Below are 72,089 nucleotides of genomic sequence, written 5' to 3'. Positions count from 1 at the left end.
AATTGGTAATCAAAAAGTACCAGTCCAAGTAGCCTAGGAGCTTTGCTTTGGCTCCCATTGTGTTCTGGTTTTCAGAACATAGTCTCAAATTGCCAGTTTTTATATGTAATTAGTTTTAACTCGTTATATACTGTTGCCCAAATACTCATGTGGCCTTGCTGTGCTCTGTGATCCTTTCATAGTTCATTTGTTTCTGAAGGAGATATGTATGAGTCATCTGATATGGACTGTCTCCTGCTGCCTTCATTCTCATTCTCAAATGCAAACTCTTTAATAGGAAGCCTCATGACAATTCTTAAACTGGTAGTTGTCTCTCATGTCCTGCATAACTGATATCTGGAAGGAAACTGTCCAGGATAAGCATCCTTGGATGACGTGTTGAGTTTTTTTCCTTAAGGATTTCCTTTAAAAATGTCTTGAAAGTGGAGTTGGAATTTGAAGATACAACACTGAAAAAAATTATTTATTTAACTGCATTATAATATTTCATACAGCTCTCTGAAGGATACCTGCAGAGAAGGTGGAGAGGGACTCTTCATCAGTAACTGTAGTAATAGGACAAGGAGTAATGGGTACAAACTAAAAGTGGAGAAATTTAGGTCAGATATTACAAAGAAATTCTTTACTGTGTGGTTTGCCCAGGGACGTTGTGGATGCCCCAACCCTGGCAATGTTCAAAACCAGGTTGGATAAGGTCTTGAGCAACCTGTTCTAGTGGGAGATGTCCCTGCATATGTCAGATGGGTTTGGGATGAGATGGTCTTTAAGGTCCCTTTCAACCCTTAACATTCTATGATTCTGTAAAGCCCCCTAGAAGGTCCAACAAAGAAACACAGACTGGCTTCTCTTTCACACCCACTGAGGTACTATTTGCATCCTCTGTGTGGAATGTTACTGATTTTTTCCAACTCTTCTGTATGGGATATCCTAGTGTTTGTGTTAGCAAAGCAATTGATACACTTTTTGGTTGATTTCTTGGTTAGTGGTTTTGTTTGTTTGTTTGTTTGTTTGGGTTTTTTTGGGTTTTGTTGCAGTCTGAAATTCAGATATCAACAGATAAGGAATTATTAAGCTTAAAAAGGAAACCTTGGGCCACAGGGGCTGGGAAAAACCCACCATCTAAAAGACCAACCAAGATCCATTGACATTCATTTCATGTGGATTGTCCTGATCTCCCTCAGCAGGATGTAGAAAGAATTTGAATGATGCTATCAGTTATCCCATTGTTTTCTCTCTCCCTGTGCAAATCCTTATTCTGGGGAAAAGCTGACCACCCTTCCCTAGTGTAATCTTGCTTACTGGAAATATAAAATCCTTTTCCCCCAAAATGTAAATACTGAATCCAAGAAATGTAAATCCATTTTTCCCCTTATGTCACCCCTGTTCCTGGAAATGTTAATAGATTGTGGAATCTCCTGTTTGGAATAACTGCCTCCTCACTAGCATCGAAGCCCCCGAGACCCTTAAATAGCACTCGCGTATTCAATAACACATTCCAGTTTTTGCCCCTATATCTGGGATCAAGATAGCATTATTAGACCCTTACAAGGTTTTTGTTTTTGTTTTGTTTTTTTTTGATTTTGTTCTTGGTTTTGGTTTTGGTTTTTTTTTTAGTTTTTTCCAGTATCTTTTGAGAAACTTGGGGTTTAGAAAACAGACAGGACAAGATTCAAATAAAATTTGGGAAAAAATTGTTATATCATCAAAAAAGACTTGCTTCAGTGGTTTTTGTTTGTGTGGAGTGCTTCATTTTGCACTGCATATGGTTTGACTGGAAAAAGCACAGGTAAAGAGAATAGGAAAAGTATGAAGCATATCTTCACAGTGAGGCAGTGAGCCCATCGGTGTTGTTGCAGATGAGCTTATGTATGAACTGTTGTTGAGATCTTTCAGAGCTGGGGACCTGTTTGCAAAAATGTGGCTTCTTCATTGAAACTAATCTCATTCATAATACCTAATTAAACTAAACTAAGGTACTACAGTAAAAATTCAGCAAGTGCACTGCACTTTTTTAAATATATTTTTTGATTTTTTTTTATTGGAAAATAAATGATTTTAAAAATAAACTCCCTTCTCCAGCAGAAGATTAGCACAGTTGGTCTTGGAAATAAGACACGGTTCTTCTGAAGATTTCTGAAGAAATACAGTTTTTGAAAATATTGTTAGCTTTTTACATCTAAAATCAAGTAAGCCGCTCTAATCTTTACCCAGAAACCAGTTTTGTAGTGTTGTTTGTTTGTTTAGAGAAAACTTTTAAAATCACATACAAACTTCTGAAATCCTCAAGGAACTTTGTGGTTTCTGACCAAAGCCAGGGCCCAAAGCAGAAGTAATAAGTTCCTTACAAGAAGGTGGGTTTTTTTCTTCGTAATTAAGATTCAGATAAAAACAGAGCACACTGAATTTCAAAATTAATTCAAAACAAACTTTAGCTTATTAGTTCAGACTAAAAATGTGATTTTCAAGCTAATGCCCCAGTTGCTGCTAAACAATCTAGTTTTCTTTCAGGGGAAAGTTAAACCAATAGCTCAGCTCTGTGTGCTCACCAAATCTTCTCCAGCTGCTAATATGGATGCAAAGCCCAAGTTATCACATCTTCCTCAGGTAGCCTCTAGCTTCATGCTTTGTGGGGTCATTCAGTCCAAAGTAACTGACTAAATTTTTTTTCCTATAAGCGTATGTGCAACAGGTTAAATGATATTTGTAGAAGCACTTACTTTTCCCTTTTGACTAAATGCTGGAATAAATGGGCTCAATATCTATTAAACTCTTGAGCTTCTACAACTAGTTTAAATGAGTGACAGAATTTCAGGGCTAGGTATCTCTAATAATCTTCTCATATCTTAGCATACCAAATACCCTATGGTCGTGAAGCTTAGAGAGACTTGCAAACACTCATTCTAGGGCACTTCTTACACTCAAAATTCAATTTCTTCAATTAAAAAACCCACACTAAACCTTATTTGCCACTTAAAAATTAAAGTAGAATATTGATAAACAACTTGACAGAAGAATACATTAGAGCAAGTAGTTTTTCAGAAGTATAGAATCTCCACTTTCTTATGTCTTTTATTTCACTGGGAAGGCTAATTGATGTTCAATTATACTAGTTAAATCATCTAAACAGGGTAAATACTTAGAGATGGGATGCCTTTTTTCTTTAAAACAAGCAACCTCCCTTCCATCCCCAAATCCAACTCCATTAGTAGAGCTCACTTCCATTAAATGTGCTGTTTGAATTGTGCACAAATGTGGCTCACTGTACACTTGCATTTACTCTTAGCATTAAAGGAGGCTTAGTTAAATGCTTCTGAGAGAAAATTTTCTGTACATGTCACCATGTTCTTGAGAGATGTATTCAAAATGTTAATTTGAAAAATAATGGACTAGAAAAATATGAAATTTAATCTAGTCTGATTGATAAAATACGGGAGCTATTCTCTGATTTCTTGGGCATCGTTATTTAAATATGTATTTTTAGTGAAGTTAAAGAGAAGAGGATTTGGTCCATTTTTTATACTTAAATATAAATGCCTGCTTCAATAATTTTGCTAAAATGAATTCTTACCTGTTTATATCAGAATACAACTGTCACTACTCAGTATTCAGGCACAATTGGAAATATCACTGCAATACATCACAGAATACATAAAGCAATCTTCCAAAATATTAATTATCGATTTGAAAACTATCTATCTGAGCTATAACATAATGCTATGGTTCATTCATATACACTCTCCTCAGAGTACTAATGGCTACATGCAGATATTTCAAACAACTTCATAAACATAGGAGCACAGACTGTTAAGCAGTGATTAATTTCTTCAAGAGCATGTGATGTCCCATAATTCTTTAATGGTGTCAAAGTGATGTATAGCATGAGCACATTCATGGGTTGGTTCAGCAAAATGCCCATGGGAAGTATCAGGGTTGTATCTCTTTGGTGAGCTCTGCAGGGATTTAAATCACTTTGAGAAACAAGCTATGGACAAGAGACTTGCATATGAGAATGCTTTGGTAGAAAGAGAATAGTTATTTTCTCCTAAAGGTATAAGAGTTGTTTTTGTAATACTCACAGGAAACAACACAGCTGCACTCCATAGAAGTTGTGATGTTCACCTCACAAAATAATTTCACACAGACCCATGCAGACAGAGATAGCAAGCAGATTGAAAGAATAGGTTATTGATAGAGAAGGAAGGGAGACTTTCAGGCATTTGTGGCCTTCCTCTGTAACATCTTCCTTAGAATGTTACTCCTTTTCGGGGTAATTTTGATGACCATTCAATTTATAGTTTGATTCATTAATATCTAATTTAAACCAGATCCTTGGTTTTAGCTTCAAGGGTGCTATGTGCACATGGAAGCAGAGTAAGTATCTACAGGTGTCACCAAGTTGTCTTGGGAGCCAACCCTCATCCACTAGGAGAGAGATTTCGGATCAATTTTGTCTATGCCTCTTCATGCTTTTCTGCAGTGTGCTCTGTTGTTTCTTTTTCTAAGTACAATCACACAGGTATATATGTTGTGGTTATCTGACTTGTGTTTCTATATTGTATATCACACATCTTCCTCATAAAAATCTTTCTGAAGGTCCATTGAAATAAATGGTGAGATTCCTCTGTACTTGAGTTAGTCAATGAATTCTCTTCAGAAGGAAAATAATGTTTGTATTTCAGGAGTCCTTGAGGTAATGGAAACCGTTGTATTCCTAGATGGCAGCAGTCTCCAAACCTATTTCTTATTGAGTTGATCCTTGGTATATGAATTTAGTGTGGGAACAAGTTCACTGGTTCAAATGAATCTTCCTTCCTTTCTTTTAGGAAGACACAAAAGGCATTTTCTATAAATACTTTTGTATTTTCTTATTCATGGTAACTGACCAGATGCCAGGTAACATGTGGAATGTGTGCCTTGCCTGTGATCATGGCAAAAGCATACTACTTTTTAGAGAAATTATTTGTTTTCTGGGCTAAATTTGATATATTAACACTTATTTTCTAAAAATGTGCTTCATTTTCTAAATAGGTTTTTGAATTCCTTTGTTGTTGCTATTGTGTGTTTTTTGCTTTTAACCCTTTCTAGACTGAATAAATGAAAAGAAAATAAAAAGAATACTAGGCAAAGTTCACATAAACTTAAAAAAAAATATATATTTCAAAGTAATCATGTCACCCAAGGACTTTTAAGAAACAGAATTATTTTATTTCAGTTGTTCTGCAAGAAGTACACCACATCAGCTTACATAGTTTTTACTTTTATCTTCTTTGAATGATGAGCTGACATTATGAAAGAGTGAAAAATAGAGCATAATTTTTTGAGTCGTAATCACAGTGCCATGTTATTTATTGATTTATTCATTTAATTAAAAGCAATTTCAGAACCTGAGCACAGAAAATTCAGAGTGCTTTTAACTCTAATTCATATCTCATGGAAAGGAGAAAAAGGTGAGGGAAAAGCAGGCTTTCGAAATACAGAATGTAAACTGAGTATGTAAAACTAAGGAGGAGATAAAAGATTAAGGGAATTTTTTGTACTACTGTGCTATTTCAAATCATTCAGCGTGTAGCTACTGCAAACTTCAGATACAGTCCTGGAGACATTGGAGATTATAAGAAAGTTGCTCTTAAATTTAGTGAAATATCAATATTACATCACTAACCTTCTGATAAATATTACTGAGTAGCTTAACAGTCCTGGTTTTATCTGTGTGGTCATCAACCAACGTACATCTTCCAGTCCTTCCTACTAGACTTACTTTCCTGAACAAATGCCTTGGACTGTTACATTTTGGAAGCTTTGCCCTGTGGCTCATAGTTGTGGGGTTTTGCCATGGTATTACAGAGTGTCAGTGCCTTGGTTTTGGTTTTGGCAGGGTGTCAGACGGGTGCAGGATATGTTCCCAAATCTGTCCTCTGTTTGGTTTAAATGTAAATTCCACTGTGGCACTCCAACTTTATCTTGCAGATAAATAGCACAGAGAGAATAAACTTATAGTGGTTTTGATTATGTTGAAGGTTTCTATTCTTTTCAGAGATGAAGGTTTGGTCCACTTTTACCAGTTAAATTAGTGTTTATTATTCCTTTTTCTCTAATTACTTTTTCAAAGGATCCAGCAAATGGTCTTGTAAATGCACGACTAGAATGCATGCTATCAGATATAGATTTCTTAACTGACATTAAAACTAAATTATTGTTACCTTTGTTGTTACTATAAATAATAAATAAGGGGTTTTTTTTCAACAGTATATCTGGAATTTTGTTTTACAAAAATCTTAAACATTACAGATTTACTTCTCAAAAGCTAAATCCCATCCCTTCTGTTGTCTTCAATTCATATTCTGTTCTTTTAAGAAAGTCACAATATACCATTATAATAGCAGTATAGGGAAAAATGATTAGCTATGCATAATGTTGAGTAGCAAAATTGTACAGTACTATTCACTTGAAAATTTTGCATTATTGTTAGTCTTCTAGTATGAAAGACAAAATCATTGTAGTAGAACATTTTCACAGTACAATCTTGGTTTCTCTGAGAAAAAATGTCTCAGTTCAGTACCACTGTTTACATAGCAGGAGGGTACTATTTGCTATAGTACCTTTTCAAATCTATGTATTGCACCACAAGCACTTGTTCATATTATTTTACTGAATACTATGGGTTTTTTACTCTGTTTCAGAAACAGATTTTGACTCTATGACACTAAGGCATCCTGTGACGCTTCATGTTCATCACCTGTAAATAACAAAGTCCCCATTTGCTTGCTTAGGATTAAGTTTTGATGCTTGAAATTGAAAATTAAATCTGTTCTGTACAACACTTGCACATCCTGATTTTTGTCACAATAGGAGAAATATAGAATAATAGAAAAAGATTAATGACAATAATAAGAATGAATATGTAGAGTACGGAGAATATTGTTTCATCAAGGGTTCTGCATATATGCTGGTGTAAAGTGCAACAATACAGGTATCATGATTATTACTATCAATTCAGTAGTGCTTTCTCAATTTACTTAGATTTTCTGACTTCACTTGCAATTCCTTATCTGAAATTGTGGTCAGTGCTTAGTACTTTAGCTTGTTGCCCAGAGAAGTCACAAAAACATGGAGTAAATGTTTTCATCAGTTAGTGGGCCTACTGAAAATATGTGGAACAGGACTTCTTGTCCCTCATCCAAGCCTTAACAACTGCTTTCAATATTATAAACCACTTATGATTTGCCCAATGGCCTTTTGTGAAATGGCTTCATCTTTCCCAATTACATCATATAGTTTGCATGCCTGACCTGTAAAATTATTATCACACAGGACAGAAGTGACACTGATAGGGGACAGGAAATGTGGTTGTTTCATCTCACATTGTCTCTGCTGCTCCTTTCTGATTAAGTGGAGGACTTTTGACACTCCTCTCATGCTGCAGTGTGAGGTCCCTCTTGTGGGAGACAGTACTACACAAACTTCTCCAACGTGTCTCCTTCTCCCCACAGGCTGCAGTTCTTCACAAACTGCTCCACCATGGGTTCCGTCCGCAGGATGCAGTCCTACTCCAACATGCTTCCCCCGCAAGTTCATAAGGCCTGCCAGCAAAGGTGCTCTGGCGTGCGCTCCTCTTTTCATGGGTCCACAGCTTCTGACAGGAGCCTGCTCTGGTGTGGAATTCCCACAGGAGTCATTGCCTACTTTGGCTACATTCCTCTCCTCGGGCATAGGTTCTCCACATGGTATTGGTGGGTATCTGCATGGACTGCAGAGGACAGCCTGTTTCACCATGCTTTTTACCATGGGCTGCAGGGAAATCTTGGCTCTGTGCCTTGAGCACTTTCTCATTGCTGTCTGCAGAACTGTTTCTCTAACATATTGTCGCTTCTCTCTTCTCTGGCTGCAATTCCTCCTGTGTAATAATTTTTTTCTTTTTTAAATATATTATTCCAGGGGCATTGTCACCATCACTGATGAGCTTGGCCCTGGCCAATGGAGGCTGTTTTGGAGCTGGCTGGCTTTGTTGGACATAGGGGAAACTTCTAGCAGCTTCTCACAGAAACCATTGCTGTAGTCCCTCACTACCAAAACCTTGTCTTGTAAACCAAACACACTACCTCAAAGCCTAGTTTATTAATTTTCCAGAAAAATCTTCTCTGTATTACAGCTAATAAAACAAATAGAAAGAGGTTTTTCAGTTACCTTAGGAAATAATTAGATTAGTGTTAATGAATACTGATTGACACTTCACAATATTGTCCCTGATAATTTTTTACTCTTTATTCTAAGGTCAAGAGGCTGCCCATAGTTGGTTTTCACTGTTTACTCTCAGCTTCCTAGTTCTGATTTGTGGTACCCAAAACTGCACACAAAGTGAGGCCACCTGAGTGCAGAGCAGAATGGGACAATCCCCTCCCTCAACCAGCTGGTGATGCTGTGCCTGATGCCCCCCAGGACATGGTTTGCCCTCCTGGTTACCAGAGCACTGCTGACTCATATCCAACTTGCCATGGATCAGGACCCCCAGGCCCCTTTCCATGGCACTGCTTTCCAGCATCTCATTCCCCAGTCCGTACATACATCCAGGGTTGCCCCATCCCAGCTGCAGAATCCAGAACTTCTCTTCGTGAAACTTATACCACAGGTACTCTGGTTGGAAGTTTGCAGATAAATTAAATCAGACATGTTAGTTGCACCTTCTAAATTTTATCTACTACCAATTTCAATTGCCAGTAGGAACAAAAAAAAAAAGTGTGAGAGGTTTTCTTGCCTCCACAGTAGCTGTCCAAATTAGTGTACACAATATAAAAATTAGTAAGTATTTAAAATGGTGCTAAAAATCACGCTGACTTCCTTTTTCTGGTTTATCAGAGTGTCATTTAGTATAACCAAAGAGCAGAATTGTGGTATAAATAATTGATAGGAATAAGCAAATGTAAAAATTTATGATGGAAACTAATAGCTGGCGAACAACAGAATCTAAAAGATGTCTCTATATAATCTTAAACAATTCTTGATAATTGAAAAATTGTATTTGGAAAAACTGAAGTCTCTGCAGAAAAAATCGTAAACTAAAGTGTACTCCTTAGACTCATCAAGTAAATGATATGCTGTGAATATCTCATCTGGCTGCATTCAAAATTAAGAAACAAAGATACCCATCCTTGCACTGATGTGAGACTTGAACTAAAGTTCAAGTTCACTTTAGTGAATAGCAATGGGTATAATCTTATCCTGCTGTGGAATTGATCTGAAAATAATATATGCTAATTTGATTTATGAGTCGAAGTACCCAAACAACCAGATAAGACCATACATTCATAAATACATGCTCCTCTACTTACAAACTTCACATTGGTTTGACATGTTTGAGGGTTGGACTTGATGATCTTGGAGGTTTTTTCCAACCCAGTTGATTCTATGATTCTATAATTCTATGTTCAGGGGTATTTTTTGTGGTTTTTTTTTTTTTTCCATTTTCTACAGGAAACTCTGGTAAATTAAATTTATTTCTTCTTTGAGCCCAAATAGTGGTTTATATGTTAAATCTACTAAAAATCAGCACTGGTTAAGCAATTACATTGGTTAAGCATTAATTTTTTTATTTTCTGTTGATTGTATCTCATTTTTTCCTTCTCTTTTGCTTAATAGTTAGATTTTATGTTTCACAAATGAGACAGCTCAAATAATAGCCTGAACAGAAAAGGTGTAATAATTAATTACAGCATGAGTCACCAGCAAATTCTAGTTTAACGCCCTCTCTATGTACAATAAAGGGGAATCGAAATATTTTTTCCTGTATGTCAACATTCTCCCTCCTTTTACTTCATTAAATCAAAATGATATAAGCCCCAGGAGACAGGAGTTCAAATTTTAAACCCGTATTGATTTAACCTTCACTTTGTAAATATTTCATAGTTCTATAATGTGTAAATGCAATCATGCACAAAACAAAGGATTGCCCATTCCTGTTAGTACACAGAATGACAGTATTTATTATGCCATTTAAACAACATTACATAGGAAAACACATGAGAATATTATGTTATTGTTATAAATGTCAAGGATGATTGATGCAACACTATTTTTCAAGAGAAATGTTCATTAAGAAAAGCTATTTCAGTCTGTGATTTCCTTGAAGGAATATGAAGCCATTTGTTAATTACACTTTCAACACCTTTTCCTGGCTTCTGACTCCAACTACAATTTGATGCAGGTTTCTTTGATGAAAGAGTACTTCTCTCAGGGCTTCACAGGTTCCTGTTTTCTTCCAGACAATTTTCAGTTCTGAAATTTCAACATTCTAATGATTTTCATAACATACGGTTGGCAAAAGCTTTTGGGATGGATTATTTGCTTCATAATGGTTGTTATGTAATCTTCTGGCAAAAATCCTTGTATGTACTGAGGCCCTGAAGAAGCCTGTAGTGGTTTGTATATAGAGTTATGATTGTTTTCAAAGCCTCTTTGTAAAAACATCATCCAAAAGTAAAATAGTGTGCTGAGAATTTCATTCTATTATTAACTTTTTTTTCAAGTAGTAAATGTTGTATTTCTAAGCACTAATATCAAAATTGATTTTAAAATTAAAGATTTTTTTTTCTGAACCAGAAATGCTGCTGCTTGTTGCAATAGAAATCTGATGTTGACAATTTCAGTGTGACCAGTGGTGGACTTTAAATCAAAAAGAAAACCTGTTGCTAACATACAAAACCTTCTAGTGGGAAAATTATATTTTATTATCTCTTTCTGGGTTGGTTAAAAGAGTATATTATATGTAGAAATTTACAAAATCATTCATGTTTCCAGTTCTACAGATTTTAAAAGCTCATGTATAAAATCAGCATAATATACACTCAGCCATAACCATTCTGACATTAAACTGTCAGGCCCTTTTTCTTGTCAAAGCACTTTTCTCTGAAGAATACTTTTATTGGAGTGATACCAGTCAGTGAGAGCTGCACCTTGGTCTTTTTTCCCTTTAGTATTTTATCATATCTGATATTTTGGAAAAATCAGTGCAGTATTTATCTCCATGAAGTTTCATTATGTCATAGAAGCGTGAACATTACTGAGGATATTCCTTTTAGGAACATTATGTTACTTAGTCTACTCCACTACCATCTGTAATATGCATAGTCTTAATAAGTATACTATTTACTTTATGGCAGATTAAGTCTTTTATTTTAGCAAAACACCTCTTATTTTAAAAAATATATTTCATTTATAACCTCAAACTTGGCTGAGGTTTTCCTAGAAGTAAAGTTTCCAGGAATATGAGAGAGAAACAATACTTCATTCATTTACAGGTGGGTAATTTTTTTTGCTTATTTTGTTTGTGTATTACCACAAGGCATCAGTCTACAGAAAATATACAGAATTTATGCTCTGAATAGGGTCTTACAGGTATGATTTAAGTTCCCTTTGGTTTTACACATCTGTATATATATGTGTATATGTAAAGGCAAGCTCTAGAAGAAATGTGACAAGACTTTGACCTGTTTAGGTGACTGATTAACAGAGTCGCTTGCTGCCAATCTTGAGGGGCAAAGGAGTCCAGGAAGGTTGGGTGTGCTTTAAGAAGAAATAAAGATCCAGGAGCAGGCCGTGAAACAAGCTACTGGGGAAAAAGATCAGCCTGTTTAAACAGAGAACTTAGGCTGGAACTCAGGGAAGGAGGTACAGGAAACTTAGGGGGACTACAAGAAGTTTTTATGTAGGGATAAAAACAGAAGAACCAAAGCCAAACTGGAACTTAATTTGACCACTGGGATTAAAGACAATAAAAATATTTCTATAAATACACTGTAAACAAAACAAGGGCTAAAGAGAGTCTCCACCCTTTGCTGGATGCAGCAGTCAACATAGTGTTAGGGGATGAGGAAAAGGCTGGGGTATATAATGCCTTCTTTCCCTCATTCTTTAATATCAAGACCAGTTCTCCTCAGGGTACTCCGCTCCCAGAGGTGGAATTTAGTGACAGGGAGCTGACTGAAGCGCCTATAATCCATGAGAAAATGGTTAGTGACCTGCTATGCCAATTAGACTTCCACTAGTCTATGTATGGGCCCAGATGGGATTCACATGAGAGAAATGAGGGAACTGGCGAAAGAGTTTATCAAGCCACTTTCAATCATTTGAAAGCCATCCTGGTTAGCCAAAGAGTCCCAGTTGACTCAAAATTAGCAAATGTAACATCCAGTTCAAGAATGGTCAGAAGGATGATCTAGAAAACTACAGGCCTGTCAGCCTAACCTCAGTACCAGAGAAGGCTGTGGAGCGGATCATCCTGAATGCCATCACACAACATAACAGGGGCTCAGGCCCAGGCAGCATGATCATTTACATGACCTCTGTAAAGCATTTGACACCATTTCCCACACCATTATCCTGAGGAACTGGATGCTCATGGTTTGGGCAGGCACTCTTCACTGGGTTAAAAACTGGCTGGATGGTTGCACTCAGAGAACGGTGCTGAATGGTGCTACGTCCAGTTATGGTTGGTCACTCGTGGGATTCCCCTGGTCTCCGTGTTTGGTCCAGTCCTGTTTAACATCTTTATTAATGATTTGGATTAGGGAATTGAGTGCGTCTCCTCAGTAACTTCATAGACAACACCAAGATCGGTGGGAGTGTTGGATCAGCTGGAGGGCAGAAAGGGTCTACAGAGGGATCTGAACAAACTGGATCAGTGGGCTAAGGACAAATGCATGCATTGCAACAAGGCAAAGTGTAGGTTCTGCCCTTGGGTCACAACAACCCCATGCTGTGCTACAAGCTGGGGGAAGAGTAGCTTGAGATCTGCTCAGCAGAAAGGGGCTTGGGAGTGCTGGTCAACATTCAGCTGAGCATGAGCCAGGTGGCCAAGGCAGCTGATGACATCCTGTCTTGCATTAGATATAGCATGGCCAGCAGGACTAGGGAGTGATTATCCCTCTGTACCCTGCACTGGTGAACCAGCACTTCCAACCCTGTGTTCATTTCTGGGCCCCTCACTACAAGAAAGACATTGAGGTGCTGGAACATGTCCAGAGAATTACTGGTGAAGGGTCTGGAGCACAACTCTTACAAGGAATAGCTGAGGGAAGAGCAGATCGCCGCACTCTCTACAACTACCTGAAACGCAGTGGTAGTGAGGTTGGGGTCGGTCTATTCTGCCATATCTCAAGCAAAAGAATGAGAGGAAATGGCCTAAAGTTGCACCAGTGGAGGTTCAAATTAGATATCAGAAAAAAATTTTGGACTGAAATGGTGATTAGACACTGAAATAAGTTGCCTAGAGTAGTGGTGAAATCACATCCAGACATCTCTTCAGAGGCCTTCCTGAAAGAAAGGGAGCCTACCAGAAAGATGGAGAGAGACTGTTTACAAAAGCATGTGGTGACAGAACAAGGGAGAATGGCTTCAAATTGAAGAAAAGTATGTTTAGATTAGATATGAGGAAAAAATGCTTTACTGTGAAGGTGTGAGGCACTAGAATATTTTTCCCAGAGAAGTTGTGGATGTCCCATTCCTGGAAGTGTTCAATACCAGGTTGGATGGAGCTCTGAGAGACCTGGTCTAGAGGAAGGTGTCTCTGTTCAGGGAGCTGGAACTAGATGATTTTTAAGGACCTTCCAGTCCAGACCAATTTATGATTCTATGACTCTAAGTTGCGCTAGGGGAGGTTTGGATTGGATATTAGGAAAAATTCCTTCACTGAAAGGATGGTCAAACCCAGGGAAGTGGTGGAATCATCTCTCTGGAATTGCTCAAAAAACATATGGATGTGGCATTTGAGGACACAGGTTAGTGGTGAACATGACAGTGCTGAGTTAATAGTTGAACCTGATGATCATAGAGGTCTTTTCCAACTTTAACAGTTTCGTAATACTATGATTCTGTCATCCTTTCCAGTTTCTTACTGGAATTAAGGGAGCCCTGCAGGCTGACTCTAGTTAGATTCAAAAGTCCCGCTCCTAAATTTACATTGCAAATGTGCCCTTTTGAAGGGTTAACATACTGCGCATATGTCAGCAACGTGTATTCAGTATCTGCACCCAGCAACCAGGATATATGGGGACATTCAATCTTCTGCCACTTCAGGTATTTCTTACCTTAGTTCTCACTTGCAACTACCTACCAGTGAGCCTCAGGAAAAGTGAAAGGTAAGCCTTGATTATTTTCCACAAGGTCATCCTAAATAAAGGCAGCTGGTTTTTGTAATAGATCTAGGTAAATAAATCTGCAGAGACTTCCTCTCTCGTCCCCTCCAATAAGTAAGGTTAAACTAACTATCTAATTGAATTTGCAAGCTTTCAATAAAGGAATCAGATTGCTTTTCTTGTATTACTTCAGTATTCAAAAATGGAAAATATTTAACACGGTAAATCAAAGGAAGATATCTTGTTGGAAAGGAAAATTTTTGGAATATTTTTATAATAGTAAGCTTATGGCAAATGTAACTCTTGGTGGAATATTCATGTAAAAATACGCAAATATCTTGGCATGTGTCAGAAATAGTTTGGCCAGCAGGACTAGGGAACTTATTGTCCCCTGTACTCAGCACTGGTGAGTTTGCATCTCAAACACTACATTCAGTATTGGGCCCCTCACTGTAAGACAGACATTGAGGTGCAGGAGTATGTCCAGAGAAGGATAATGAAGCTACTGAAGGGTCTGGAGCACAAGTCTTATGAACTATGAATGAGGGAGCTGGGATTGTATAGCCTGGAGAAAAGAAGGCTGAGGGGAGACCTCATGTCTCTCTACAACTACCAGAAAGGAGGTTTTAGCGAGATGGAGGTTGGTCTCTACCCTGAAGTAATAAGCAATAGTACAAGAAGAAACAGCTCAAGTTGCCCCAGAGGAGGATTAGATTGGATGGCAGAGGGAAGTTCTTCACTGAAAGGGTTGTCGAGCAATGGAACAGGCTCCCAGAGCAGGTAGTTGAGTTACGAACTTTGGGAGTATTCAAAAGATGTGTAATCATGGTTCTTATAGACATGGTTTAGTGGTGGACTTGGCAGTGCTCCTTTACTGGTTGGACCCAATAATCTTAGAGGTCTTTTCCAAACTTAATGATTCTATGATTCATGCAGGAATTCTAAATAACATGCTGCAGTATTCTTATGGGAATGTTCCCAACAGTCATTACCTTAAAAAAAAAGAAACAAACAGACCTGCCTCTCCCTGATTGCAAAGTCTCACTTGTGTTACTAGAGGCATGAGTGAAAACCATTAAGTCCTCTCACACCCCTTTAGAGGGACTCTGAAGTGTTGTGCAACCTATTGAAATTACTGATAAGTCAAAACAAACTAAAACATTTAATTATTTATTGTATAAAATGTAAGACTAACACAACTGAAGAATGCACTAAGTATAAGCAAGGGAGGACTGGATAGTGACTCTAAAAATGAAGAATATTTGATATTTAGCTTTCTCCCCTCTACTAAAATCCTCTGCTATCTTGGCCAAGTCAATTATTTTCACTGAATTTTCTAGAACTTCAGAAGAAAGAATACGTGGTATAGAGACACAATTTTGATGTCGTGACAGTGTCACTGGAAGTAACTGTAAATTTGTACGAAAATACACAATTAGAAGGTATTAATTTCTGAATAAACAGTAGGCTAGTAGAAAAAGAAGTTCAAGGTGAGGATACCTACAGTACAACTAAAGACAGCATTTTACCATATAGCTGACGATGAGAACTCTCCTATAGTAAACAGCATTCTTCTTATTACCATGATTCCATTCAGTGTTTTGTTTCAAACTAATGCTGAAAATCCATGTACCAGTGAAGAAGTGTTGACTTGTAACTGATATGGTGCTCACATTACTCATATTGCAACCCAAATCTGTTAGAATTGTTCTTGAACTATTTTTTCTAGATATAACATGTCTTTATAGTAATTTTGTAGATAAACACAGCTAAATGTGCAAGGAAGAGAAAGATTTTTTTCCTTTCCGCGGTTACAGTATTTGGTTTTAATAAAAACCAATTTGTGTACCTTCATATCTGATCTTGCTCTGCTGAGCTTTTTAAACATAAAAGTCCTGAAGCAAAATACCACTAATCTTGAAATGTTGGAGGCAGATAACATGTCAAACTGCTCACTTTGATGCCCACTATTAGAGACAATGCAAAGTGTCTAGTTTTCATCATGAAACTGAACCCTGCACCCAAATGCCATGACCATAATAAACCCCTAAAGGAGATGAAGAGCATTTTCGTCTGTCTTTATCTATTAGTAGAACAAAGGAAAGGTAGACTGAGGAAGGTGGATTTTTTGGATGGAGATGCTGTTGTAGCTAAACCATCAGGAGACTCAGGTATTGCCACTTATGTAAAGTAAAATTCCAATTTCTTTTCAAGAACTTGGAGAGGGATCATTCAAGGGCCTGGCAGTGGGGTAGAGTATTCGATGCAGGTGATTGTCTCAAGAGGGACTCTGGTGATAGGAGAGTCTCAAAACACATTCCAGCAAAAGTTTCAAAATTAGGACAGTAGCTTTGTAGCAGTCTCTGTCTTAAATGAGGAACTGCTATAGGAACAGTGCATCAGGGTAATGTGTCCCATGAGGTGCTGAATGAGCAGACGGAACTAGCTGGAGTTAGATAATTCGGTTCTTTGTTTATTTGATCTATTTAGACTAGTCTTTTCTTGTATGATTGACAGTCGTAGAATTTTTGGGGAAAAATAGTTTGGTTTCAAGTACAAGTAAAACACTCAGATAAACGTGTTGTAGAAAATATACAAACTTTAAGAGAAGCTTACAGCATAAAAAGACATATTAGATTTTGATTCCTTATTCATCACCATGCAAGAGCTCAGACAGTCTTAATCAGAAAAGGCAGTTTCCATATCACCATCTTGTTGTTAGCATGTGCTATTCTTCCTGTATGTCTGTTGAGCACTCAATATCTTGACCTCACCTTGCTCAGTGAAACAGGTTAGCACAAACAGTGGAATAAATTAACATGAGCAGACAAATAAGACAGAGAAATTTGCTAAAAGGTGGCAAATTTATAGGGACTGAAAGGCAGAAAAAAAAATTTAACTCGGAATTCTAGCCTTCTGATTTACCAACAAACAAATGATAGCAATCATCTCCTTCACTTTATGGTTTATGTTTTCAAAAGAAGGAATAAACTGTCACATTTCCAAACAAACCTTATTTTGAGAAATGTGTCAATTTGCATTCTAACTTGAGGTCAGGATTAGTAGTGCAAAAAATCAACAGTGCATCTACAAAAAAAATCACACCGCAATAAATGTCTCATTTTAAATTAATGTAAAAGATTTCTAGAACTTCACAACAACAACAACAATAAAACCCTATAAATTGAACTTTGAAATATTTCTGAAAAGGAATGAAAAATGGTTTACCAAGTCATGCTTAAAACTGTGGTGCCGTTCTTGTAGCTACACATTAACAAGAGAGACTGAGGCAGAGCCCGCTTTCCAAAATATGAAGATGACTGGAAGATGTTGGATTTTGATTAGCAATTTATTTGGTGTAGATGACCCAGTTTTGGGCATGGTGGGAAAAGCAGGTTGTCAAAGGAGTGAGAAAGTGCAGAGGGAAGATTTAGTTTAGATGAGGAAGAGAAGATGCCATGGCAGAGAAAAACCCCTGCAGCCCATTAAGGGACTGTACTGGACAAGATGAAAGGTATGAGGAAGGAGAGGCAGCAGAGAGAAACTGCTGTGTACAACCATGGCAGATCCCTGCTCCCACTCCTTCCTTCCATGTTGAGTGTAACCTGCATCATAGCAAGCAGCACTGGGAGACATGAGAGGCACATGGAGTGAAGGAGTGAAATGGAACCTGATGGAGAGGAGAGATGTTTTTCCAAGGTGTTTTAATATTTGTTTATTTTTGTTGTTGTTGTTGTGGTTGTTTTTCTTGTTTGTGGTTTTGTTTGTTTTGGTTTTGATTTGTTTATGATTAACAATATCCAACAATCAGTAGTTAAATATATTTGTATTTATTGGCAATAAATAAAATTCCCCAAGCCAAGCCATTTGTGACTGATGTGGTAATTGATAAGAAAACCCTCAGTCTTTATCTTGATCATTAAGCTTTCTCGCTTCTGCCTGTTGAGGTCAAACTGTGAGCTGGGTGAGGGTTTGGCTGCTAGCAGGACCAACCTGCTGCAGGTATGAATGGGAGCTGTACTGAAGAGCAAGTATGGATAATGCCTCAGGACCTGTGTCACAGCATGAGTACTCAAGGTAGTGAATACAAGAGCGGTGCTGTATATAGGTCAGGACAGTGAACAAGAGGTTGGTTGGGTTGAAAAGAGCATATGCCACCTTGCAGAAGTGCCAGATTCAATAGGAAACATCTCTTAAGTATGTGATATTCAGTGTACACTTGTATGACCAAATCCCACAAAGCTCCAGGAGACTCCTGGGATTTGTGAGGAAATCTGAAGAAAACAGAGTTGGTGGGGGAGACAATACCTCCTTTTATATTAGCAGCTGCCACTATTTAACAGAATGGCTACTTCATTTTGGTATTAAAGCTGGGGTTTTGTAATTTAATAATTAATAAACTGTGCTTTGAGGTTTTGTTTGTTTGGTTTGGGGTTTTTTTGTTTGTTCTTTTTATGTTACATTGATTTTTCAGGAGTAGATATAGGAGTGCTTTATGAACTTCTTCACAGATTCTGGTCTTTGTTACATGAATAAAAAAAAAAAGACTTTGCACCAGGATTTCTGAACACGATGGAGAAATTAGTTCATCACCATTTCCATTTCTCTGGAACATTGGCAACACGTATATGTTTTTAAAGCACATTGCATTTCATTTATTTTTCCTGACAGTGGTGGTTTATTTTGTGATTGATTTTCTCTAAACTTCATTAATTTCCAGTTGTCCAAGTGGTTTATATTTTTCCACTGGCTGGATCATACTGGATAGCATTGATGATGCTACCCCATCACAGAGCATGGCATGTTGGATCAGGTGCAGTTTCTCATAATATGATACTTTGCAGATGGAGAAAGTAGGTGAAAGTGTGTATTTTTACCTCCCTAACCTACCTCAATGGAAGGGAATGAGATAGATACAACATACTTTTGTATATGACAGCAGTAACTTTTTCTCAACCTGAACATGCTTGCAATAATAATAAATGATTCTGATGCTCTGACAAAGCCCACATGGCATTTTTCTGGCTCTTAGCAGCAGTTCCAAGTTTCATGGATTTGAATGGGTCTAATTATTATTGTTTAGGTCTTAATGAATCATGACAAAAAATTCACTGCCTTTTGAAATTTTATTTTATTTTTTAAAGTTTTTTTGAAATGATGCACCTGTGTGGGTAGCTAAAGGTCTCCTGCAAAAAAGGTCCATTAAAAAAACAGTCAAGAGAATGAAAGCATCAATAAAATTGTCTTTATAGGTACTTCCAAAGTATGTTTTCTGCTGATCTGCCTTTTAATTCTTCTTTAAATATTAATTTTTGATTTGCTAGTTTGAAAACACATCCTGGAACTTCCCTAGGTACATAGATACATTTTTTTTCTTATTATTTTTCTCCTCATCCTCCTCTCCATCTCTCTCCTTCACTTCCATTTTCTTATCTTGAGTCTTCCCCCACAACAAGCATGGTTGATGAGGTTTGATGAGGCACATTTGTGAGTGATGCTAGTGTTGTTCAGCAGTGAAATCAGTGATAGATATTATAAGGCTGATGGAAGATGTGTTCATACATAGTGTGCCATTTTATTGCAAAAGCTCGTGGAGAAAGTATTTTCTAAATGTTGTAGGACCCAAGAGGTAAAGGGTAAGAAATAGAACAGAGCTCTTTATACTGCTTGTTTCTTTGACTAATACTTCCCTCAGTCCCAGCCTACATAAAAACAACACAAAAAACTAAACCTTCTCAAGACTTGTGTTTAAGAGGAGTGCAATGAATGCCTCCTTTGTGAGCCATGTTGCCCTTCCAGCAAGCGAATCTTGGCTGTAGGTTTCTGGTGTATGCCCTTCATACAATCATAGATACACAGAATGGTTTGGCTTGGAAGTGACCTCAAAAATCATCTAGTTTCCACCCCTGGCTATGGGCAAGGACACCTTCCTCTAGACCAGGTTGCTGCAAGGCCCTGGCTTCGAAGACTTTCAGGGGCATCCACAGCTTCTCTGGACAACCTGTTCCAATGCCTCACCAACCTCATAGTAAAGAATTTCTTCCCAGTAACTAACCAAAGCCTACTCTCTTTCAATTTAAAGCCATTATCCCTTCTTCTATCTCTACAAGCCCTTGTCAAAAGTTCATCTCCAGTTTTCTTGTAGGCCTCCTTTAGGCACTGAAAGGCTGCTATAGAGAAGGCTGCAGAGCTTTCTCTTCTCCAGGTAGAACAGTCCCAACTCTGTCATCCTGTCTTCATAGGAGAGTTGCTTCAGTCCTTTGATCATTTTCATGGACTCCTCTGGACTTGCTCCAACAGGTCAATGTCCTTCCTGTGCTGGGGACCCCAGACCTGCAGGCAGCACATCAGGTGGGGTCTCACCAGAGTGGATCAGAGAAGGGAAGAATCACCTCCCTTGACCTGCTGGCCACGCTGCTTTTGATGTAGCCGAGGGTGAAGATACCTTTCTGGGCTGCAAGAGCACATTACTGGATCATATCAAGTTTTTCATCCAACAGAACCCCCAAATCCTTCTCCTCAGGGCTGTTTTCAATGCATTCACCACCCAGTCTATACTGATACCAGGTGCAGCACCTTGCACTTGGATGTCATGCGGGACAGTGTCAAATGCTTTGCACAATTCTGGATGGCTGACATCAGTCACTCTTCCCTCGTCCATGACTGTAACCCTATAATAGAGGATCACCAAATTTGCGAGGCATGATTTGCCCTTAGCAAAGCCTTCTTGGCTGTCACCGATCACTTCACAATTTTCAATAGTTTCAATAGTTTCCAAGAGGATCTGCTCCATGATCTTGCAAGGCACTGAGTGAGATCAACTAGACTGCAGTTCTACAGGTTTCCTTTAGTGACTGTTTAAAAATGGATGTTAAATTTCCCCTTTCCTTTTTTTTTTTTTTCCAGTGGGAACTTCACAGACATGCCATGACTTCTCAAGTAAATGGCCTTAGCCACTTCCTCAGCCAGTTCCTACAGGACCTGAGGATTAATCTTTTCAGGTTCCATTGACTGCTTCCTTAAATGGTCTTGAACCTGATCCTCTCTTATAGCGGGCAGTTTTACTTTTTTCCAGTCCCTGCCTTTGACCTCTGCAACTGAGACAGTGTGGCTGGAGCACATCCTTGTGAAGACCAAGGCAAAAAAGTCCTTGGGCATCTCAGCCTTCTCCACATCCTGGGAAAACTTTCACAGAAATGAGAACCAGATTTGGGAAAATAATGGAAAGAGTTAGTCAGAATTCTTTGGTTAAAAGAAGGTAACTCTTTCAATCTGGAAATCTTAGATTAATTACTGGATTTGTCTAGATCCTAATGATTGTAAGAGGAGAGCAAAGACAACCTTGTTGTGAACTTGTTACTGAAAATGCCTTTACAGGCTGTGCAAAAATTGTTTCTTCATCTTGGTGGATCCCAAGACACAGCTATAAGTCTTTTGATTTAAATTTATGGAAACAGTTTAAAATTGAGTCAGCTTCATACTTTCTCAATCCAAGGATGATCTTCCAAATTTTCTATGATTTTCAAGATAAAAATGTAGTTCTGTCCTAAATTCAGCTGTTTCCTTTTAAAGCAAAGTAATCTCTTCACTGCTACAGAGTTCAGACTCCTTCCTCTGACTTTTATTGTGTCTATCCTTTGGAAGCCAAACAGATTTCTCTAATTAGCAAAGTTCCCTCATAGGGTGCTTGGACTTCGCGTGAATGTGTTTTGTATGCTGTTGTAGCTGGGAGCTGAATTGGAATTTTTATGATCCGAAGGAAACAGCTTTGCTTGGTGAGGCAAACGAAGATTATCCTATGCCAGTCGGAATTAAGCAAACATCTCTGGAGCTGAAGCTGCTCTTTCTTTAATTTAAGCCTCTGGTCCCCACATTACTTTAAGCTAAATAAACTGAAACTTACGATGAGCACAGTCACAGCCTTGTGGATATTACAGGAAAGAATATTACAGAACTACCCCAACTAACACTGCAGCTCATCACTTGTAACCAAAAAGCTTCATATGCTTCTAAAATGACCATGTCTTTCCAAAAATGCAGATGTAGTTTCTGACTCTTAAAAGTATTTCCTGTCAAGCTGCTTCTTTGTGCTTCTGAATGCAATTCAGTTGTGGTTAAAACCAAGCCTTGCGGCTGTAATTTCATTTTTGTGAAGATGTATTCTTTTACCACTTGGTTAGGGGAAGTACACATGCCAAATTCTACTCTAGAAAAGGCTAGATCTATTTAAATATAATACATACACCTCTAGAATAATAAAATATGGATTTTTCTACAACTGTTTTCATTGCTGTGTGGGATCTGCCCTTTCTACAACTGCACCACAGATAGAACTCTCTTGCAGTTTGTATCCTTCCTGTGTTTTTGGTTTGCTGTGATTTTCATGAATGCCAAATTTTATGATTTTGGCATTTGTTCTCTACATGGAAATTTCTTTTGTATTCAAGACAGAACCCTTTTGAGGAGACTGGAAATTGTGGCTCTTTTTCCATAGAGGAGTTATGTGGCCACTAGAAAGGAGAGAGCTCCTTATCAAACACTGGTTCCCTCATTCTCAGGTGCCTATGCAGCATCTTTTGAAAGACAGAAATGATAACATCTTTATGGAAGAAAGATTACAAATCAGTCATTTTGTCATAATCCTTTATGATGAGTTTCTGTAGTAGTTAGGACTAAATCATGTGCACACTAAAGACTTATTTCTGAAGCCTTTTCTTTGGGAATCATGTAATTATGTCTGGATCCAGCCCCCAGTCACAAAGAAAAGCTTGAAAATGCATTAGGAGTGCTACTGATGTGGAATTTCCTAAACCCAGAGGGAATGTTAGACAACATAGCTAAGAACACGCAGCAGTCAGTGGAGCAGTTCCAGTGGAAATGGGCTTCTAAACATGTTATTTTTAGAAATCACAAACAATACTATAACAGAAGCTTTTTTATATTGAAAGGGGAAAAATCTGCAGTAGGTTTTACTCATGAAAAAAAAAACCCAACAAAAACCCAAAAACCTGTTAATAAATAAAGATAAGACAACTACCCACACACATTTCTTCCTGTGACAGAGAAATGACTGCAGCAGGAGTATCTCTGCTCTTCTGAAAGCAGCAGCCACTCTGTGCCACTACATTTGGAGAAGGGAGAGAGGCCCTTGCTCTTGGGCCCCGGAGACCAATGCTTTCTCTGGTGTGGTGGCCAAGAAGAGTTGCACCATCCTTCTTCCGTAAATACTGCAGATGGTGTCATGGCATTTGTGAGTGTACAAGGAAAAGGTAGGGCACACAACACAAGCTGAGGGGGAGAAGTCCTTGCTGAATTCTTTTCACAAGGAAGTTTTTAGGGCTTTTTCCAGCTGTGTCAGATTTAACCGGCCTAAGTTAGAGATAAAAAAAGCAGTGAGGGGAAGGAAAAAGTATTTTAGCATTCTGCTGTCCATACAACATTAGTGGATAACTAAAAAAAATAAGGAACCTGATCTGTTGTCCATAATATACGAGAAGGGCTCAAAATGTATCAATAGCTAGATAGAACTGAAATTGTTCTTCAGGCAGACAGAGATTTCTGCAGGACTCTGACTGAATTTACTTAGTTATTAGGGAGGAAATGGTACCGGACATATGTAATCTTTACAAAAAGGATTTCAAAGAGTTCTTATAAGGCAATCCACATTTTTTTCTTTTCTAAAGAAATTATCAGGAAAGCTTTATGAAGAAATATGGCTTAAGACTTAAATATTATTTACATGCACAGTTTTTTGATTGCTGCTTCTGGTAAAAGTAGTAGTACAGTAGTATGAGTTTCCATTTGTTGTAAAAGAATTGGCTGTGAAAGACAATTATTATAAATAAGAACAATTTTTCATTTGAAGACATTTCCATTTGCATGCAGTATTTAATAAGTCTAGGATGGATGTAGTAGAATTTCCAATCAAAAATGTTTTCCTGTACATAAATTTCGTTAATGTCAGTATAACTTTCTCAAATGCATTCTACAAACAGCCTGGTAGCACATACCATGAAGGGTATATGCTATACAGTACTTTGAGCAAGAAATATTTAAGGTGCTAATGATTAATTTAGATGGGGAAGATCAGAGTTGCTTGATGTCTGATGATCTGTGAAATTACCGTGGTACTACTCTGCTCTCCATTGCTGGCAAAATCCTGGCAAGAATACTCTTGAACAGACTAATACCCGCTACAGAAGGAATTCTACCTGAAAGCCAATGTGGTTTCAGAGCCAACAGGACTACCACAGACATGGTATTTGTTCTCAGACAACTGCAAGAGAAGTGTAGGGAACAAAATAAAGGTCTCTATGTAACCTTTGTTGATCTCACCAAGTCTTTTGATACTGTGAGCAGAAAAGATGTATGGCAGATTTTGGAACGTTTAGGATGTTCCCCCAAGTTCCTTAAAATGATCATCTCGCTCCATGAGGATCAGCGCGGCCAAGTCAGATATGGCAATGCACTTTCTGAGCCCTTTCTAATAACCAATGGTGTGAAACAAGGCTGCGTTCTTGCACCAACCCTATTCAGAATCTTTTTCAGCATGATGCTCCAAAGGGCCACAGCAGACCTCAATGAGCAGGACAGTATCTACATTCGATATCGTACTGATGGAAGACTTTTCAACCTGAGGCAACTGAAGGCCCACACCAAGACCTTAAACCATCTTGTCCGGGAGCTGCTTTATGCTGATGATGCCACCTTTGTTACCCACACAGAAGCAGCCCTGCAGCATTTAACATCCTGCTTTGCAGATGCTGCTGAGCTCTTTGGGCTGGAAGTCAGCCTAGAGAAGACAGAAGTTCTCTATCAACCTGTACCTCAGGAAGTTTTCCATCATCCCCATATCACCATTGGCAAATCAGAGCTCAAATCAGTCCAGCAGTTTAATTACCTCGGTAGCCTCATCTCCTCGGATGGTAAGATTGACGGGGAGATAGACAACAGGTTAGCAAAGGCATATAGTGCTTTTGGAAAACTCCATGAGAGAGTATGGCGTAATAAACACTTGAAGAAAAGTACAAAGATCAGTGTTTACAGAACCATGGTGCTGTCTACTCTCTTATATGGATCTGAATCATGGGTCATCTACCGCCAACACCTGCGACTCCTAGAATGCTTCCATCAAGGCTGCCTCCGTACAATCCTAAACATTCACTGGTCAGATTATGTGACCAATACATCTGTTCTAGAGCAAGCAGCAGTCACAAGTATTGAGGCCGTGTTACTGAGAACACAGCTGCGTTGGGCAGGACCCATTTCCAAGATGAAGGACCACTGCCTCCCTAAGATCTTGCTCTATGGTGAACTTGCCACTGGCTGCAGCAAGAGAGGAGCCCCGAAGAGAAGATACAAGGACTCCCTGAAACAACATCTCAGCCTTGGCCGTATTGATCACCATAACTGGTCTACTCTGGCCTCCAATCGGGAGGTCTGGAGACACAGCATCTATAACGCTTCTGATCCTTTGAGAAAGCACGCAGGATCACTCTTGAGGAGAAAAGACAATGCAGAAAGAATCGTGTCTTGCAGAATATACCACCTAGGGAGTCTTTCTGCTGTGCCTTTTACAATTGGACATGTCTATCTCATATTGGCCTTTTTAACCACCAGCGTGCTTGTAACAAATGTGGACAGAGCCTTTCCCAAATCTTCGTTCATGAAGCTTAGCCATGATGATGATGATGGAATCTCATTTAATGATCCATTTTGAAGATAAATACAGAAGTTGTATAAACAGTGGCCAGAACAATAGAAATTGGACTAAATCAGCCCTGATTAGCCTTGGTAGAATCTGGGTAAGTATATCTTCATATAAATGTATTTATACACAGTACACATACCTATGCTCACATGTAAATATGTACATAGATATATATACCACCATGCAGTATTTTAAGTATTTATGCCTACCTTATTGTCTAAGTCTTGGACTACACGGTTGGTACTGAAAAGAGTCTGAAAGTGTTCAGACCATCGATTCAGAATGGAGGTTTTATCTGTAAGAAGCGTTTGCCCATCGCCTCCCCAAGATCCTGCTTTATGGTGAACTTGCCACCAGCTGCTGCATGAGAGGAGCCCCGAAGAGAAGATACAAGGTCTCCCTAAATCAACATCTCAGCCAGGGCCATATTGACCACCATAACTGGTCTACTCTGGCCTCCAATCAGGAGACCTGGAGACACACCATCTCTAACGCTGCTGAAACTTTTGAGAAAGCATGCAAGATCACTCTCGAGAAAAGACAATGCAGAAAGAATCGTGCCTCGTAGAATATACCATCTAAGGAGTCTTTCTGCTGTGCCTTCTGCAACCGGACATGCCTGTCTCATATTGGCCTTTTCAGCCACCAACGCGCTTGAAACAAACATGGGTAGAGCCTTCCCAAATCTTCGTTCGCGAAGCCCAGCCATGGTGGTGATGATTCATGTCTAATGAAGAATAAGGTAATTATGAAATCTTTCAGTTAAGTAATATATAATGCACCACTTTATATTAATATTTAAAGGCTCTGTCATGATGGCTATTGCAAAAGGTGTTAATAATGATTTCTTACTTACAAAAAAAGTTTGATATAGGCTCTTCACCATTGCTGGACATGACGAAATCACTTAACTCTAGCGAAGCTATACTATGCATTGCTGCCACGGCCCGAGGGAGAAAGGAATAGGAATGTGACTGCACAGAGGGTTCTGACACAGTAGAAGATCACGGTGCAATGGCCACTTTATTGAAGGAGAACAAGGATTTATATAGGGTTTGCATAAGGGGAGGTCTGATAACTGGGGTGGAGCATGGGATTGACATCTCAGGGTATCACAGCATAGGGGAATGAGGAAAAGTGGGAGGAATTCGGGAGGAGTTAAGTAACAGAGTGGTAAACAACTTTTGGTGGGAAAACGTGTGGGTGAGTACAGACATGCCCTGTTCAGTACAAACCAGGGGGATTAACATAGGAATATACATGTGGGTACATAGAACACAGCATAAACTAGGGAATAACATGAAAGTCCATAAATAGTTGACTTCTTTAGGCTCCGTATAAGTCTCTCCAGGCTTTGAATCTCTCCCAGTCACTGTGATATTCCTCCACACATTGCTATTTTGTATTAATAACATTGCAATGTGCCATCAAAATACAGTTCACACAGGTAACACAAAACTTCTAAGTGCAAGTGCAAATATGCACATAACTCTTCTATACACACTTAAGCCTAAGTCATGCAGGGAGATATCATGTAAATATACAACTGAACACAGAGCACTGCTGTTTCAGTTTTGGTATTTGCTTGGTATATTATCTTCAAAACAAAAAGGTTCAGGAAAAAAGTTCAATATGTGCTAATCAAATTTGATGGATAAATATCCACTAACAATCAATTTGAAATTTTATTAAAGGTAAACTCTTCAATTCTAAGAAGGTGGCCATTTTGAAACTTCTTTGCCAAAAGTTTTTCAGATTTTCAGTAGCGTTCTTAATATTCATTAAGGTCCCATATTTTATGAGGAACTACACCAGCATTTTTAAAAAGACAATTTAGTGAAGTTTGAAGATGGAAGGCACATTTATACTTCAAACAACATGACAAGAAAAATTAGTCTTCTATGTTCCTCTAAGTAGTACTGCCAGGACAACTAGAAATAAAAGTTTAACTACTTTTATATGAATTTGACTAACATATGTGATGATCCTATTTAGAGTTTACAACCTTAATCATTACTACTTTGTAGCAATTTAACTTTTGGGCAAATATACTTTTGAGATTATATATATAGGTTTTAGCCTTAATTTTCTTGTATTTCATGGTTGTTGGAGAATTTACTCAGTTGGGGTGTCATTGTTCCAAGTACCATATGAATATATATAATCAGAGGCTGAAAAGACTTATAATCTTAATAGTCAGAAAAGGTGAGACAGACACACAAGCGATGCAATCCAACTGACGCTAATGATGTGATACCCTTTTTTTTTACCACAGGGAATTCAGATGGCAAAACACATTGTGGTTGAACAGAGCAGATTCACACTTTGGAAAGCTGAAAGAGGGCAAGGGAAAGCCACATTCAGTGGAAGGGAAAACTTCAAAAGATGATGAGCAAGTGTTCAGCTCTACTCAGGGTGTAAACCATCACTCACCACTGGGGATAATAAAGAACATTGTTGAGTGTGAGGATATAACCGGACTTTGAGTTGTCTAGAGGTAACTGGAAAAATTTGCAGCAGCTATCTAGAGTGTTAATATTCTGCTTGGAAGAGTTTTAACTCTGAGTCTCCAAAGCCACAAGGGGGCTTGTTCATGGCGGGTGCCTGACCATGCAGCTTCATCTGCTGGGTGTGCTGCATTTGCCTGTTTGCACTTTTTTCTCTTCAAGGTTAGTTCTATACATCTCTGGGGAATACTACAGTTTTGGGGTTTGTTTTTTTTTTGTTGTTTGTTTGTTTTTTAATGAGACATGATCCATATTTTTTAAAGTATCCTAAAATGGAAGAAAAACTTTTTTTAATCTGAATGTCTAAAAGTGGTGGTGGGGGGATTGGTCTTCGTAATACGTGTAATAAATTTTCATGAATTCAATGTAAGGAAAACATTGACGCTTATCTGCAATAGATAATGTCTATTACTCTCTGTTGACAACTGACAATACTAATGCAAGGTTCTTCTGCTACAGGGAACACTGAAAGCTGAAAACAATGATATAGCAATCCTGAATGATGTTGACATCTTGATGATTTCCTCCATCTTGCTTTTTGAAGATAGAGGCAATATAATAATTTAATTTCTTGAAGAGCCAAAAATATTCAGTTAAACATAATTTGCAACTACAACTCTATTTCAATAGGTCAGTTAAACATTTTGAAATTTCATTTGAGTAAATAAATTTTTCTAAGCACTGTTATTATTATTTATTCTGATTTTATTGGACAGAACATAAATAAGTGTTGTATTCATTTTTTAGGCAAGTGACAAATGCGCAGTACTGGTATTACTCCCTTAGAATATGTTATGAGGATTTCCAAACTTGCACATCAGTTTATCTCATATTCCAGAGAAAAAGAAGATGTCAACATCATGTAGCAAGGGCTAGCCAATTGAAACAACAACAACAACAACAACATAATTAGATGTGCTATGTTTTAAAGAGTAAAATGTTATAAAGATTAAAATTACTACAATGAAATCCCTCAGGAGATTTATTTTCATGGCAAGGAGGTAATTATAAACATTTAAAAATATATTTGCCTTTAATCTATCTGCATGTATGAGTGTTCTAATACTAGAATATTAGTGTGAAGGTTCTAATACTACACCTCTGTTCTGTAATAAAGGATGGGTTCCTAACATCCCTGGAAATCCAAGTAGTCAAAACTTTTGAAAGACTATGGATAATTTTTGTATTAGCTTTTGGTCCTGTCAATATAATTTATTACTTTCCAGAAAATTTAATTCAAGTTAAAAGAACTTACCTATGAAAAAGATTGTGAGAAAGAACTATGGATCAGGACCCAGTAAGGTGATTTAGTAGCTCAATATTTTTCTATTTAGTTGTCCTAGTTAGGACAGCTGAGATCAGTTCATCATGGTGGGTGTAACCCAAAACTGTATTCTATAGCCTTCCATGTCATTTCCCAGAAACTAGACTATTGTTGTCAATAGACTATTCGCACCTTCTGCCCATAGAGCCTGACTCCTCAGGCTATAAACTAGGTGTTAAGAGGCCTGTGAGATAGGAGGATGTTTCTGTCCTCACACCCTTTGTGGAACTCCCCGCCCTGAGGGGAGCACTGAACGTTCCTGCCTGAACTGGAGGATATATAATCTTGGAGTTTTGGAACATTTTTCAACCCACTCGTGGGATCCAGAGGACGGCTGCATCTCATCGCTCTCAACCAGACTTAGACCACCACTGGACTGCGATCACCAGTTTGGCCAGACTGCAGCAGCTCTCCCACCAGCAGGTTCTTCCCCTCTCCCTTTACTTTGGACTCAAACAGGGCCCAAGGAACACCACTTTGTTCAGGCCCCAGGGCACTGGGTTACACATTTGGGTTTTTGTGGGTTGAGACCAATTGTTTGTTTGTATTATTGTACTTACTGTATTATTTTAATAAATTGTTATTCTGATTTATAATCTCTCCTTTGAGTTGGGTTCATTCCCCCTGCTGGTTAACTTTTAAACCAGCACATTAGTACAGGGAAAAAATCTAAATAATTTACATGTAAATGTATCCTACATCTCTACAAACATGTATTTCTTAGGTGAAAGAGTTTAATTGAAATGGTTGAGAACACAGCCATTCAGTGGCTCTGTTTCCATAAACTAGTTTTTATTTTATACCCAGGATCTTAAGTAAATATACAGACAAACAAATCAACAAATAATGTAGTAGAAACAGGTTTTCCAGTACCTTCAGAAAGGCCCATTGGTTCTAAATACGTTTTATAAATATTTCAAAAATAATTTGTCATACAGAATGTCATAATATCGCTGAGTTCAGTTTCCATTTCAGTCCCAGATATGTTACTGCCAGGTGTATGATCTAAAAAGCTGCCTGTACACCTAAACTCCTCAAATCTATCTCTTGGGTTTGCCTTGGGAAATAATAGCTGTCACATTCATTTTGGACAGGTCATGTTTGTTTGCATATTCATGTGTAACAGAGAAGAAATAGCAGAGAAATACTACTTTGACAAATTTTTGGACTTTCAGTGCACGAAGTTTAAGAATGACTATATTGTAATGCAAATGGGCTTCGACTTTTTTTAGGTTTTAAAACTGGCAGTTATTCCAGAACTTTTTATTTTCTCCGTACTGTCTTGCTGCATGCTACTGAGACATTAGAAGTCACTCTTCAATTTGCATTAACAGTGTTGACCTTGGTATTGTGTTTGAAGAAAACTCAAAAGCATATAAAAATAACTGCAGTAAGAGAAACATTTTGTTTGCCAATATTGCTTGGTACAAAATCCGCTGTATTTTATTCATGGGATATATTTATCTTGGTATAGCCTTATAGCATATTATCCCATTTAGGCATACAGTGTCAGAACAAATAACATTGCTTGGGGCAAGACTCCTTTTTAAACCTCTGTCTTCATTAATGTTGTGGGTTACAGGAAACTCTCAAAGATACAATTAAACATAATAAAATTCCAACTGGCTTTACTGAAACCCATCCTCTTGCTAATAAAATTAATTAGGCTGTCAGTTTATGAATTCTTGCTAATGTAAAGTTAATTGATATAGAATTAAGGTTTGCACTCACATGGTGGGTCATGCTGATAGTGTTATCACCTGACTTGTTAGTGTCTCTTTATTCACCTGAAGCAGGTACATCACTTTACAGTGTCCATCAAAAGCTGAATCACCTTTTAAGTTACATATATTTAAGTACATCCCCCCACACCGCGGGTGCCTGTGGTGGGCTCCCGGGCTTGTCCAGGGACGGCCCCCGCCGCCGCAGGGGTCCTTCATCCTGGAGACATGCCCTACCCAGCGCAGCTGTGTTCTCAGCAACATGACCTCAATACCTGTGATTGCTGCTTGTTCTAGAACAGATGTATTGGTCACATAATCTGACCAGTGGATGTTTAGAATTGTTCAGAGGTAGTGTTGATGGAAGCGTTCTAGGAGTCGCAGGTGTTGGCGGTAGATGACCCATGATTCAGATCCATATAAGAGAGTAGACAGCACCATGGTTCTGTAAACACTGATCTTTGTACTTTTCTTCAACTGTTTATTACGCCATACTCTCTCATGGAGTTTTCCAAAAGCACTATGTGCCTTTGCTAACCGGTTGTCTATCTCCCCGTCAATCTTACCATCCGAGGAGATGAGGCTGCCTAGATAATTAAACTGCTGGACTGATTTGAGCTCTGATTGGCCAATCAGATGATTGGAAGACTTCCCGAGGTACAGGTTGATAGAGAACTTCTGTCTTCTTTAAGCTGACTTCCAGCCCAAAGAGCTCAGCAGCATCTGCAAAGCAGGATGTTAAACACTGCAGAGCTGCTTCTGTGTGGGCAACAAGGGCGGCATCATCAGCATAAAGCAGCTCCCGGACAAGATGGTTTAAGGTCTTGATGTGGGCCTTCAGTTGCCTTAGGTTGAAAAGGCTTCCATCAGTACGGTATCGAATGTAGATACTGTCCTGATCACTGAGGTCTGCCATGGCCCTTTGGAGCATCATGCTGAAAAAGATTCTGAATAGGGTTGGTGCAAGAATGCAGCCTTGTTTCACACCACTGGTTATTAGAAAGGGCTCAGAAAGTGCATTGCCATATCTGACTTGGCCGCGCTGATCCTCATGGAGTGAGATGATCATTTTAAGGAATTTAGGGGGACAACCTAAATGTTCCAAAATCTGCCATAGACTTTTTCTGCTCACAGTATTGAAAGCCTTGGTGAGATCAACAAAGGTTACACAGAGACCTTTGTTCTGTTCCCTACACTTCTCTTGCAGTTGCCTGAGAACAAATACCATATCTGTGGTACTCCTGTGGGCTCTGAAACCGCACTGACTTTCAGGTAGAATTTCTTCTGCTATGGCGGGTATTAGTCTGTTCAAGAGTATTCTTGCCAGGATTTTGCCAGCAATGGAGAGCAGAGTAATACCATGGTTTGATGAAAACAATCAAGAGATCCAGGAATTGTTGAGGAAGAAGAGAACCACCCACCAAGAACACCTTGCACTGCCATCCTGTCACGCAAGAAAAACAGCCTTTTGTCTTACATGCAGCAAGCTCCAACAGAAACCCTGTGACATCCAGAACAAGTGGTGGATCGATCTAGCTGAAAAAACTCAATTATGTGCAGATACAGGTGATCACAGAGGATTCTATGAGGCCCTGAAAACAGCATACGGGCCTACATATCAGGTACAAAGCCCTCTACTCAGCGCTGATGGGCAAACGCTTCTGACAGATAAAACCTCCATTCTGAATCGATGGTCTGAACACTTTCAGACTCTCTTCAGTACCAGCCATGTAGTCCAAGACTCAGCAATTCAGTCCATCACACAACAACCAGTAAAGTATGAATCGGATACTGCCCCCACTTTAGGAGAAACCCTCAAGGCCATTCAGCAGGTGAAAATTGGCAAGGCAGCTGGGGTTGATGGAATTCCACCTGAAGTCTGGAAACATGGGGGCCTTGCACTCCATGCCAAATTTCACGAGTTTGTGGTGCTCTGTTGGGAACTAGGCGAACTCCCATCAGACCTTCGAGATGCAGTCATCATCACTTTGTATAAGAAGAAAGGAATTAAATCTTTTGCTCAAATTACCGTGGTATTAAGTACGAAATTTTTCACAAACATGTAACCAGAATCATCATTATATAAATATTTAAGTGACCTTGGAAATATATCTTTTTTCATATATAAGTGGTGTCAAAGCATAACAGATAGGAGTATAGTGTTTAGTAGCACTTAGTCAAGATTTTCTATTTGAGAAAACCCATGATAACTGGATTTCAAAGACTGAAGTAATTCTTTAACCTCAAATATTTTCTCTAAGTTTAGCTTTTAGCTGTATGACAGCCTCACATGATGACCACTAAATGTATTGGTGGGGGAAAGTTATAAGTGTTATACACATACAAAATAGGCTATATAGTGTACTATATCACTTTATACCACACTGATAAGTGTGTGATAAATTCATTAAAATTAAGTGGAAAGCAAGTTAACGCTAGTCTCAGAGCCTTTATAATAAAACTACTAATTTTTAAGAAGAAAAAAGACACTATCAGAATAGGGGTATGTTTGTTTGGTAGTAAATATACTTGCTTTGGATTAGTGGTGTTGCTGTAGCTACATAGATCCAGAGTATAATCCAGGTAAGATATTAGGAAGAACTAGACATTGCCTCTTTCCAGTAAATCAATTACTGGACTAACTATTTCTTAACTTTCTGATACTTGTTGGTCTGTCACAAGATACTATCAATCCCACCAAATTCTGACCCTCTCTGGACTGGCATTAAGTACAGTTATGAAATGCTGTAGATCTTACCTAGCTACAGAATAGAACTGAGGAGAACTGAGCTGCTTGTGCTGGCAGCTCTGGAGAAAACAACCATTTCAAAATAATGTGGACATGAGCTTAACACTTACTGAAACAGATTTGCATTATGGCGAAAATTTTGCTACTAGTGATATGAAGAACAATTGTGAATATTTTTATTGAAAGCATTGATTATACTTGAAAAGCTGGTTACCAAGTTGTTAGAATGCATATCAGAGTAGGTACAAGAAGTTATTGCAAAGAATATATTGTCAGAGAACCTGAAAAAACCATATCTAGACTTTTTTTAAGTGTAAAAATAGATACATGTGTTTGATTTAATTTTATTATTAATATTGCATTAAAGTAAAAATAATTTGTCAGGATGTCACTTAATCTATTTGGGTATACATTCCATCATATTGCACATGTTTGTGCATTTGTGAGTGTAAATGTGACTGTGATAATTTACCAGTATAAATCAGGTGCCTGGATCCTATAAAGATTTGGGAAGAAACTAAACTTTATTTGGCGTATTTACAAATTTGAAATGAAACTTTCCTAAAATTCTTCAGTTCATACATTACCTGTCCTTTACAATCCATGTATTTAGTGGTTCCTTGTATGTCCTCACAATAAAGCAGAATTTATATAAACACTTCATATTATCAATGGTTATTTGAAGGTTCTGAAGTGTCAAATTTATTTAAAGCACTTTCTCTTTGATATTGAGGGTCCATATCTGGTTTTTGGATGTCATATTGAAGGATCATGCTCCATAAAACATAATGACTCTGAAAGTGTTGGTGCTTTACCTGTAAAACTTTAAAAAGTACATTTTTGTTGCAAGGTAATCTTTAAGTTTGTGTGATTACAAGCAACCGTGGTGTGGACATGAGGCATTTGGTACCCAGAAAGTTTTCACCTAAAAGGGTCATGTTCATAGCCTTTTGTGGTGAAGAATGAATAGAAATGAAGCAGGATTTGGCTAAAATGCCTAATGAAACACTAAGATCTTTATGGCAACTGAGAAGGTGTCCTCACAATTGTATTTTAACTGAAAAAAAAGCATCAGCATGAGAAGTATTTGTATTTCTTACATTACTTTTCTTAGTAATTGGTCTCAAGTAAAACAGACTTTAGAATAAAATTTTTGTAACTCTCCACTCAATTCATCTTTCTAAGTAAGAGCCTTTTCTTTCTAGAAAAGAAGATTTTACACAATGATTTGAAATTCAAAACTATCGTATTTTGCATGTGGAAATAACACTGAATTGTGATGTAAGTTCTGATGTTATTCTTTAATTTGGTAAAGCCCTACTAACTCTGAAAGACATGTTTGTTAATGCAATGACTTTGATTAGTGTTATAATAATGAGAGAGAACTTCAGAAGGTGGAGTTTGATCAATCTGGACTGATCAGGCTCTGGACATCAGTACTGAAGCTGTGACAGAAAAACTATACTTAGCTTTTTCTTATGACTCAAACAAGTAAATAATAAAACATTAGCCCTGTTCACCTTTCATTAGAAGTCACTGATCTATTCATTTGCTTGATGTTTCCTTTGCTCTGCTGAGGGAAAAAATCCTGATCCATTACTACTTTTTACATTCTAAGACACACACACACACACAAACACACACACATATAAATACATGCAAACACAAGCATATGACTGCTCCAGGTGCTAATATGTGCCTTTGCCAAGAGAACGGTAAAATTAAAAACTGACAGTAGAGCACAGCAGTGCTCTATAATATTTCTCAGCCCATCCTCAGGCTAGAAAAATGTAGATGTTTCTTCTCAGAGTGACACTACATCAGATGCTGTTCATTTGTTTATAATAATTTATTCTTCTTAATGCTCCCTTCCAGTTATTCACCAGAAAGGAATTTTCAGTGAAGTAACAGCTATTGAAAAAAAGGTAAAATATCCTGAGTAGGTAAGTTTTTGTTAGTAAGAGATGTTCACAATTATAAACTGAATTCTTTCAAGCTATGTTCATAAGGGAATTCAGGAGTCATTTACAAGACCCAAACCAAGGAAATCATAGCATTACTCCATTAAGTCCAGTGGTCACCTGAGATGTAAATGAGACAGTTTTATACCTTTACTCTGAACAAGAGTTATCTTGTACCCTGAATGAGAAGCTCAGTTATTGGATTAAACTTAGCTTTTCAATTAGTTTCTATAAAAACTCAGACCAGGGAAACTAAAAGTAGGAGTAACCCAAAGGTAATAAGACAAGGAATGAAGCTGTTCTAAAGGTGCTGAAGTGCTGAGGTTGAGAATTCAGGACTTTTAATTCCTAGAGTGGGAAACACCTTCATATTATAGCAGGCATTAATACTTTTTCTTTGCTGTATCTAGTTTGAGCTCTGGGAAATTTGGATAAATTTGCAATGGCAACATGACACACCCATGGTACTACAGACTATGTGCATTCTGTAGGTCTTGTCAACACTACTGTCAAATAGCACTGTTTAGCTTCTTGAGGATACTGGAAGCTTTAATGGCAGAATGAATATCATAAATAGTAATAAAAATATAATTTCTGTTTCCTACTCCTATCCTGAACTGCACTGTCATCTTGCTGAAAGATTCCTATTCTCCCACAGTTACAAGTACTACCAATTTCTGTTTATTTCTAATGAACTACTTTCACGTCCCTTGTTTGACTGGGTAGGGCCTAACTGGAGAATTTTTGCAGATCTCAAAGCAGATGGAAGGGAAATTTTGTTACCTTTCTTGGCTTTTTTAATAGTATTTTGGTACATAAATACCCTCATAAAATTGATCTGTCTCTGAATTTTGCTTACAAGCAGTACAAATATACCAAATTAGAAAGAAATACTCTTTTAAATTAACACAAATCCTTTAAAAGTTTATATATTTTTTGATCTTCCAGTCATCTTTATCTGCGTCTCAGGTGAAAGCTTAATGATGAGGCAATCAGCATATAGAATAATATGCACCATAAATCTAGTTTCCCTATTTTTTATTTTTGACTCAAACTGAATTCCAGAAAGGGGTCACAATGGGAAATCATTCATACCTGGACCTATGAGCAGTTTAATGTTCACTACATAAAGACGGATACATGTAAAAATAGGAACATTTATATCATAAGTGCATGTTTTCGTTTTCTTAAGGACTTTATTTGGTGGTTCAAGGGAGTGGTGGTTTAGGTTGGTTTTGGTGGGATTTTTTTTTTTAATATAATTTGTTTATTTTCTTATTAGCCTGAAGTTTCTGGTAATCAACAGTACACACACTTGAGTGGAAATATCATAAAAAGTGACCATAATTTCTTTGGTCTTGATAGCCAGAGAAGTCTCTGAAGGTTTATACACAGAGTATAGGCCTCTGAAGGCCTTACACAGAGTGCTATCTACAGAAAATATCTGTGATCCTTCCTACCCTTCCATATGTATCATAAATAGGAGAGCTGATGGCAATATTTTCATCAATAAGCATGTGAGGTAAAATTTCACTGAGATAACGTGTTTTTACTTGTTCATGCTATTTCAACAGTTTGGATGTTTCTGTAAATCTTTCTAAGACTTAGGTGTATTTAATATCTTAAAAATTTCTCTGCAATAGCAGAACCTTCATTTGTAAATTTAAAACACATAGAAATGCTAGAAATTGGATAAAGAGGTTTTATGGTATATAAGTGGTTGTATGTTAATAAATATTCAGAAGTGAATATAATTTCAAAGCCCTTAAGTTTTAATGATGATCAATTCCTTTCTTTTCCAGTACATATTCTTTTACATTTGGTAGGAAAATACAACAGATACTCAGGTAAATGTTGGTTGTTCTGCAAAGAAGATGTGAAGATGTAAATGTGTTGTCAAAATCTTTCTTTCACTGTATTCTTTTCTAGTTGACTAAGGATCAGAAAGAAACTTCAAGTAGGACTATTTGCGTAGAATCATAGAATCATATAATCATTGAATGTCTCCAGTTAGAAGGGACCCCTAAGGCTCATTGAGCCTGACTCCCTATTCCTTACAGGACTGCCTAAAATTAAACTCTAACAGGCTTGGTGCCTTGACCACTTCCCTGGGGAGCCTGTTCCAGTGACCAATCACACTCTCAGTAAATAGAGTTTTTGTAATCTCCAACCTGAACTTCCCAAAATGCAGCTTTATTCCATTTCTTCTTTTCCTATTGTTGCTCACCAAAGAGACAAGATCAGCAGCTCTGCTTCCCTGAGGAAGATGTAGACTGCCATGAGTTCATCCCTCAGCCTTCTCTTCTCCAAGCTGAACAAGCCAGGTGATCTCAGTCACTCCTCAGAATTCTTGCCCTAAAGGCATTTCACCATCTTGGTCACCCTCCTCTGGACACACCCTAATAGTCTGATGGCCTGCTTATATTGAGGCACCCACAGCCGCACACAGGACTTGAGGTGGGGCTGCACAAGTGCAGTGTAGTGTGGGACAGTCAGCTCCTTTGACTGGCTGGCAGTGCTGTGCTTGATGCACTGCAGGACATGGTTGGACCTCCTGGCTACCAGGACACACAATGAACTCATATTCAACTTGCCAGCAACCTCAAACCCCAGGTCTCTTTCCGTGGTCTGGTCTCCAGCCTTCCACACCCACATTTGTCTGTATAATGAAGATTTCCCCATCCCAGGTGGAGAATCCTGAACTTACTCCTCTCTAATTTCATACAGTTGGTGATTGTCTATCCAGATCTCTATGTAAGGCCTCTCCAACCTCAAAAGAGTCCACAGCTCTTCCCACTTTAGTATCTTCAGCAAATTCATTTAATGTATATTTGGTTCTTGTGTCCAGATCATTTATAAAAACAAACATCCCAGGAAAGTAGTCACAATACCAAGCTTAACAGAGTTCAAGAAGTATTTCAACAATGTTCTCAGGCACATGATGTTACTCTTGGGGATGGTCTGGTGCAGGGCTAAGAGTTGGATTTGATGATCTTTGTGGGTCCCTTCCAACTCATGTATTCTGTGACTCTGTGATTTAAGGGCATTGCCTCTAAAACTGAGCCCTGGGGAACCTCACTGATGATGGTCACCAGCCTGAGGTACACCCTGTGTGCAACCATTTATAAAGGAACATAAAGGAATAATTTAACTTTGTAAAAAGAAAAAAAAAAAATAAAAAACCTACCCAAACCAAAACAACACAACCATCTACTTATGATTATTCAGTATAATACCTGTTTGAAACATGGTAAAGCTTGCAGGTCTTCCAGGTGTGCCAAATGTATCAGGTCATACAGAAGTTATATTCTGAAGCTGCAAGTTATATTCTTTTCTGCAATCTATGTAACTTAAAAGGTCTGGCTACTGTCTGAAATTTCAGTGGAAATTTTAAAAAAGTTGATGGTAAAATCTCACTTTTTTTGGTTCTCTTTTCTGTTGTTTTTCTAAAATGTGTGTTTTGTCTCTTAGGGCATCTTTCATGTTGGAAGGAGTTGCAATCCTCTTTATCCACAAGCACTCTCTGAGCTCTTTTCTGTGTAACAAAAGTCCTGCTATTTTAGATTCTCAGTGTTTTCATTGAGGGGAAATTTTATGTATATATAAATATATTTGAAAATTTTATGAGTATGGAACAGTTTTTATATGTGACAGTGCGTTTTTGTGTTCACTTCAATTTTTCTCTCTTAACTGGAAGATAAGGGATGTCAAGAAAGATGGCTTTTATACCACCTGCATGTGAAAGTATTTTGCTTGCCTAAGTTCCCCTAGAACAAGATACACCTTTAGATGACTCATCTGAACTATTGGAGTCATCACGGTTTTATGTCAGTGCATTCATATTTTAAAAAGAAAACATGAATACAATGTTGTTTTATGAATTTTGTAGCACCCTCTAAAATTATCTGACACTACTCTTTTATCTCTATTATTGACTTTATAACTTCAACTTGACAATATATTTTTTTCCTTACATTGTAATTTTTTTCTTGGATGCATTTTTAATTTTAAGGTTTCTTAGATTGTATCAAAAAGGTTTCTTTTCTGGTTGCTAGATAATGTTTTCCTAGTAGATCTTTTGAAAAAAATACAGCTAATGATTTATTTCTGCTACATTTAATTGGAACGTACCAAATCTTAAAATTTTATTTTAATAAATATATATGGTTAGATCACAGAACAACCAATTAATGACACGTAATTAAGCACATAGAATGAATGAATCATAGCATGTTAAGTGGTTGGAAGGGACCTTAAAGATCATCTAGTCCCAACCTATTCTGCTATGGACAGGGACACCTCCCACTAGACCAGGTTGCTCAAGTCCTTTTCCAATCTGGCCTTGGATAACATGTGGATAACATTGTCTGCTATGTATGTATCACATATAAGAAAAAGCTTTTAATTGCTTTTCTATATCTAGACTCCATAATTAGTTCTGAAAATCAATTTAAATAAAAGTAAGCAATTTAAAATGACAAATTTGCTCTCTTCCTAAAAAAAATCTGAAAAAAAAAAAGATTGAAATTAACAATAAAAATGTGAGGTTGTGTGGAAAATTTTTGATAGGATGTTTGATATGAAGCAATTATATAAAATATAACTGTGTAAAGTGTCTTTATTAGAAACGAAACTAAACTCTTTGTAAGTTGATTTCTATTTACAGTTAACTTGGAAACCTATAGAGTTTTGTGACCAGAAATATAGACTGCTGTTTTTAAAATATTTTAGAAAAGAATAATAGAAAACTTTCCTCCACGTAATTTCATCAAAACCAAGGTTCACACTCAGACTCATCCCTATTTAGCACAATAATACAATGCTGTGCTATTTGTATGCACACCGTTGTCATATGTATTAATATATTTTTTTGCCTATCAGTGTGCCCTCCAGGACATGAAAGCTTTTTAATGTCCAAAAGAGTCTGTTAGCGTCTCACCTAATGAGACCCTTCACTTAACAGATTTGCTGAGATGGACAGGACATTTGATACCTTTTATGTACGGACTGCACTTAATACCAGTAGAAAAACCCCTCAGCAGGTTTCTCCTGTGAGTTATTTCGCCATCAACAAAAGTGTCAGCACTTAAAAATGGACTCATTCTAACAGTTTACAAAATAACACATTTATTAATACAAATCTGTTACAATTTATGGGATTCAATGTGTCTGTAATAGGGTCTAACTGCAAAAAAAGCACACTTAAACTATGTAGTAATAATAATAATGCAAAGCATAGGCGCACATGCTAAAGCAAAAGCAGCTTGCAATGAAGTAATAAGTACAAATTTTAAAGTACTATGAATCAAAAGTAAAATTAGTGTGCATGTATAAAGCAATCTCTCACCCTGCAGCGTCCCAAGAAGGTGGAGGGAGAAAAAGTAGCCCGTTGGTTACCTACACAGCATTGATGGAAATTCTCCCCAACTTTTTGCTTATGTCCAGTCTTTTTTTATACTTTTTTCTTTAGGAAGTTTGAGTGGCTATAGTCAATAAACTAATTTTTGGGATGATAGACAGATGAAACAGGCCCAAGGGTCCACTTCCTGCATTCCTGGCAGCTAGAATGTTTGGAAAAAAGGTTATATTTTCTCCATATCACTCCTTCCTTTGTTTTAATCCTTTTATCAGTTTCTGAGAATGTCTCCTCAGGTGCTAGGTTTTACCATGAAACCATCAGGAGCTTTTTTCTTCCTTTGTGTGGCCTTATCTATCACCTTATAACTGTTGATGTTAATACTTTAGTCTATGCAGAAAAGAGCAACTTTTTTGAAAACATGTGTTATGTATTGTACACTCTCTACACCTGGAGAATCCATCTAATAAACACTTTATGTGATTGGCAAATTAGCAAATGTTCAACCACAAGACACCTAAAAAGATGTTTTTAATCTCCAGTAATGGCAGGATGCTAACAGGAAAGCTAAGAATACCAGGAAAAAAAATGCATAGGAAAAAAAAGGGAAAAAGCCTCATTGATTTGTTGACAGAGGCCTAGCAGTCTCAGTAAAACACAATTCTCTTGCACTTAGTCAGTGTCACCCTCCAAACAAATTGCTCTGCAGCCCAGACAAAAAGCAACCAAGAGGAACACTGTCATAAGAATGAAGCTTGCTAGACGATGTTCAATAAAGTGTCTCTTTAAGCTTAGGCACTCCAAGTGTAATCTATGACCCAAGAGCTAATGACAAACTCTTAACACTTTTGAAGAAGGCAACAAATATCAACCCCTTCTAAAAGCAGATTATGTGATCACATCTTCATCTATAATTTTTAGAAGTTACTATACGGCTCTTTGGTGTGCAGTCTTTTCTTCCTCTGTGATCATTAGCAATTGTGACTTCCGTCTCTCAGTGAGCAACTACTTTAAGTATATTTTATTTAGTTACAAGACAGCACAAGAAAATGACTAATTTTGTTACCAGCCTTTTGCAGTGCTTACTGAGAATTTCTGAAGGACTAAAAGAGGCTTTTCTGTTCTTTTTATTGGCGGTCTAAAAATGCAATGTGTTGAGGACTTAAAAACCCGGTTACAGCAGTGTTTCCAAAGGTCTTGCATGACAGTAGATTGCTTGACAGCCCCCCATGTAGCTAGATTAAATTTAGTTTTCTTTTTTATTTTTTTAAAATTGATCAAACAGAGGCTAAAATACATTCTAGAATTATGCTGTCAATTTCATTCACATGAGACAGTAACTCAGACAGAGATCTTTATTTTACATCCAGACCTACAGGGGACTGCTCATTATTTGAATCCCTATAGATTACCCCCAGCACAGCTAATTCTCTCAGGCAGTGGATACCTTTCTTCGTGATGTTCCACCTGCTTGGACACACTATTAGATCACCCTTGAGAGAATACTTTTTTTCTCACACTTGATAAGAATCACCTCCAGAAATTGTGATTTTCTGTCCTCTCTTCATTTCCCTTGTCAATGCCCACATCCTGGGACAGGGATCCCAGTTGCTTGGCTTCGCTACCATCTTGTTTCACATCATGGGATGTGATATCCCAGCATTGGATCTGCCAGATCACCAGAGACTCATTCAACTGGCAGCTGAAATCTTTTCACATATCTCACAGCTCAATCAGGAATAGGGATCAGGTGAGTATCTCTGGTCCTACCTCCTCCTCCTGTTCTGAAGGCCCTGATTCCTCTTCATCCTTCACTATGTGAACTGATTAGGTCTTGGATTTTTTCTTCTGTAGAGGGAAGACTGCTACTGGCACGCATTGTTCCTCTGGTTCAGCTGCAGATTGAGTAGCCATGATGCCTGTTGGTCTGCTTTCCTTCTCCTCCCCCTGAGGGTGCTGTCTGGTGGCAAGCAGTGTCTGAGAAATAGTAGCCAGGGTCCAGCACAGTACAGTAAGTTACTTCTCTCTGGAGTTTCAAAAGCATTTCTTCTTGTGAATATTCTGTTGCTTTATCAGGATCCTGTAGGTATTCAGACGTGAACTTCCAAACCATTAAACCTGAGAATTTCCTCCAAAATGGGCTCATTTTCTCCCACATTCCGTGTCACTCATGACTACTTATTTACCCCTGGAGTAGATGTCTGAATGACCTTCCTAGAAATCTCTTTCTTGACTCTAAGCACGGTGTGCAGCACACGAAGAAGACCTGGCAGACTTAACAATAAGATTGCGCTTTCTGTAACATCCAAAGAGAATTCAAAATTCTCAAAAGCTGTTGCAACAGGCCTGAAGGAGGAAAAGGGGGTGAAAGGCTTTGGAAAAGCACCCTCCCCTGTTCCCTCCACAGGCTGGGTAGGAGTATTAATGAATTCCCTGAGGTAGCACCCAAGGCCAAGGCAGGAGAGCAACACTGAATACACATCCCAAATGACCCTTATTGCCCTTGATGTTATCATGTCATAAACTTACATCACACAGTAGAGCAACAAAGCAATCCTGATCAGCCTTCCTCTGAAAAAGAACATGGTGAGGAGCACATAGGGGAACATATACAGGTACTACATCCGCATGAACAGACTCGGAAACATTGTAACCATATAACTAATACAGAAATGCTTAGATAAAATTTGTTTCTAACCTGCCCTGGGCAGATCCATTTTTATCTCAACCCTTCATGCCCCACATAGAATGACAATTAAAGCTGTCCTGATTTAGGAATGGCATTCCCCAGTTTAGTGCCTCCCCTCCCCAAGATTCCAAAACCACATGCCACTCACTTCATCTTCCTGCCCTCGTCCACTCGCAGGTCACTGGAGAAGAGAATTGGAGGCACAAAAGGTAAAGATCATGGGTTGAGATAAGAACTGGAAACACCAATGAGATAAGAAAAACAGAGAGTAACAGGGGACCTGGCCATGTCCACAGGGCTCCAGGCTGCACCCACTCACAGATACTGCAAAAAATTAAACCTGTCATTGGCCAAAACCAGAACATATGTATGTCATGATTCAAGAGGCCTGTAAAATAGATTTTATAAATTTATCAACTAGCTAGTAATGATATTTAAAACATATCATGTGCAATATAAGCTATACCTTAACATAGAGTTGGATAAGCCCATGACTCCATCTCACTAGACTGATAGTAAGTAAATGCTTAAAATGGAGATACAGCTTTGTTAGCTCACAGTAATTTGTTGCTCCACTATTTGGAATCACATTTTCTGAGTATTAATTACGTGTATCCTGAGAATTTTAAAGAGATGTTCTTTGTTGACACTCTCCCTATAGAAAAATGAAAAATGACTCTGTTAAAAGGCCTAAACACAAGATAGTATTTTGGAGAAGTATGACTGTGTGCTTCATCTGACTTATCTTCAGCTGTCCCCTAAGGATCCTGTACTGTTCACTACCAGCGGCACAATACTAGTTTGCATGGCCCTTTTGTCTGAGCAGGGGACAGATATTCTAGCCAAAATATTGCCATATGATTGAAAAGACAATTTCTTCTCCAAAGAGCTAACAGTTTTAGTATAATTGTGGATTAGACAAAATCATTAGTCTGAAATCTGTGTCCTTAAGGGAGACTTACACTTTAATGTCTGCCATATGTATCGTAGGTTAGGGACATACTTGGCCAAGGCTCCATTGAATTATCATCCTTGCAAATGATTGAAGACCCAAGTAATTGTTAAAGAAAATAGAGGGATATCAGTGATGTTCATATTGCAATATCAGTGCTGGTTAATTAATCCATCTGGAGTTATCCCTCAGAATGGTGTTCAAGTGGGGAAACTTTTTTCAGGGCTGCAAAGGTTTTCTGACACTATTGTATTACAGGCAAACACTAGGCAAATTTCCAGTTGGTAGGTCAGGAAGCAGTTGCAATGCAGAATGTGCCAGAAGATTTCCCCTTACAGACTAACTATTTTTCTGTCATATTCACAACTGATTTAAAATCAACACCACTAAAATTAATAAGATGTAGTCAGTGGTGGTGGATTTGTTGTCAAGTTAGACAGAACCTGAGAAGTTCAAAATTCTAAGTCTAGGTAAAGAAAAAAAGACCAAAAACCAAACACCAAAAAACTCCAACTTTGGAAGGGAAAACAAAAATATTTCTGATATGAAAAATGCCTTGTATAGTTGTCAAACTGAAATGACTACCAGGTTGTGGAGGAAACATTAAATGCTGACTGGAGAGTAGTTTCAATGGAAAGATGTTTTTCTGTCAAGCAGAAATCTGCTATGGTAACAAATTCTCCTTGGTCAGATCTATGAGAAATCTCTATTATATCTAAGGAGAAACCTGTGTACTCTCTCTCTGTTCTTATATTGAGATCATAATTTTCCTTCCTTCCCTTGTGATTCTACTGCCTATAGAAATGTTAAAAAAGCACGAAGTTATCTGAGATGACATGAATTTGGCAAATACTACATCTTATACATTGAGTTATGGAACATGTGATGTGAGTGTGGAGTGCCATTGCTTTCTTTGGAACAGCTTTGTGTAGACAAAACTTTCCTGCAGCTATTGGATCTTTGTGCAGGGTATATTTTACTTTGCAATATTAAAGTACTGCTCATCTGTATTCTTCGCTAGCGTCACTCACTAAGCGGACTAGGTGATATTTGAAGTGTCACTACAAAGAATACATGCAAGGTTGGATCATGTTGTAGATGGAATGGTCTTATTTCTTCTACTAACCTTTAGCTGTTGTACAACTTTAGGTAAGTCTCTTTGCTCCTCTGGTCTGGTCCTATTCTACATCAGTCTTGGATTGTAAAATAATTTTTAAGAACGTATGTACAAGGACTATATATTGATATTTGTTTTTGTAAAGCATCTATCTGAGTTGGTTACTAAAGATATCACTTCTATATTTATAATATCTTTTCTGTTCATCATCCTCTTATACTAAAGGTCCTGATATGATGATTCAATAGGATCTGGATCAGAATTCTTTCCTGAGCAAGTTTGTCTCAACTAAGAATTTAAATTATCCTGGAGGGAAATAAAGCTACTTCCAGTAATACACTCTAAAATAGTTTTGTGACTTCATTTCATGACATGAAGCTACAGAGCACATCCTAAATTTATTTCCCAAAGTCTAGGATTTATATCTGCTTTACATTCACATCACTTCATAGTACGATGTATTTTGACACACCATAATTTGTTTTTAATAATACATTATTTCAGGAGGTGGAAAAGTGTCAAACCTTTGTAGGATTTATTTATTTATTTTCAATGCAAAATTAGTATCTGCTCTGATATTGCTGCAACTCCAAATTAATCTAGTTGTTCTGTGATTTGATAGCATGAGGGAAGTGTGTTTAGAATTTCCTGATTTTTAAAAAAAACAATTTTCCACAGGAAGATAGTGCTATCCATCACTCCATACTTTGTACTTACAGTTGTTTAGTGCAAATATTCTCAGAGCAGTACATGCCACATGATTGACTGAGTAAGATGAAGAAAGAAAAGTTTAGACTTTTTTGAGTTCCTGCCTACAAACATGCCCAAGAAAACATAAATAGAAAACTGCAAAACAAAGTGTAATAATATTCCCTCTAACCATCATGCATAGTTTTCCCATGTGCTTAATATTTCCTCTAGTGTATGAAAAGAGCACCACGCCTTTTTCTAGCTGGTCCTGTAATTTTTAATGGTATACCACAGCAGTAACTTTTGTGTTAAAGATCTCAAAGTATAAATGGCTAGTAGTCCATATCAAGTTTTACTGATTATCAGTATTTCCCTAAAAATTATCATAGGTATTTATATTAAAAATATAAACATGTTTTAGTGTTTAGATTTTTTGCTTTCTCTTTCACCTCATTCGCTCCTTTATTCAAACTCTGGATTCTTTCATTAGACCACCAATTTTTATTTTTTTTTAATTAATGATGATTATTACACTTACCATTTTTTCAAATGCTGATACTAGCAACAGCATGAGTCTTTTGAAACATTGTCTTAAGCTGTCCTCACTAGAGAAAGAAAAATTGCACTTTCCTTTAAGGAAAAAAGAAACAGAAGAGGCCTGAAAACCTATCTAGTTCCTTTATAGTGATAATTTGAAAGAAAAAGGAAGCTTTGTTGGACAATGCGTTTTGTTAATTAGAGCAAATCTGTCATTGTTGTTTTTCTGGTAAACTAAAAGATATTTTACTATTTTACCTTTATCTGCTACTTTCTCTTGCCAGGTCACACTTTTAATGTACATGTTGTATATTTCTCAAACCTTTATTTTTCTTTAGATTTAACACATGGTGCTTTAATTACACATGGTGATTTAATTACATGGTGCCCAGGTAATTTTAAACTTAATATTCAGGCTACTAAGGAACAAAGAGTCCTATTGAAATTTTCACTCTGCTTTCAGCACTTAAAGTTTGCATTGTTTTAATCCTCATTAAAGCTAATAAATTCTGACTTAGTGTTTACCACAGTTCTCTGATTAGTCTGCTTAGTAGCTAAGAACAGGTTTAAGGACAAATATCTTGTGGCCCACTGAAACTTTATGACAAAGATATGCTAAATATATTGCTCCTTAATTCATTGCAAATGGACACCTCTCAGTGTCATATTCACGTTTGTATGGATGACCATCTACTGGGAATAGTTTTATAGAAATGTTAAGTTTTCAGTCTAGACTATGCAGTTATGTGCAGATTTATCAGGGTTTAATTACGCTGATACTTTTGGTCTGTGTTTGGCCCAGCCACCTGCAAAAGTTTTGTTCTTTCCCTGCCAAGTTATGAGAAAACAAGCATTGATAAAACAGGAACTTTGTCCTTGAAGGGAGTTTTTGTATAAACTATATTTAATTGATGTTCTGTGATTGGCTAATTGTTCTCCAAGTACATTTGAAGGAGAGACTGAAAAGGAGATGATGAAATAACACCCCCAGACTCAATTAAAAAAGACCCTCCTGAGTACAGTACACAGGCACATGGAAAGCCACACGTCTCCAGAAGAGATACACTTACATAACCTAGAGGGTGGGACGGAGGGCCTCAGGCTGGGCGGTGCTGGCCACGCCGGCCTAGGTTGAGGTCACTCAGTTAATTGTATAAAAAGACAGTGCTTTCTTGGAGGGTAGCAAGCTTCACCTCAAGGACAATGTTGCCTTTTGGTGGGGACACCCACCAATTTGTGAACTTACTGACTTTCCAAGGATGCAGCTTCTGCTATTGGTAGTTATAGGCATGCTAGGTCTGTAAGATAATTTTATGGGCAACAGCTGGGTAACTGGGGAGGTTGTGCTGGGGGCTTATTTCTCTCCCCCTTCTTCCCTTTTGAGTTTGTTCATTTTGTTGGCCACCTCTTGGTAATAAATTTCAGTTCTGTTGAGCTTGCCATGGTGTCATGGTTTCAAGATTTCAGTATGGTCCGAACCCTTCCTAGTACAGCAGTATTTGGAAGTTAGTGCAGATTTTTGTTTGGTTGTCTGAAGCATTGAATTCTTTTATTCTAGCAATGTTGTATGAAGTAAAATGATGAATAAAGAAGTGATTTGTGTATCAATAAGAAAATGAAAGATAAGCTATGTATGTGTTAATGCTGTGGACTTTCAAATAAAAGTCTTATTTCTATAAGGAAAGTTTGAGTCCATACAAACTTCACCCTCTTGCTTCATCTCATCAGTAGCATTTAGTAATTCTAAATTGTTACATGACTAATTAAGTATAATAGACTAATGCAAAATTATATCCTGATGAAAAACATAGCATCCAATTCTGGTACTTTGTCAGTGTGTCATGAATTTTACTTTATGATCTGTGGCAGCAAAAGAGAATCTGAGTAAGCCCATGACAACTGAATGAAGAATCTGACAACAGAATTTCCTTTGGTTCATGGTTTAGCTCTCTTGCTAAAAGGGTGAGGCAATGTGCAGATTTTACTAGCAGTTCTTGCCACCAGGTTCTACTGGAGTTGACAGAAGCAGAAGTGTTGGTGTTTAGAAGGTGCACAAGCAGAGAGAGTTAAAACTGGCAGGACAAACTTTTGTAAATGTGGCAGTGAATATAAACAAGACCCTCCTGGGATGATGGAAAATGGAGAATCCTTTATTAAGGGCTGAACAAGTTTTTATATTTGAAAAAGGCACAGTAACAAAACATGGGGGGCCATTGCAGTCCTGTCCAGCCACTTTAAAGCTTTTTCCTGGGAAACTTATAACTGGTCATCTTTCCGTGAGCTTCCATCAGAACTTCAACTCCCAGCATACACCGCGACCATTATGCAACAAGCATCCTGTATTAACTCGCTCATAATCCCACACATCCCCCATTTTTATTAATTAAGACAAAACTGAAACCATACAAACCAATACAACTTAGCATTTAAACTTTAAAACAGCCTTATTATGAGCACTTATTAAACTGAGAACTTGTCTTTAAAGTCTTTATTAAAACCACCTATCCTTATAAAAAAACAAGGATTATAATGTCAAATTTGAGGAAGCCAAGATTTATAATATTAGATCTAAGGAAATCAGGGTTTCTAAATTTATCTTAAATTTGAGGGTTATGTATATAACTAAAATTGAGCACGTTAAGCCTTTAAGAAAACAAGTCAAAAAAATTCACATTCTTATTAACTCAAACATACAGACACATCCACACACATCTGGCAGCTGCCCATTCAAACCATCACACACACAATCTCAAAAACCACATCCTTGTGCATTTTAACAATAAAAAAAAGATTTAACAGCAATGCTTCGTGTCCTATCTCTTTGGTCTTCAGTATGTCAATTGGCGTGTCTAATAAATATCTCATCTGACTTGATGAAGAGGTGATCTCTAGTGTATCAATTGATATGTCTGTGTGGCCTGATGATAAGGCCATGTAGTGCCTCACACACCGAGAGGGAACCCACTGCAGCCAGGTACCTGTGGACACACACGCATACCCCCTTGCTGCAGTGGTTGTGTCCATCAGGCAGTAGAGACAATAGAGAACAACTCTTGCAGCAGGAACAATTTCTCCTGGATTTGTGGAGGAAAAGGCTACCCAAGACCTCCTGCATTTGGCTGATGAAGTCCTCCATCTTCACCTGAACATCCAGGTTGTTGGTGATGTCACTCTCCTGGAGCCTGGGCTTGGCTTTCTGAACCATTAAGTCCATCTGGTCACTGAGGGACCTCAACAGGTGCTCCTGTATTACACTTTGGTAACTCATCATCAGCAAACTCAAGTACTGCAGCATCTCATCCCACCCTTGCCATGTTGCTGTTTCATCCTCAAAATGCAGCAGCACAGAACAGTGACTCAGGAAATACAGAGTCTTCTTCAGAGACGTGGATAAGGTTGAGGGGACATCACAACTGTGCTGGAACAACAGCTCTAGCAGTCTGCAGCTCAGGAGCTGGCTCTCTATGGTGTTTAATAAAGCTTCCCTTTGGCTCCTCAGGGGGATATTCAGTATAAATATCTCATCTGCAATCTTCCGGGAGCTCCAGGTGGGAGATCTGTCCACTTCCACTGTGATAGACAACATCCACTGGAGCAGGAGCACAACCTTTTGGGCAAAGAAAGCTGCCGGAGCCTGTATGCTGGCCAGACTTGGTGTAGATGAGCTGTGCTCAGCCCTGGCTTCTGCTGAGGAGGAGGGAGTTTCTTGTGGCTGCTCCTGGGACTGGCATACTAGCTAAGACCAACCATTTGACCACTTCCTTGACATTGTTGAAGCACATATCACATGAAAGCACTTTCTTGGCAATCGACTTCTGCAGCAGGTGCAACCTCAGATTCTTCTGCAAGTCATCCTCCAGGGTCTGTGCCATGTAGGGCAGGAAGAGGAGCCGGTTGGGGGGATTCTCCTGGTCTTCCATGATGAATTTTGTCAGCGTCCAGTTCCGTCCCACTGTGGTAGCGCTGGTTGGATGGAGCATTTGGATCTTCATCAGCAGCATGTGTCCTTCAAGATCTCCTCTTCATAGGCATTCAACAGGACCTGTCTGGTCAGGTGGGAGATGATATCTTTGGGGGGACAGTGCTGACAGGAGACAAACTCATTCAGGAGATGCAAGGTGCCCTCCAGGAAGTTCTCCTCCATGGTGGTGTGCACCATGCTCAGCTTCCCTCTGGGGATGAGCCCAGGTTTCTACTGTGTTTCCCTGTTGGGTACTATGCCTTGGAAGAAGAGGTGCTGAACTCCACTCCTCCTGAAACTGCAGTTGGTCCAGCCGGGCCTTGCTGTCAGCATTGCTCCTGGCTGGGGTCACTTGCTGGGTTGATTCATGTGGTAGTAAGTCACTTGTTACCAGCAAAGACCATTGGGCCTTTCACGGAGTTGTGGGAAGGGTTGAAGCAGGGCTCAGCCTTGCGGGGAAGTCCCTTTCTTGGCAAGGATGGGGAGGATCTTCCTCTGGGCCATCAGCTTTCCAGCTGCTATTGCTGTCCAGACTGGGGGCGCTGAGTCCTGCAGCATGCTGGGCAGGGAACCCAGGTCACTGTTAAAGCTGGTAGCGCTGCACTCCTGCTCCAAGCTGCAGGAGCTGTGGCAGCTGGAGACAGGAGAGAGGCAGCTCTTGTTCCCTATGCTTTCTTTTGTGTCTGTGGTGGCACAGGGCTTCACGGGAGTGCTGTGCCAGGGTGGTGCAGGGCTTGGCTCTGCCACTTACTCCATTTCTTCCTATATGGTGAAGCAGAGCCAGAGATGGGACATGCGTGCTGCTGGGGCAGCAGATGCAGTCCTGGGACACTAGTAAGTTTTCTAAGCACTCACACTACAAACTTCGCAATAAGCTCGTAAGTCTCCTGAGTAATTTACTTGGGTCCTCGAGATTGCATAAGCTTCCTCCCCTGCTAAGTGTGCATAAATCACTCCTGCTTGTGAGTTTTCAACAACGTAAACCTTGCAATTTTCTTTAAAATCTGTAAGCCACACTAAACTGAGTTGTCAATAAAACCATCTTAAAAAGTGCACGCCAATCATGAGGTGTAAAAGTATAAGAAATACTCAAATTCTCCATGAATGTAAGAACATGGGGAGATGAAATTCCACTTTCCTTACCTATTTGCTGAATATCTTTAATTACTTCATATGGCAAAATCTGATATTGAGGGGACTGCCAGGGGCGACAGATTACTGGGCAGGTGTCAACCACCTTCCAATTGCCTGCACTCAACACCTCCTCCCAGCATTTCGCCCACCCAATTGTCCCCATATCACTATGTGACCACTGCTGCTCTGCAGGGGGAGAAACATCCAAATCCTTCTCATTATCCTCGGTGCAATCCTCACCTACCAATTCCTCATAATCCTCATAACTCTCAGACTGGGGCATAGAACAGGACAGCGGAAGCGGAAGCCAAGCTTCCGCGGCTGTTACGCAGTGAGATCGACATTTGGGCTCCCTGTCCCTCCCATGATGACACGCACAAGATGGCAGTGGCCTGTCTCCCTTCCTGGGACGAACGCATAATAGTGGCTTGTCCACAGACACATAACAGGCATGGGACGGCAGCTCATCTGCGGGTACATGCTGAACACTAGACAGCGGCAGCCCTGCTGCCACCCCTCGGCAAAGGACACTGACACACAGCCTCCCTCTCACTCCCCTTCCTCCCCCCACCCTGGTAGCCCCCCACCCTGGGACGTTCACCCTTCGACACTGGAGGAGCCTCAGGACGAGCAGAGGGAGCAGAATTCGTGATCCCCAAGGTACCAATCGCACTTGTATTGCTTTCAGAGCAGTGATGATCTCTTTGCAAACAGCTAGGTGGTTAAAGGCTTCCAAGTCCCCAAGTCCCACTTCATCAAGAAGCCTTAATCTGATTTTCTACCATTCGTTTACTTGTGTAGTCCCAGTTCCTGGGAAACTTGGCACATACTTATAAATCCAGCTGAAATTGCCATAATTCTTGCTTTTGAAACATCTCTTTGTTGTCTGTTTAACAGATAACGTAAGTTCTCAACTGTTTGCTCTTGTTCATGGGATATATTCTCCCCCATCTCCGTCCTGACACTTTATTTCCTATTACTTATCTCTTCAGCCAAATCTGCTTGTCTTCTTCTGTTATACTTTGTAGTTTTATATTGTCTCGGACTCAAGGTGCTGTAGTCCATGGTTCCTTATGCTTTCAGAGCTCCCTTTGTCCTTTTCATGGGCCAGAGGCTACCACAGGTCAGATATCCCGAGAGATTCTAAACACTTGGTTTCTGATATCCCTTTTGAATTGTCCCTATTTAGGCGTCATCTGTGGCAGTGAATATAAACAAGACCCTTCTGGGATGATGGAAAATGGAAAATCCTTTATTAAGGGCTGAACAAATTTTTATATTCGAAAAAAGTGCAGTAAGAAAACATGGTGGGGGGCATCACAGTCCTGTCCAATCATTTTAAAGCTTCTTCCCGGGACACTTCTAGTTGGTCATCTTTTTGCGGGCTTCCATCAGAACTTCAACTCCCAGTGTACACCACGACCATTACGCAACAAGCACCCTGTATTAACTCGCTCATGACCCCACATGTAAACATTTCAAATGGTGTAAAGCACCAAAACACTTGCAAATGCTATTTCACAGTGAACGGATTTTTCCAGATTCAAAGGAAAACAGGAATTAGTTCTAAGAAATTAAATCTAACCAGAACCTCTATTGGGGTGTAACCCTCTGCTCCATTCACTAAGGCTATGCATGTGGTTAAAAAAAGTAACATTAGGTCATTCCGCTTGTCACTGGCCACACCTCCTAACGGGCATCTTGCAAGTACTGGACCCAATTAAACCTGATAACAACTACAGGAAATATGCTACGTGTAGTAAAACCAAATATAAGACCACTGAAAATCAAAAAATGCATGGAAGTTGAAGGTTCAGGCATGCTTGAGAAGTAACCCTTTATAAAATATCCTAAATGCTTAACAGCCTTATACTTTATTTCTTTTGTCCAACTCTTAGCATAGAATTTTCTATATGATATTTTAAAAAGTATTTTTAGAAATACATATCAAACTGGTACTTTTTTGGATAGATTGTTCTCAGTTACCTTATTGGGGAAACTGACATTTCAGGCTCTGCTAGTGCTCAGTGATTAGATAATTTTCTGCACCGCAGACTAAATGAGTAAAGAAGTACTTTTCTACCCTCCCTCAGGTGTCATTAACAACATAGTAAAACAAATTTTACACAAAGTTTCCTCTGTCTGATACTCTTCATATAGAAGTTTTTTGAAGAACTGTCTTTAATGGTGGCAACTATCTTGACTTCTATATGATTTCTTTGGATAAACACAGGCTTCAGTGTACACTATTGTTGACTCTACTTTCAGTGAATTTTATGTATCTTTAAAATAGAAAACAAAGAAAAGTCATTCACTGGGAATAAATTTATCTGTTAACACTTCCAAAGAAATACATTCACATGGATGTATACTTAGTATAGAAAACTGTCATTGTACAAACCCAAAGTTGACTTACCACCTAAGAAAATTGTTTTCATTAGGAAACAGTAGAGAAGGTGAATATGAAGACCTTTTCTAAACACAAACCCCCTTATGGGTGTGAAGTGTGAATTTCAACAGATTAAAGGAGTGGTCTGATGAGTTTCAAACAAGTTTAGAGACCTGTACCTAGATTTTATTGTTGGATCTAAAATGTACTCCCATAGAACTAGCAGCTTGATCAAACCTATGTTTTCACACAGCAAAACAGCTATTCCACCACATTATTGTGAGAGCACGTCTGCACTACAGGTTTTGACAGAAGGCTTGCAAGCAATGTGCAAAGTTCTGGTCACAAATCTATTCACCAGTTTACAAATCCCACTCTCTGCTTTGTGCTTCACATATAACAATAAGACATGTTGAAATCTCTAAATGCAGAGGCTCACTGGGGAGGAACAAAACTCATGGGTTTGACACATGCAACAGTACAGGTAAATCTTATGTACTCTTCCTCTATAAGCAGACAAAAATGGCATCATAAAGATCGAAATACCATGTGTGTTTTCGATCAAAATTCTATTTTCACAAGATGGTACAAGAAGACATTTTAATACACAGCTACACTTAGAAATGGTCATTTAAATCAGATTTCCTAAAATTTTGAAAGTTTCCTCAATACAAGTATTTATCAAGTCCACTTAGGGAATTATCTCATATTCCATTGAATAAACAGGATTTATAAATAAATAGGACTTTTTCACATGTCATGTTCTTCCATTAAATATGATCATTTAGTTTGAACGAGGAGGAAAAAAACTAAACATAGAAAAAAACAACACAACAAACTGAAGTAGTATGATTTAAATTATTTTCTTTATGCCACAACTTTCTAAATTAATTTTATCATGTAGATAAGGAAAATAGAAAGAATTTTAAGAGAAGGACGAGTGGAAGGAGGCAGGTATCTTGCTCTAATTTTAGAACAGGGAGTGTAGTTTTGAAGCATATTATTCCATTTCCTAAAAAAATCTTTCCTAACTCTTCACTTAAAGATATATTAATTGTAAAAAATAGGGTATTTCTTGTAGCTTTACAGGACTATGGTATTTATATCAAATTTTGAGAGTGCAGTTTGTCAGTACTTTTGATAGGCAATGGATTTTGTAAAACAGTTGGGGATTCAGGGAGTCTGATGGAGAATGTTTCAAGCGTGAGGAACAAAAGGACACATGCAAGAAACTAAGAGCTGGAGAAATAGGAGGAAAAAGGAAAAAATCAAGAAACCACTGAATATTTTCTATGAAGTCACTTGGAGTAGATTGCAATGAGTAAATTTTACTTTAGTGGACTTCTCTGCCTAATACGTCTGAAAGCATACATGATCCTGGGTAAAGTTTCACCAAAAAAAATAATTCTGAAATAAGTAAAAAATCCTGTGAATTATTGTGCTATTTTTTCAGGTGGAGTCACTTAGGATACACAGCGGTATTTTGGAAACTCTGTGTTGGGAGGGTAAGAGGGAGACAGAACAGGGAAATGCAAGGAGCTTACAGGCATGGACAATTACGCATACTATCCTCTCTGTACATTTGTGAGGAACACAACCAATAACTTGAAAGGATGCTCCAGTCAGAAATATGGGGACCCAGTGCAAAGAAACAACCAACAGACTAACTTTCACCTAGTAGCTAACCAGTCAAAGTCATCTGGAGGGAGGGAAAGAAGAAGGAAAGGAAGTCTTAACTTAAAATGCGTTGGGAAAAGAAGATGATACTGGTGTTTGAAATTTTTTATTTTTCTAACAACATTGCACTAGTGTTAGATAGTATCAATATTAATGTCAATATTTCCTCTCATCACATATATTTTCCACACCTTTAATTGGTCTGTTGTCGAAAAGAGATTCAGGGACACACACCAACAGCATGAAAGAGACTCCCTTCTGGGTCTCCACAGGTGAGTATGTTATCCTCTGCCAGCAACTGTCAGTGCCCTTGAAGGACACATTTAACAGCTTATGGATTAATACTCTTTATTAATATAATAGAAAATTGTGACAAGTTAAGGTTTGAAGACTACCAGTGATAGTATCTGGTTGCAAAATCGTATTCAAAGCAATATACAGGTGTATTGGGTTTGGCTGAGCTGGAGTTTATTTCCCATAGTAGCCCTCACAACACTGTGCTTTGCATTGGTAGCTAGAAGGGTGTTGATAACACACCACTGTTTTGGCTACTGCTGAGCACAGCATCAGCACGGTAACATTCCCTCCTGAGTTGAGGGCAAGATCCTGGGAGGGGCACAAGTGGGCCAGCTGACCCAAACTGACCAAAGGGATATTCCATACCATATGATGTCAGCTCAGATAGAAAAGCTAAGGCAAGGAGCAGGTAGGCAGGCATTCACTGTCTCCAATGGCTGCCTGCTGAGAAACCATCACGCGTGCTGAAGCCCTGCTGCTCGGGAGTGGTCGACCATCTCAGCTCATGGGAAGTAGAGAATAAACCCTGCTATCTTTCACTTAGCTTTTGTGTACACAAGCTTCACCTTTGTTTCTGTTTTAATAAACTGTTGTATCCCAACCCACAAGTTGTTTTTCCACCTTACTCTCCCTCCATCCAGCTGGGAAGGGGAGTGATATAGCAGCTGGATGGGCACCTGGTCCAGCCAAGGTCAACCCACCACAACGGATAAGCTCTAATCCCTAACAAAGTCTAGCTCAAGATAGTAAATCAGCACACATAGAGTACTGTTCTTACCCATGAGGCATCTTTACGGGAGAGAAAACAGCTTCAGCTCATCGAGTGATCCCAGGAATTGCTATGGAATCTTCTCTAACTTCTCCCTCTTTTGGACTTACTTTTATACTATTTTTATGTTTAGGTTGAGCTTAAGTGAATTTGGTCATACATCATGTTCAGTGGCAGGTGATCATACCTTGGAGATGGGTAACATTGGTTATCTGATGTAACCTTTGGGATGGAAGTGTAATCTGTGACCTTGCTATGCTTGCTGGTTCAGGATTAAGAAATCTTTCTTCTCCCTTGGTTGAAAGCTGCTATGGACCTTATTAGCTACAAGGTATCACTGAGCTCCCTCCTCTGCAAGGGTTTTGAGAGAGATTGGCTGTGATGTCTCCACTCTGCTCTACCCTCAACTTCATCCTCCTTAGCATGTATTGCATGTGGCATTGTGGTCAGGCATGTTGACCTCATTCCTTCCATGGGAGTAGCAACTGCGTTTCATCCAGGGAGTAGCAATTGCATATCACCCTATCATTTAATTACTGTTATAACTTCTGCTAGATTGTGAACATAACGTTATCCAATTTATACCTCCAGTCCTTTTCCTGCACACCTCTTATGAAAATGAACATACTATGCCTTTAATTCTAATTACAGCCTTAACTTCATATTAAAATAATGAATGCTATGCTTTTTCACCAGTTCTTTCAAGCTTTGTAACAATATTGATATGAAAAATATCCAAAAATGTAACTGTGTTTTGGAATAGGCAGGCAGTTGGACGCTCCTGCCCATAAGAGAATTCCTAAACCATTTATCCAAAGAACATTGTATCAAAGAAAAGTAGCATCTGGCACCCGAGAAGCTCTGCTCAAATCCCAGCTCTCTGAGTTCAGATAGTGAACCCAGACAAGGGTAAATAAGTGGATGTAGAAGGGAGAATGAAATAAGAACCTCATTTTATAACAATTCTAATAGTGAAGGTAGAGAGTCAAAATCAAGGAACAGGTAACAGAAGAACCTGATACTGCTTCCATATTAGCTGGATGACTTTCAAATGCCTTGGTATGTACTGCAGAATCAGAGAATTGTTGAGATCAGAAGAGACCTCTGATGATCGTCTGGTCCAAAGCGCTTGTCAAGCAGGGCGACCTACGGTTACTGTGTGGTTGGAGATCCTATTAAGTGAATAAAATTGTTAGAGGCTAAAACATAATTTGCCATGCAGAGTATAGAACTAAAAATAAAGTGTGGTTTCTTGAAGTTCTAGAAAACGTTATTTTTTTATAGGGCATTTAATTGCATTGAATAATGAAATGATCATCTTGTGGTATTGTTTGAAACAACATTTTGTTAAAGAGTCATGTAATGAACCAGATGAGAACTCTGGCTGCTTTTCTGTTCAATGGAGAAAGCTTGGAATCTGTAGCCTTTCAACACAATGTTTAAGTAGGCAAAGCAAGGCTGACATATATCTCTAGTTAACATACATTAAGTGAAGTTAATGTACAGTCACAGTCATGGAAAATAATGGGAATTATTTTCCCTAGAATAGATCATATGTTTTTTACATTACAGAAATAAAAGTACCTTGGAATACTGAAACCATATTTTTTGACACATATACAGCATAAAAATAAAAATTGAACATCATTTGTCATGGAGAAATCTGTATTTCAACTTCCATATTTATATATTTTAATTAAAATGCCTGAGAATTCTAGAAGCCAGAATTTGGTCACTGCCAAGTGAATTGGAAAAAATTAAGATGGATCACAGTAAATTGCCACACAATATAGCTCTAATACAGTTTCAATTAGAGCATTATCTTTTCCACGTGGGTTAATTAGACTGTCTTAGTTAGCTTCCTCTGGAAGTTCTGCTTGTATTACAGATCCTTGTTTTAAGGCTTAAATTGTGATTAAATAAACTACCTCAACTGAGAGCCAGTCCTTAACTGGATTGAACCAGAGAAGAACTGGCAACTAACAGCAATACTAAATGTCGAACTCTCTTTTTTTTCAAACGGGAGATACCTGCTACTGGAGCCTTCTTGCACAGATTACTTTCAGTTCTGTGATGGCTGGTAAGGACAGAGAAAGAAGAGCTGTAGACTTGGGACTGAAACTCTCTCTGCAGAGAAGAAAGAATGCTCACAGTGTGCTCATCTTCTGAATCTGTACAGAAAGCATCTCTTAAATAAATTATTAAAAGTGCACAGCATATAGAGGTATTAGAGTCTCTCCCCTCACACAGAAGACATAGGTTTTTAAAGTGTAAAATTCAGATGGTGAAAGATGAGGTTACCTTTAGAGTTCAATGCTGATTTGACAACCCCTTTCACTGGGGTTGTCTTGGGCTGGGCCAGGATTTGGACTTGATGAAACCTGTCGATCCCTTCCTACTCAGGATATTCTATGATTCCTTGATTTATAGGCAGTGTTTTCTTTATATTCTGTAACTCATGCTGTGGACAGGATAAATAATACTAAATCAGAAATTAATTTGTATCTTTCATTTTCCTTTCCCTTTGGTACAACGTGTAGCCCTTGGTCATCACCTAACGTGATGGAAATGATTTTTCAAAGAAATATTTACTTACTTACATGTGGGCTTTCTACGGACATTTACCTTAGAATATTTTCCCCAAATTAGCTTGCCTTTGAAAACCCTATACAACTCAAAGAAGTTTGCTATCATGTTTTAAATTGGAACAGAATAGTAGAAGATCTTAAAATCAGAAGAATCTACACTAATCTCACAAAAACTTTCGCATAGAGAGTTTTTTTGCTAGGTTGATTTGGGACTGGCTTTTTTTAGAGTGCTTATTATTTGAGTGCACTTTGAATATTCAACTACAGTTTCTGTTGACTTCACCTACCTCCATGGACCAATATTTTTAAAGGAGATAATTCTTGAATTGGACACTGATAGATGAAGAACTCACAAATTGTAACTCATATTCTGAACTATTAATATTCAATAAAATGCAAGCATCAACAGTGCAAAGAGAGAAGTAAATTCATAAGTTCTGCATTTAGTTGTTTTCATCACAAATATCTTATTTCTCATCATAAAATCCCTCACTGTAAGGAAAAGAATTTATTAGAAGGAGTTATCTAAATGTTCTAGAAATTAAAGTCTTTGCTCAAACAGTTATTATAAGGGAAGATCATGGTTACTTTTAACAAGATGCTTGGTATGTTTTTAAAGAGGATTTAGGTTATGATTGAGAGTGATACCAAAGAATTACCTGATGTTCCAATATATGTCTTCAATTTCCAACTTACGAACATTATCATATGTCCTAAGAAATAAAAAATACAAATGAAACCATTCTGTGATTTCTAAATCCATTAAAATTATTGATATTATAATTTTTTGCTATTTATACTTCTGATGCAATTTGCTTTTCTCTTTATGTATGTATGCAAAGTAGATGGAGCATATCTTCCTTAAATGCTGCTTCAAACTGAGAGATTTTACAAGTTGGTATTAAGAAAACATACCTGAAATGAACTGTGACTATAATATTTTTCTCTAGGAAGAGTCTGAAAGAATGATTAAATGTAACTAGTGATATTTTCTTTTGATGTCTATGTTGAGAAACATCTTTCTAATATAAAAGTATTATATAAATAATCAATGTACTGTATTTCTTTTGTGTTTATTTGCTTGAAAAACTTTTACATTACTGAAGTATTAAAACAGCAAGGTTTCACTTAAATTGCAAATATTCCCTAATGCAAATGTTGAATTCTTTGCAACCACTGGAACAATATTCTTTGATCTGGAAGTGTGTAATATGATTATGTTTAGGAATCTCAACCTTTTGCCAGTATTTAGCTCTTACTTGAAAAAATTTCATCTCAAATGCATCATCTGCTTTTGGTCTTGATTTTTTTGTCATCATCCCACACAATGCCTGCAGTCTCTTGCATTCTGAACTGTAGCAGTTGCCTGGACTTTTTCCATGCCTTGAAGGGTCTGTCAAAAGATTTTATTGTGCCAAGATCGTCTTCTGGATCATATTTTCCTCTAAAATATCATCATATTAAAGAATGTAGAATTTGTTACCTGGCAATATTCAGTCAATAGGATTAGTAAAAAAGCAGTTACAGTGTTAAATTCAGCCATATGTAACAGTACATGAAATAAAGATCAGCCAAAGTTAGTGGTCATTTTTTGAGGAAAAAATGTCAATAACAGATAGGGTTAGTGCTGAATTCTATTTCAACAGGAATTAATGAATATCAAGTACCAAAATTTAATCTGAAGCTCTATGAAGTAAAGTTTTGGAAATCAAAAAGTTTTAACAGGTTTTTCATCAATTGTTCCTCTTGATACATTGCCAGTGCTTCATTGATGGTGTACCTTTCCTCTGACAAGACCTTCAATATTCCATTTTGAACAGTTATACAAAATATCAGTGTCAGTAATGTCTTTGACTTTTTCATCTAAACAGTAATAATAAACAATTTTTAGTGCAGACATTCCTTTTTTGTCTTGTGAACTTTGTTATTTCTCTGGCAAGAAATAGAAAGAGAAAGAACTTCAAAATGCCTACACCGACATCAAAAACGAAAGTGCACGTTATGCGTCACAGATACTATATACAGGTAAGTATCTGCAGACTTCATTATTTCTAATATTGTTTCCATTTTTATATGTTCTGAATTTTATTTACAGAATGAAACAAAGCTAAAAACCCCACAATTGTTTCCCTATTGTTCTCCCATGTATATAACTCTTTCTTCCCTAAAACATAGAGTGAATTTTGTGTGAGTAACTGAATTTGCAGCAAATATGCATGTATCGCTAATTTAGAAGATTTTAAAGTAGAAGAAATTGTAGTGAAACCACTTTTTAAATAAATGCTTATGACCTGGTAAGCAAAAAATGGTTTACATTCCCTGTGGTTTTATAAAAATTGTCAGAACACTGTAGTTTTGAGAGCTCAAAGACTTAAGAGGTTGAAAAATGAAGAGGAAGTAGTAATTGCCTAATGCCAAGTGATGTATTAAAAGCATATGAGAGGTTTTAAGGTGACTTTGTGTAGAAAATAATGAGCTACAGAACTGGGTATAGCAGTGTATTGCCAAAATTCTAAAGTTCTAGTACTGGTTTTACAACAAATTCTAATTCTGAATCAATAATGCACTCTTTGTCTTCCTTCCTTTCTTTCTTTTTTCTTTTTTTTTTTTTTATAAATGACACTATAATTTCTGATAATATACCTTAGTAGCCCAACAAACATTGTATGGCTCTGCAAGGAACCATACCTTCTCATTCAGAAAAAGTGATTGAAGGGGGTGCTTCCTAAGGATTTTGGAAATTCTTTAGAAACTCAGCTGTGATGAACAATAATGAACAGTTATTTTGTGTCAGGTCTTTGGTAAATCATTTAAATGTAAAGAAGGTATCACAATTTTAAGAAGAAAGTGTCCATGTGCATAAATAAATTTTCCTACCTGTGTCCCAAACCAACAGATTTTTGAAAATCTTAAAATAACACTTCCCAGTTATAGGTGATATTCTTGAAGTCTACAGACTAATTTATATACATAGATTAAAACACCATGGAAACTTCCATGATGTTCTGAATACTGTCTTTTTATATTTTTATTTTTTAAAATTTTTTAAAATCCTAAAACCCCAAACCCCCATTTTCAATATCATAATCATAATGGCATAATGTAAAGTTAAAAGGCCCAAATCAACAGATTTAGTTCCAGTATGTGGTGATTTGAAACTCCCAAGAATCTAATTTCTAAGTTCAAGCCCCCCTCCCACAGTTTGCCCCTGTGAGAGGGTTTAGTGATGGCATGGACCTGATATCTTTTTCACCTCATGTGGAGAGTTTTCAGACAAAACACAACCATTTGTTATTGGGGGAAGGGGAAAATATTTACAAAGGTTTATTTACACACACATATATATTTACATTGAATTTAATTCCTCTTTTCCTTCAATAAAAGTCTAAGAAGAAAAGAGAAAAGTCCTTCTGTCACTCCTCAGGCCAAAGTTCCTTCATTTCATTTTTTTGTGGAACTGGTTAGTGTCTTTCATTTTTCCCAAGGCAGCAGATTTAAGTATGGCAGTCAGGATTTTTGTTCTTACTTTGTGGAAATTCCAACTCTGAACCCGAGCCTTCGGGGGATTTTCCTTGGAGACCTTCACTTCTCTTGCGTTAGAGCATTTAAGACAGCTTTCAGTTCAGTCTTCCCAGAGCTCCTCCGCTCTGTCTCAGCTCACCAGCATGGTAGCAGCAGCAGCAGCAGCAGAGGGCAAGGCCACCTCCTCCGCATTCCGTCCTGGTTCAGCTCTCAGGATGACTCTGAGTTTTTCAGCTCCTTTCTCTCTCTCTCTCTCTAGTTGCTGCTGCATTTGAGGACTCACTAAGGGTTTGGAAATCCACCCCTCCTCTTCAGAAGGTCTCTGGTTTTTGGGAAAGTGATACAATCTTACCCCAAACCAGCTCTGTTGAGTTTTCCTCTGTTTTGTTGCTGGCTCTCCCTCCTGCAGGATCATCTCTGTGTCTTTCAGCCAGTTTCACGTTGTCTCGCTGCTACTGGCTATCTTTTGGCTTTTAGTCATCGCTGTCTCTGTTCAGGACTGCTCTGCTGCCGCTTTCAGTGTCTTCTGCTGCTGCTGACAGTAAGGAAACTCTTCCAGCTCTTGATTACGGGACCCGGTCCAGCTTTGACACTATACTGGGTCTCCCGTAGCCTCAGCTGGGGGCTGGGGGCCCTTGGCCCCCAGAGGGGCTCACTGGCCCCCTGCTTCCTCCTGGCTCAGATCATGGCTACCTACCTTTTGAACTATCTTCACCACCTCTCTTCCATTTCTGTGGGTATGTAATTTCTGTAGGGCGCATGTGGACTATTGATTGGTCCAGTATTATCAGTGGGGTAAAACCATTACTACCTCAGAGAAAAGGTTTTTCAAACCACCACACAGTACTATTTAGTGCTAAAATTCAAAAAATATTTTTTATATATGTCAATTCCTCTGAGAAAAAAATTAAGCATGTGAATGAATGTTGTATTGAACATGACAGGGTCAATGGAGCTTAATGGCAATGACCACACCTATTTCACATTTAAGTGAATCATTGGCTTCTGTGGAGCTTTCCTAGGTCTATTTTTCAAAGTTTTACAGTAGAAGTGTATACCTTTTACAATGGACATACTATGTCCTGTATTGTTTGATTATATAACTTAATACTCAGTGAGTAATTCCATAGAAGAGAGTGGATTATTTGCAAGTCAATAGTAGTTTTATTAGTAATAGTAATTTTTAATAGTCACAATTAAACTTTATTTTCTATTTTTTGACTCAAATTAAGAACAAAATCTTTTTTTTCATAATACAGATGACATTGAAACACAGATAAGTCAATATGGATAAGTTACTGAAAGTCAGATATAATTCAAAAGGCATTTCAGTTCTACATTCTGTGCAAACTAAAAGTCTGTGAAGAGAAACTGAAACAACAGTTCAGAAACCTTTTAGAGTCTTTCTTCAACATTGTAGTTGCCTCACATGCCCTTAAAAACACTAAAAGTAATATGGCTTTTGCTTTCTGTGTCTTCTAATTTAAATGTTCTGCCCCTTTATTAAATTTTGGTCAAAATCCCAGGACTTAAAAAAACAATAAAAATCTGATTTTAGAGTGCCTTATTGTGGCCATTAACACATAGAACTTACTGCTGGGAAAGACTGATGCTCAAAAGAGAGAGGAAAATAGCACCTGCTTTCTCACGCTGGCATATGTTTGCAGTCTTGATAAAAATGCAGAACAGCATATACAGAACTGGGTGGAAACACTATTCACATGGTAATTCCTTTGTATCTCAATAATTTCTTTTCAGGTGCTTGAATGAATTCCAGACTAGTAGGAGGATTCAAGCATCCTCTCCCTTAAGTTAAGAAGTTTCACATTTAGAATCTAACTGATGTCTTAGATCAAAGACCACACTTTGGGCACTCAAAAATTAAATGTGGACTCACTGATTGAAATCAAACCCAAGTTAACCTAAATAATTTATCTTTAAACAAAAGAAGCCCAAATGGAATTTACCAAAACCTCAATTTTGTCAGATGAAAGGAATAGACATTTTAAAGTGTTCCTCATATTGTTTCCACTCATGGTTAGCGACAAAACACAGAACTGGGCTGACACTTGCTCAAAGTCAGTCAGATACAAAATACTATTTTTAAATAACTTTATGTCACAGGCCAATGCAAAAGAACCCCAGATAAAAGGTAATATTCATGGCATGGGAAAAACAAATATAATCATACTAGTAACTAGTAACTATACTTTTCTGAATTGATGTCATAGCATCTTAATCTCTGTTCAGATTAGGAAACTGTCTAATAAGTGCAAGCGTTCTGTACCCAGAGTATCTGCTGAATGTTTGATGTGTTTAAAAATTAGAGAAAATAATATTCCTACGTGACCATGCCCACTGTCATTTTGATGGGTTCCTTGAGACTGGCCAGTAATAACTGATAAAGTAAACAAAGTAAACGAAGATAAAGTAGCTGATCAAAATCTGTAGCCTCTCATATGCTGGAAGGCTGGCTCAATATGGCCTCTTTTGACAGTTTTAGGTCTGATATGTAGGCATACTGGTGGGTAGCTTAATATCTACTTGCAATATAAATTAAACTAAATGCACAAATGCAAAGTAAGGATGTACAAACCAGCAATTGGTCATTAGGCTGCAAACCACTTAAGTCTAAGCCCTTGTCTTTCTTTCTTGTCTGTCAAGTATCTTTTGTTCCAACACTGCTGTTTAGATTGGATATGGGATATAGTTTAAAGTAGGAGTAAGGTGCATTTCCTTTACAGTATGTCACCCGTACCTCTTCCTGCTTGCACTCTTTTACTGTGTTTTTGTTACTTTTCTGCTCACCCAAACAAGAAACATAATTCATTGGAGTGCTTTGACTGCCTCATTTCAACCCAAAAGCTAACTCAATTACCATGTTTTTCTACACAAACATTGAATCTGTCCACATCCACCTACAAACTATGCCTAGGTATGCTTATAGTTTTGCAAACCTTTTGGCATCCATGGTTAAGTGTTGTGTTGACAGTGAAACAATAAACTGGGCTCAGTTTTCCATCATTTCAGTTTTGCTTATGAAATGCTTTTGATTCTCTAATTGTTGACACTCACTGTCCTGAAAAGCTGGGCTATTTTTCCAGGACTAGAGGGTAGTATTAGTTCTACATAGGACTAAATCATGCTGAATTTGGCATATACTCCTGAGAGGAATGGCTCCATTTTCCTTCTAGCTATACTCCACATGAATGGAAAGAAAAAGAAGAACACAATTCTTTGATTGTGTTTGCTTTGAAGTTTTCTTTTTGCTTATTTTGGTGAAAAATATAATTTCCAAAATAACTCAAAAGTAGAACCAAAAACTTGTTCAAGCAAATCTGGAAACCTATGTACCATAAAATAGCTTTTGATAACTCAGTTATAAACAATTAAGGAAACATATAAGACGCATATGGGCAAGCTTTATTGATTTCCAAATATGCTGAATGTGCCTGACACAGGTTAGGATTGGGTCCCAAGTGTAAGAAAATTTCTAAAAGTCTACTCCTGTACCAACTGGAGAGTTCAGTGTATTAAAGGATTCACAACTGTTGACTGCTGCCTGCTGGAAGACAGAGGCCTGTAGAACCTCTGGCTCAGTGGCATGACTGAGAGTGAAAATGATCCTGTTCTCATCCCCCAAATTGTATGGGTGGTACATTAATGTTGTTGACAGCCATAACACAATAATAAACAACAATAAAGTAGATGATAATATGCTTGTTCCTTTACTTTCTTTTTAGTAAAGGGTGAATCAACAGATCTTCCCAGTACAGAAATATAGGGGTAGTGTCAACTAGAAGTGGAGAATTCTGTGTGTGTAAGAGGAAAGAACTCCTTTCTGCAGTCTCAGGAGCAAGATGTGGGGAAGGATAATAGTCTACTGCCTTTCACCATCCTGCACTAAAAAGCCATTCCTGAATAGTATTATTTCCTAACTCAACTTGAGATCCAACAGGTTCAAGTTTCACAGTAATGTAGAAATTAATTTGCAGAGGTACAACATGCATTTAAAAACACAGAGAAAAAAGCCAATCAAACTTCCCCTTTCTCCTAATCAGAACAATTAATCATCTCAGGTTCAAGGAAATCAGGGACTTTGAGTGATGTAGACAAATTTGGCTGGATTGCGTGAAGTAAAAGAACAAAATAGGAGGAAAAGATTGTTTGAGAGGTATTATTTCTAATGAAGACTATGGCATTTGAAACACTGTTTTAATTATCAGCATACTCTGAGACTGGAATAGTAAAATACTCCACTGAATTTTTACATCTTTTAGTGCCTTTTCTTCTTTGCCTTGGAAGGGGGATTTATTCTATATTTATGTTAAATCTGAGATTTATTTTTTTTTTTATTATTAGCATTTATGTATGTCTCTGAATGTTTGGAATGTTTGTCAAACAATCTTTTAGTTGTGGGATAACAACATTAGGCCCTTTGTAATTAGATCTTCCACATTGTGAGGGGCTTGTTGGATACAGTGTCAATAAGCACATTATTAGCCAAGATGAATTATAAATGAGGATATGGGTTTGTGACTGTTGAGGTACTGTGTTGAAGAGCTGTTCTGGTTCTCTCTGAGAATGTGAAGGAAAGTGACTAAATGCAAATATCACAACCACTGCTTTCCTTGTAGGTTAGGGGGTTATGTTTTTCATTTCAGCTGTTCTCAAAATCCCATTGACTTATATTTACCAGGTGTGGTCAAGAAAAAAAACGCAAACCTGCACGCTAGTCCTAATGCTGATGGGACAGATTTCCTGAACTATAGTCTGAGGAAAAAAACATTAACTGTAATAAATAGGTCTTATAAAAGTTTTTACTCCTACTATAGCTAATCAGTTTGAACAAGACATTTAAACTGTAAATAGTTTTTAAAAGTAAACTGAGCTATACACTAAGTGACAACTATTATTACATTTTCTGCTTCTGTGAGAAAATTAATGTACGAAGAAAGTGTCTACGATTTAAAGGCATCTTGCTCCAGACATTTTTAACAACTGAAATTTGCAGTGGGTAGTCCACTGAAGTGTCTTGTCTTTAAATTATGCACTGTACATTAGAAACAAATGTACTGCTGGAAACCTTACATGACAGCACAGTCTTCAAGATCTGCCAATTAGGATGCTGTTAATACAGAAAACATGAGTTACAGATTAGCTGGTCTATCTAAGAAAAAAAGAAAGTGAGCAATGATTTTCTGTTCTGCTATACAACACTAGCCTTGAGAATTAACTAGTGAATATATTTTTCCTTTCTGTTTTTTTTACCTGCAAAGCAAGTAGCTTTATTTAATGGGATGGACTAAAACATTTTCTGATGTGTTTCTCAACTTCCAAATAATATAATACTATATAATAATGAGATGATATTTTAACAGAGGAAATTGATATAAGAGGTGATAAAGTCATATATAAATTCAGATCAGAGTGGTTTTGAATCACCTGCTATGATTCAAGAACAAAATACCATAAGTCAGTTCCTTTACATATTAAGCATCTTTAGATTGTGGACTTTTTGTTTGATTTTAGTTAGATTAAGGGAAATCATTTTGTTGTGCTGTGGGTTACAACGATTTTTATTTATTTTCTCAAAAATCACTAAACCTCAGGATATTTATATTATAGAAATATATATTTCTGTTTTAAGCAACCTACCTTGTATGCAACCTTATACCTCATGTTAGTTCTTTATGACAGATGATGCTAAAATGCATAGCTTCCCTCCTGTAAACAAACAGCGAAGTCAACAGTTGTTTTAAAAGAGGATTAAAAAGCTAACAAGAAACCTAGTGTAGGTGTGCCTTCGGTGCTTGATCCAATAGCTGTCAGAGTTCTCTGTGTTCAGTCAGTTTAGGAAGATGGGCTGTAAATAGCTTTATACAGGAAAAGAATTTAACTCAAATATTTTCATTTTTTGAATATTTGCACTGACACCTATTACAATAATTTCTGCTCTTCCGAAGTTCTGATGTCATGGTCTTTAAGCAGAGGGAAGAATATATGTTTCCTGAAATGATGATGTTGGCACTGCTCAACGTGAATATTCTCTGGAGACTTTGTCAATTCTGACAAGAAAAATTGATTTTCTGAAAGAAAATTCCTAAATCTTGCATCTAAAATTAGTGATTTTTACATATTTTTTTCTTCCTGTACAGTTATTTTCCCTTCGGTACTGAAAGATATCCACTCCTTTCCTCCCTCCTCCCTACCACCAAACACTCACCCTTCTCTGTTTCATCTGTCTCTGATGGGAAATGTGATTTGCCCTAAGATAAGAACACCAGGTGGGTATTGCAGGAGGAGACGTTTGGGTGGTTGTATAACTAATGCATTCCAAAGATGGGGGAACAGAATTATTTGGCTTTGGTGCACACTAACCTGTGAAAGGGTATAAAATACTGTTAGAGACTGGGCCAACTGGCCAAACTGGTCTTCCAAGATTGCAGGTACTTAGTGAGTGCATAGTCTTCTCCCACAACCCTCCCTTTTCCCTTCCCTGACAGTTATGCCTAGAGGTCACTACTGAAGACTGGGAACACTTACTTTTCATCGACTGAAAGCCCTAAGATCCAGTCAAATATGGAGATGAAATGCTACAGTAATTACACAGGTGATTTGTTGCTTCACATTCACGAATTCTGTAAGGCAAAAAACCTACAAATCTGTACATTTGTAGCCAAATCTGCTAATTTTATAACTCTTCAGACTAAGTAGACCTAGCCACACCTAAACTTCTCTGATAAGTTTAGAAAGCAAACTCATGACCCAATAGGAGAGACCACTGTCTGATTATACTATAACCTATAGTAATAGCTGATGGAGTTTTTATTTAGGTACTGCATTGGTAATATTTAAATACTATGTTAGCAATAAATCTAAACATAATCATCCACATAATCCCATACTCTTCATCTGGTCAAGAAACTTGTCTCAAGTACTCTGCTTCAGCTTCCTAAGCTTTATCTTCTCTCACCTCAGTTTTAAGCAAGTCCATTAGTAGAGACATGGTTACATGAAAATAAAGCACAGGCGGACAATCACTGCCTTATTCCTGCTGGCCACACTGTTTCTCTTGCACTAACACATGACATCTCCTCTGCTGTTTTAGAAACAGAATGTATTATGTGAATGGTCCAGACTTTCGTGTGCTTTTCTTAGTCTCAATGGGAGTAGGTTTTTTTGATGGCTTTTTAATCTTGGAATCATTTAAGCTTGATTTTCCTCTTTAGGCCAAGATAAGATATCAGTCACCACTTACAATATACACTTTAATATTAGGATTTACAGCCTTCAGCTGGAAAGAGGGCAGACTTTTGCAAAATATGAAATTACACAATTCCGTTGCCCTGATATCTTGAGTAGGCATGTGTTGGGTTGACCCTGGCTTGATGCCAGGTACCCACTAAAACCATTCCATCACTGCTTTCCACAAATAGACAAGGGAGAGAAAATACGATGAAAGACTCATGAGCTGAGGTAAGGACAGGGAAAGATCTCTCACGGATTACCATCACAGGTAGAAGAGACTTGTCTTGGGGAAATTGATTTGATTTATTACCGATCAAAATCAGAGTAGGATAATCAGAAATAAAACAAATCTTAAAAGCATCTTACCCTCATCCCTCCCTCCTTCCTCCACTCTGCCTCTTCCCCTCCAGCAGCACAGGGAGATGGGAAATGGGCATTACGGTCAATTCATCACATGTTGTTTCTTCTGCTGCCTCCTTCTCAGGAAGAGGAGTCATTCCCCTGCTCTAGGGTGGGGTCTCCTATGGGAGACAGTCCTCCACAAACTTCTTCAGTGTTAGTCCTTCCCACAAGCTATAGTTCTTCATGAGCTGCTCTAGTGTGGGCCCTTTTCCATGGGTTGCAGTCCTGCAAGAACAGCCTGCTCCAGCATGTGTCTCCTGTGGAGTCACAGGTCTTACCAGGAAACCTTCTCTAGTGTGTGCTCCTCTCTCCATGGATCCATGTGTCTCTGCTCCAGCATGAGCTTCCCACAGGGCCACAGCCTCCTTCAGGCATCCACCTGCTCCAGTGTGGGTCTCCTCCATGGGCTGCAGGTGGATCTATGCATCCCTGTTCTTCACATCCATGGGCTGCAGGGGCACAGCTGCTTCACCATGGGCTGCACCGTGGGCTGTTGGGGAACCTCAGCTCTGGCACCTGGAACACCTCCTCCCCCTCCTTCTCCACTGACCTTGGTGTCTGCATTGTTGTTCACATGTTCTCACTCCACTCTTCTCTGGCTGCAAATACAACTCTGCAATGACATTTTTTCCTTCTTAAAAATGTTATCACAGAGGTGCT

The 72,089-nt window shown here is 38.1% G+C and overlaps 1 pseudogene; it reads right to left on the bottom strand.

Annotated features, from left to right (window-relative positions):
- Positions 1-50,462: 50,462 nt before the first annotated feature.
- LOC108641085 lies at positions 50,463-64,047 on the bottom strand (annotated as a pseudogene).
- Between the last annotated feature and the right edge of the window lie 8,042 nt (positions 64,048-72,089).

The sequence above is a fragment of the Manacus vitellinus genome, unplaced genomic scaffold (assembly GCF_001715985.3).
Source record: "Manacus vitellinus isolate BGI_N305 unplaced genomic scaffold, ASM171598v3 scaffold_50_pilon, whole genome shotgun sequence".
Classification (NCBI taxonomy): Eukaryota; Metazoa; Chordata; class Aves; order Passeriformes; family Pipridae; genus Manacus; species Manacus vitellinus.
This window is presented reverse-complemented; position numbering and strand designations above follow the sequence as displayed.